Source organism: Tachyglossus aculeatus, chromosome 17 (genome assembly GCF_015852505.1).
Source record: "Tachyglossus aculeatus isolate mTacAcu1 chromosome 17, mTacAcu1.pri, whole genome shotgun sequence".
NCBI lineage: Eukaryota > Metazoa > Chordata > Mammalia > Monotremata > Tachyglossidae > Tachyglossus > Tachyglossus aculeatus.
Genome location: NC_052082.1, coordinates 58,917,253 through 58,974,277, shown reverse-complemented (window position 1 = coordinate 58,974,277; position 57,025 = coordinate 58,917,253). Strand labels below are relative to the sequence as shown.

General features: G+C 51.6%; 2 protein-coding genes across 2 annotated transcripts; one reads left to right on the top strand and one right to left on the bottom strand.

Annotated features, from left to right (window-relative positions):
• The first annotated feature begins 24,640 nt into the window (after positions 1 to 24,640).
• On the top strand, positions 24,641 to 31,202 carry RFC2 (replication factor C subunit 2). Its single transcript, XM_038759217.1, has 11 exons — positions 24,641 to 24,731; positions 26,097 to 26,166; positions 26,596 to 26,637; positions 26,902 to 27,008; positions 27,110 to 27,211; positions 27,383 to 27,483; positions 27,664 to 27,821; positions 29,324 to 29,389; positions 29,473 to 29,553; positions 30,704 to 30,817; positions 30,918 to 31,202. Exons 1-11 carry the CDS (start codon positions 24,649 to 24,651, stop codon positions 31,026 to 31,028), a joined length of 1,035 nt encoding a protein of 344 aa, XP_038615145.1. The 5' UTR covers positions 24,641 to 24,648; the 3' UTR covers positions 31,029 to 31,202.
• A 1,814-nt stretch (positions 31,203 to 33,016) lies between these two features.
• On the bottom strand, positions 33,017 to 55,877 carry LAT2 (linker for activation of T cells family member 2). The gene is made up of 14 exons (XM_038759570.1): positions 55,811 to 55,877; positions 52,559 to 52,676; positions 52,069 to 52,108; positions 51,280 to 51,414; positions 50,024 to 50,067; positions 48,890 to 48,947; positions 48,178 to 48,215; positions 44,813 to 44,848; positions 43,506 to 43,536; positions 41,493 to 41,548; positions 38,873 to 38,938; positions 34,871 to 34,921; positions 34,451 to 34,516; positions 33,017 to 33,220 (listed from the first exon to the last, which is right to left on the bottom strand). Exons 2-14 carry the CDS (start codon positions 52,644 to 52,646, stop codon positions 33,201 to 33,203), a joined length of 729 nt encoding a protein of 242 aa, XP_038615498.1. The 5' UTR covers positions 52,647 to 52,676; positions 55,811 to 55,877; the 3' UTR covers positions 33,017 to 33,200.
• Positions 55,878 to 57,025: the final 1,148 nt, after the last annotated feature.

Sequence of the window (57,025 nt, the reverse complement as noted above, 5' to 3'; positions counted from 1 at the left end):
TTCAAGCGCTTAGTACAGCGCCCTGCACATAGTAAGCGCTCAATAAATACGATGGATGATGATGATGATGTTCTTGGACGGACAGGCGGCAATACAAACAGTCATCGATACAAATGTTTCTGTAACAATAAAACTGGCATTTAGGAAGCGCTTACTCTGTGCAAAGCCCTGTTCTAAGCGCTGGGGAGGTTCCAAAGTGATCAGCTTGTCCCACGGGGGGGCTCACAGTCAATCCCCATTTTCCAGAGGAGGGGACTGAGGCCCGGAGAAGTGAAGTGACTTGCCCAAAGTCACACAGCTGACAGTTGGCGGAACCGGGATTTGAACCCATGACCTCTAGCTCCAAAGCCCATGCTCTTTCCACTGAGCCACACTGCTTCTCTATAAGTATTTATTTCTATTGATGACTGTTTATTGGTATGGCTGCTTTCCCAGACTAAGCCCCCCCTTTTCCTCAGCTCTCCTCCCTTCCCCGTCACCACAACTCGCTCCTTTTGCTCTTCCCACCCCAAATCACTTAGGTATAGATCTATAATTCTATCGATATCTATTAACAGTGATAATGGCATTTATTAAGCGCTTAGTATGTGCAATGCACTGTTCTGAGCACTGGGGAGGTTAAAAGGTGATCAGGTTGTCCCACGGGGGGCTCACAGTCTTCACCCCCATTTTACAGATGAGGTAACTGAGGCACAGAGAACTTAAGCGACTCGCCCAAAGTCACACAGTTGACAATTGGCGGAGGCAGGATTTGAACCCATAACCTCTGACTCCAAAGCCCATGCTCTTTCCACTGAGCCACACTGTATTGACGTCTGTCTCTCTCCCTCTAGACTGGGAGCCCGCTGTAGGCAGGGATTGTCTCTCTCTCTTGCTGTATTGTACTTTCTGAGCGCTTAGTACAGTGCTCTGTACATGGTAAGGGCTTAATACATACAGTTGAATTAAATGAATGGATGAAGACTGTTGGGTAGCGACCGTCTCTATCTGTTGCCAACTTGTACTTCCCAAGTGCTCAGTCCAATGCTCTGCACATAGTAAGCGCTCAATAAATATGATTGAATAATAATGATGGCATTTATTAAGCACTTACAATGTGCAAAGCACTGTTCTAAGCACAGGGGAGGTTACAAGGTGATCAGGTTGTCCCACGGGGGGCTCACGATCTTCATCCCCATTTTCCAGATGAGGGAACTGAGGCCCAGAGAAGTGAAGTGACTTGCCCAAAGTCACCCAGCTGACAATTGGCGGAGCCGGGATTTGAACCCATGAACTCTGACTCCAAAGCCCGGGCTCTTTCCAGTGAGCCATGCTGCTTGTCCCTGTGAGCCTCACTGTTGGGTAGAGACTGTCTCTATATGTTGCCAACTTGTGCTTCCCAAGCGCTTAGTCCAGTGCTCTGCACACAGTAAGTGCTCAATAAATACAATTGATTGATTGATTGATTGAATGAACGAAAAAATGCTCACCCACCCCTCCGCTCAGGGGTCTCCAACCACCCGCTCAAGCGCTTAGTACAGTGCTCTGCACACAGTAAGCGCTCAATAAATACGATTGATGATTGATGATGACCCGGCGGGGGCCTGGGCCAGCTTGGACGTTATGCCCAACCTAACGGCATTGGGTCAGCGGCGACTGTGTCTCCTCGGTGGTTGCTCTGTGCCAAGCACTGTGCTGGACGCTAGGATAGTGTTGATACAATCAGATGGTGTCCGGTCCCTGACCCCCACTGAGCTCACAGTCTAAGAGGGAGAGAGGAAAGGGATTTTGTGTCCCTTTGGATTGTATGCCCCCTCTGAGATAGGGACAATGTCTGATTTTTATTTTTTAAATGGTATTTGTTAAGCGCTTACCTGTGCCAGGTACTATACTAAACACTAGTGGAGATACAAACTGATCCGTTTGGACGCAGTCCCTGTCCCCAAATGGGGCTTACAGTCTCAAACACAATTGTTCAGATGAGGTAACTGAAGTGACTTGCCCAGGGTCACACAGCAGACAAGCGGCAGAGCTGGATTAGAACCCAGGTCCTTTGACACCCAGACTCAAGTTCTATATACTACGCCACTCTGCTTCTCCATCTGCTTGTGTTTTCCCTTCCCCAGGGCTCTGTTCACAATGAGCCCTTAAAAATACCACAATTATTTCTATAGGTGAAGAAACTGGCCCAGAGAAGTTACGTGACCTGCCAGAGGTCACACGGAAACCTGGGCCAGAACTGGACTCGAACTCGGGTCTCCGGGCTCCCAGTCTAGACTTGTACTCCCGGCTCCGCCAATTGTCAGCTGTGTGACTTTGGGGAAGTCACTTCACTTCTCTGGGCCTCAGTTACCCCATCTGTAAAATGAGGATTAAGACTGTGAGCCCCCCGTGGGACAACCTGATCACCTTGTAACCTCCCCAGCGCTTAGAACAGTGCTTTGCACATAGTAAGCGCTTAATAAATGCTATTATTATTATTATTATTATTATTATTATTATTATTATCTCTCCTCAGGACGCAGGAACCCCCCTGCAGTGTCCTAGGGTCCGGATTCAAGGTGGACAAGGGGTCCAGGGACCAACACCCCCCTCCCGGCAGCCACACAAGGATCCCGGGTCTCATACGAGGGACCGAAACTCCGGGATCGATAATAATGATAATAATAATAATGATGATGGCATTTATTAAGCACTTTCTTTGTGCCAAGCACAGTTCTAAGCAATGGGGTAGACAGAGAAGCAGCGTGGCTCAGTGGAAAGAACATGGGCTTTGGAGTCAGAGGTCATGGGTTCAAATCCCAGCTCTGTGACTTCGGGCAAGTCATTTAACTTCTCTGGGCCTCAGTGACCTCATCTGTAAAATGGGGATTAGGACTGTGAGCCCCCCGGGGGACAACCTGATCACCCTGTAACCTCCCCAGCGCTTAGAACAGTGCTTTGCACACAGTAAGCACTTAAAAATGCCATTATTATTATTATTATTATTAAGTGCAGGGGTAGATACAAGCTAATCAGGTTGGGCACCTGATCACCTTGGAACCTCCCCAGTGTTTAGAACAGTGCTTTGCACATAGTAAGCGCTTAATAAATGCCATCATTATTATTATTATTACCATGAGCTCAAAGCCCTGTACTCAGTGCTTGGGGACAGAGAGCAAAATAATAATAATAATAATAATTATAAGCTCATTGTTATTATTCCTAATTCAATCATATTTATTGAGTGCTTACTGTGTGCAGAGCACTGTACTAAGCGCTTGGGAAGTCCAAGTTGGCAACATATAGAGACAGTCCCTACCCAACAGTGGGCTCACAGTCTAGAAGGGGGAGACGGAGAACAAAACCAAACATACTAACAAAATAAAATAAATAGAATAGATATGTACAAGTAAAATAGAGTAATAAATATGTACAAACATATATACATATATACAGGTGCTGTGGGGAAGGGAAGGAGGTAAGATGGGGGGGATGGAGAGGGGGACGAGGTAATTGTGGTAATTGTTAAGCACTTACTACGTGCCGGGCACCGTACTAAGCTCCGGGGTGGATACAAGCAAATCAGGTCGGACACAGTTCCTGTTCCCCGTGGGCCTCAATCAATCAATCAATCAATCGTATTTATTGAGCGCTTACTATGTGCAGAGCACTGTACTAAGCGCTTGGGAAGTACAAATTGGCATCACACGGTCTCAATCCCCATTTTACTGATGAGGGAACTGAGGCCCAGAGGAGTGAACTGACTTGCCCAAGTTTACACAGCAGACAAGTTATGTTGCCAATTTGTACTTCCCAAGCGCTTAGTACAGTGCTCTGCACATAGTAAGCGCTCAATAAATACGATCGAGGATGATGACAAGTGGCAGAGGCGGAATTAGAACCCATGACCTTCTGACTCCTAGTCCCAGGCTGTATCCACTAAGGCACGCAGAACAACAAACCTTGGCTGGATCTGGCCGTGCCAAGGAGCTCATCCTGTCCTGCTCCAATCTTGGGGTGGGGGATGAGGAGGAGGACAAGGAGGAGGGGACAGAAGAAAGGTGGCCTGGTCAGCGACGGGACCACCCCCTCGACCCCCCAAACACCAGCTGGGACGTGGCCGGGGGCTGGTCCGGGCGGCTGGACGGGGGACAGAAGCCAGCGGCCGAGCCCGTGACAATGATGTATTTGTTGTTCACGGCGCTGCTGGGAAAGACATTCCGGCCGGGAGGAAGAGGCTCAATGGGACCACTGTTCCAGCCGCTCCGGCCGCTGCTGGGAGGACAAGGCCAGCTCTCCACCACGTCCGAGGGGGGGAGGAGGGTTTCCAGCACCCCCAAAGCCAGGGAGAAAGGGCCAGGCGGAGACACTAGGACCGGTGGTCGGTGACCCAACCCTGCTGCTGAGAGGGCCCGGGGCGGGCGGCCCAGTGGCGGGTGTCGTGGGAAGAGCCGGACGGACACACGTCCAACCGGCGCTGAGGCCCAGAGCTTCTCCCCGCATCCAACTGTCTCCACGGAAAACCGGGAAAGGGCTCCGCAGCCATTTGGTGGCCCTGTCAGAGTGGGACCGGAGCAGACATTTCCTCTCCCATTTTACAAGAGTGAAGCGGGGGCTGAGAGATGGATCGGTGAATAATAATAATAATGATGATGGCGTTTGTTAAGCACTTACTATGTGCAGGGCACTGTTCTGAGCGCTGGGGCGGGGGCGTACAAGGTGACCTGTCCTACAAGCCGACGATGGACTCGGCCCAGAACATGCAAACGACACAGAGCCAGGCCAAGACACCAGGAATAGCTGGGATGCTGGGACAGATGGTGGACGTGAAGGTGGTGAAGAAGACGGACGCGGGGCTGGAGGTGTCCATCCAGCCGGGAGATGTGCCCGCCTTCCTGCCCAAGATCCACCTGTCTGATCACGTCTCCAACGGCCAGCTGCTGTGGCACTGGCTCCAGCCGGATGACATGCTCCACAAAGTCCTCTGCCTGGCTAGCAGCGGGGGCCGCAACGTATCCTTCCTGATGGCGAGGGGACGTGGGGAGGGAGGCCGTGGCTGAGACCGCGTGGCCGGCCCATTGCCAGGGGCCTTGATCCAATCAATCCCGCCGTGAAAATCGACACTGGCCCTCAGTCCCAGCACCTAGGAGCAGTCACGCCGAGGACCTTGTATAGACCCTTGATTGCCTCCTCTTCTGTTCAGTCTCCTTGTTTGGTCTTCTTCGGGATGGGGAACTCTGCTTGAGTGTGTTTGTCCCTGGGCAGATGCTTGTGTTCTCTGAGCCTAGTGGGTTGGGAAACCGTAACAAGAGACGGGGGAGACTTGGAGGCCCTCCCTCTGCCCATCCGCCAAGGTAGCTCTCTTCCTCCCTTCAAGGCCCTGCTGAGAGCTCACCTCCTCCAGGAGGCCTTCCCAGACTGAGCCCCTTCTTTCCTCTCCCCCTCGTCCCCCCTCCATCCCCCCGTCTTACCTCCTTCCCTTCCCCACAGCACCTGTATATATGTATATATGGTTGTACATATTTATTACTCTATTTATTTATTTATTTATTTATTTTACTTGTACATTTCTATCCTACTTATTTTGTTGGTATGTTTGGTTCTGTTCTCTGTCTCCCCCTTTTAGACTGTGAGCCCACTGTTGGGTAGGGACTGTCTCTATGTGATGCCAATTTGTACTTCCCAAGCGCTTAGTACAGTGCTCTGCACATAGTAAGCGCTCAATAAATACGATTGATTGATTGATTGATTGATTGACCAGATTGTCCCACGTGGGGCTCACAGTCTTAATCCCCATTTTACAGATGAGGTAACTGAGGCTCAGAGAAGTTAAGTGACTTGCCCAAGGTCACACAGCAGCCATGTGGCTGCTGTCTCCCCCTTCTAGACTGTGAGACCACTGTTGGGTGGGGACTGTCTCTATATCATCATCAATCGTATTTATTGAGCGCTTACTATGTGCAGAGCACTGTACTAAGCGCTTGGGAAGTACAAATTGGCAACATATAGAGACAGTGTTGCCAATCTGTACTTCCCAAGCGCTTAGTACAGGGCTCTGCACACAGTAAGCGCTCAATAAATACAATTGATTGATTGATTGATGTGGCGGAGCCAGGATTTGAACGCATGACCTCTGACTCCCAAGCCCGGGCTCTTTCCACTGAGCCACGCTGCTTCTCGCTGGTGAAGGCTTCCTGGAGGAGGTGGGATTTCAGGAGGACTCGCGTTCATTCAATCTTACTTATTGAGCGCATACTGTGGGCAGAGCACTGTACTAAACGCGCGGAAAAGTGCGATACAACGATAAACAGTGACATTCCCTGCCCGCAATGAGCTCACGGTCTGACAAAGGGAGAGCGGTTATCATCAGCTCTTATGCCATCACCATCATTATTATTATCATCAATCAGTGGTATCTATTGAGCGCTTACTGCCTGCAGATCATTCATTCAATCGTATTTATTGAGCGCTTACTGTGTGCAGAGCACTGTACTAAGCACCTGGGAGAGTCCAATACAATGGAGCTGGTAGATAAGATCCCCACCCTTACTTTCTAGCAGGATGTAGAGAAGCAGTGCGGCCTGTTGGGAAGAGCACAGGGCTGGGAGTCAGAGGACCTGGGTTCAAATCTTGGCGCCGCCACTTACCTGCTGTGTGACCCTAGGCAAGTCACTTCATCCCTCTGGGCCTCAGTTCCCTCATCTGCAAAATGGGGATTCAATACCTGTGCTCCGTCTAAGAATGAGCCCCATGTGGAGCCTGATTTTCTTCTATCTACCCCAGCGTTCACTTAGTACAGTGGTTGGCATATAGTAAACGCTTCGTGGCTCAGTGGAAAGAGCCCGGGCTTGGGAGTCAGAGGTCATGTGTTCAAATCCCGGCTCTGCCACTTGTAAACTGGGTGATTCTGGGCAAGTCACTTCTCTGTGCCTCAGTTCCCTCATCTGTAAAATGGGGATGAAGACTGTGAGCGCCCCCGTGGGACAGCCTGATCCCCTTGGATCCTCCCCAGTGCTTAGAACAGTGCGTTGCACATAGTAGGCGCTTAACAAATACCGCAGTTTTAGAGAAGCAGCGTGGCTCAGTGGAAAGAGCACGGGCTTGGGCGTCAGAGGTCATGGGTTCTAAACCCAGCTCTGCCACATGTCTGCTGTGTGACCTTGGGCAAGTCACTTGGCTTCTCTGAGTCTCAGTTCCCTCATCTGTAAAATGGGGATTAAGACCGTGAGCCCCACGTGGGACAACCTGATCACCTTGTATCCCCCTCCAGGGCTTAGAACAGTGCTTTGCACCCACTGTTGGGTAGGGACTGTCTCTATATGTTGCCAATTTGTACTTCCCAAGCGCTTAGTACAGTGCTCTGCACATAGTAAGCGCTCAATAAATACGATTGATGATAGTAAGTGCTTAACAAATGCCATCATTATTAACAAACACCACAATTATTGTCATTATTATCTGTCCCAGCACTTACAGTGCTTGATATATAGTAAGTACTTAATGCCGTAAAGAAATGCATCTCCCAAAGTGCTTTTTTTCCTCTGGACTTTTAGCTCTGCACTCTCCCAAGCACTTAGTACAGTGCTCTGTACATAGTAAGCGCTCAAATATCATCGACTGATTGATGTATGGCACTGGGTCATTGATATTCCATTGTGATTCCTGGAATGCTCACCTCTGGGTCTTTTGTTTTTTTTTATGGTACATGTTAAGCACTTACTATGTGTCAAACACTGTTCTAAGTGTTAAAGCACCTACTATGTGTCAAACACTGTTCTAAGTGCTGGGGTAGGTACAACTTAATTAGGTCAGACAGTCCCCTGTCCCGCATGGGACTCACAGTCTAAAGTAGGAGGTAGAACAGGTATTTAATCCCCATTTTACAGTTGAGGCAACTGAGGCACAGAGAAGCGAAGTGACTTGCCCAAGGTTATACAGAGAGGCAGCATGGCTCAGTGGAAATCAATCAATCGTATTTATTGAGTGCTTACTGTGTGCAGAGCACTGTACTAAGCGCTTAATTAATTGGAAAGAGCCCGGGCTTGGGAGTCAGAGGTCGTGGGTTCTAATCCCGGCTCCGCCACATCAGCTGTGTGACCTGGGGCAACTCACTTCACTTCTCTGTGCCTCAGTTACTTCATCTGTAAAATGGGGATTAAGACTGTGAGCCCCACGGGGGGACAGCCTGATCACCTGGTATCCCTCCCAGCCCTCAGAACAGTGCTTTGCACATAGTAAGCACTTAACAAATACCATTATTTTTATTATTATTATTACACAACGAGCAACCGGCGAACTAATGGCAGAGCAATTGGCGCAGGCAGGATTAGAACCCAGGTCCTCCGACTCCCAGAGCCGTACTCTTTCCACTAGGCCAAGCTGTTTCTCGAACCCCAGGCACGCCTCTCAGCAGCTGATCGATCCCATATGCAACCGGGCCTTTTCCCACTCAGTCACGGTTCCCAAGGGAAACGCGGAAAAGAAATCCCAGGCGCTCCAGGAAAGAGGCAGAGGAGAGAAGCCACGTGGCCTCACGGAAAGAGCCTGAGTCTGGGAGGCAGAGGACCTGGGTTCTAATTCCGGCACCACCACGGCTCTGCTGGGTGACCTTGGGCAAGTCACTTCACTTCCCTGTGCCTCGGTTCTCTCATCTGTAAAATGGGGATAAGAGTGTGAACCCCATGTGAGACAGGGACTGTGTCCGACCTGTTTAACTTGTATCCACCCCAGTGCTTAGAACAGTGCTTGGCACATAGTGCTTAACAAAAATAATAATAATAATAATAATTATGGCATTTACTAAGCACTTACTATGTGTCAAGCACTGTTCTAAGAGCTGGGGAGGTTACAAGGTGATCAGGTTGTCCCACGGGGGGCTCACAATCTTAATCCCCATTTTACAGATGAGGTAATCAATCAATCAATCGTATTTATTGAGCGCTTACTGTGTGCAGAGCACTGTACTAAGCACTTGGGAAGTACAAGTTGGCAACGTATAGAGACAGTCCCTACCCAACAGTGGGCTCACAGTCTAGAAGGGGGAGACAGAGAACAAAACCAAACATACTAACAAAATAAAATAGAATAGATATGTACAAGTAAAATAAATAAATAAATAACTGTAATAAATAGGTAACTGAGGCCCAGAGAAGTTAAGCGACTTGCCCAAAGTCAGACAGCTGACAATTTGCAGAGCCGGGATTTGAACCCATGACCTCTGACTCCAAAGCCCGGGCTCTTTCCTCTGAGCCACGCTGCTTCACTATTATTATTAAATGGACTTCTGGGCGACCTCGGGCACTGCTTTCCTTCCCTAGGCTTCAGTTTCCTCAGCTTCCAAGTGGGGATTCAATCCCTGTCCTCCCTTCTGTTTGGACCGTGAGCTCCGTGTGGGACAGGGACTGTGTTTGACCTAGCTTGGCTCTACCCCAGCGTTTAGTACAGTGCGTGGCACATAGTAAGGGCTCACAGTTATAGAACAAAAGTTACATTGTCCTCTCCCACGCACTTTAGTAAAGGGCTCTGTACACAATAAAGCGCTCAATAAATACCACCGATTGACTACCTGCCTAACAGATTCTACCATGATTACCACTCACTCAGTCCTGCCCCATCAATCGTTCAAAGGATAAATGACCTGTCAGGAGCCAGGAAGAGAACATTCCTGGCTGAATGTGAACGTGAATCCACACAGGGATGGAGCCAAGCCGGTCCTGCCCACCCCCGCGGCCCCCCAACGGTCCCCGGCTTCTCCTTGGCATCCCTGGTGGGGGGTGTCGATGGGACCACAAAGGGAGATCTGTTGGCAGAATGACGGCATTTATTCAGTGCCAACCCTGTGCCAGGCACTGTCCCGACAATCAGATCCGACCCAGTCCCTCGCCCTTCCCCGGCCCAAGAGGGAGAGATCTCATCCCCATTTGATAGGGGAGGACACCGGGGCCCAGAGAGGCGAAGCCATTCGGCCCGGGCCGCACAGCATCTCAGAGAGAACGTGGAGATTCGAGCGGGGTCTCCGGGGTCCCTCCACGACCACATTTTCACTGGGGGTTTTACTGATTCTCATCCGGCTCGCTTCAACTGCGGAGCAGGAGGCCACGGGAACCGGAACAATAAATAGCCCATGGTCCCTACTGGCTGGAATGGCGGCTTCTTCTCGCCTGTCTCCTGGCTGCTCATATTTGATTCATGAACCAAGGCCCCGAGGGAAGCGGGGATGGGGGGGGGTGACGCTCAGGCAGTAACAGGAAGTAAATATTTCCCAGGGTTGGGGCGAGGGGGAGGCCGGACGGATCATTATAAACTGGCAGCAGCTCAGAGGGTGGGAAGATGGGCGGGTGGGAGAACAGACAGCCCCAACCTCCTGGGCTGTCCTGGGGATGGCAATCACGGCCCCACAGCATTTATTCACTCATGCATTCAATCAATTATATTTACTGAGCGCTTACTGTGTGCGGAGCACTGTACTAAGCACTTGGGAAGTACAATTTAGCAACATATAGAGACGGTCATTCATTCATTCAATCGTATTGATTGAGCGCTCACTGTGTGCGGAGCACTGGACTAAGCGCTTGGGAAGTACAAGTTTGCAAAATATAGAGACGGTCCCTACCCAACAGCGGGCTCACAGTCTAAACCTGTAAACCTGTATATATGTATATACCTGTATATATGTTTGTACATATTTATTACTCTATTTATTTATTTATTTTACTTGTACATATCTATTCTATTTATTTTATTTGGTTAGTATGTTTGGTTTTGTTCTCTGTCTGCCCGTTTTAGACTGTGAGCCCACTGTTGGGTAGGGACTGTCTCTATATGTTGCCAACTTGGACTTCCCAAGAGAAGCAGTGAGGCTCAGTGGAAAGAGCACGGGCTTTGGAGTCAGAGGTCATGGGTTCAAATCCCGGCTCCGCCACATGTCTGCTGTGTGACCTTGGGCAAGTCACTTAACTTCTCTGAGCCTCAGTTACCTCATCTGTAAAACGGGGATTAAGACCGTGAGCCCGACGTGGGACAACCTGATCACTTTGTATCCCCCCAAGTGCTTAGAGCTGTGCTTTGCACATAGTAAGCGCTTAACAAATGCCAACATTATTATTATTATTCCCAAGCGCTTAGTACAGTGCTCTGCACACAGTAAGCGCTCAATAAATACGATTGATGATGATGATGATAAAAGATGGGAGGGAGGATGAATAGAGCAGGCCCACGCTCTATCCACTAGATTACTCGCACTGAGCGCTTACTGTGTGCAAAGCACTATGTCTATATGTTGCCAAATTGTACTTCCCAAGTGCTTAGTCCAGTGCTCTGCACACAGTAAGCGCTCAATAAATACGATTGATGATGATGATGATGATGATGATGTAAAAAGTGTTTGGGAGAGTAAGATTTTACAGAGTTGGTAAACACGAGGTCTCTGCCCACGAGTTTACATCCTAGAGGGCCAGACTGTAGGGTTCAAAGCTCAATCGTGGATCTCCTATTCTCCATCTAACCCTCAATCCCTTGGGAAGTTCACTTAATCAATCAATCGTATTTATTGAGCGCTTACTGTGTGCAGAGCACTGTTCTAAGCGTATAGATCTGTAATTTTATTTATTTATATTGATGTCTGTTTACTTGTATTGATGTCTGTTTCCCCGCCCCAACACACACACAGACTGTGCGCCCGTTGTGGGCAGAGATTGTCTCCCTTTACTGCTGGATTGTACTTTCCAAGTGCTTAGCCCAGTGCTCTGCACACAGTAAGCGCTCAATAGATATGATTGAATGAATGAGAGGAATGGGAGGCAGGAATAATAATAATAATAATAATATTAGTATTTGTTAAGCGGTATGTGCCAAGCACTGTTCTAAGCAAATAGTTATATTATTATATATATTTATATATTAGAAATAACAGTTCTAAGGAATAGGTATGGCACCCCTCTGACCTTCTGGGGAGCGGGGCTGAGGGGAAGGGTCCTGCCTTGCCAGGGTCAACACCATCTTATTATTTTCTGGCGTCGAGACGGTGCTTAACTTGGGCCCAGGACTGTGCTGAACCCCAAGGTGGATACAGGAGAATCATCATCATCACCAATCGTATTTATTGAGCGCTTACTGTGTGCAGAGCACTGTACTAAGCGCTTGGGAAGTCCAAGTTGGCAACATCTAGAGACAGTCCCTACCCAACAGTGGGCTCACAGTCTAAAAGGGGGAGACAGAGAACAAAACCAAACATACTAACAAAATAAAATAAATAGAATAGATATGTACAAGAAAAATAAATAATTAAATAGAGTAATAAATATGTACAGAATCAGACCGGACGCAGGGCTCACGGTCCAACAGGGATCTCGTCCCCATTGTACAGATGGGAAACTGAGGCCCAGAGAGGCTCGCCAGCGGATCTGAGATCTCACAGCGGCCCAGAGACACAGCTGGGATTAGAAGAAGCGTCTCTTGCTTCCCTGCCCAGGCTCTTTCCTTTATTCTCCCCTCCCTCAATCCTCAGCACTTACATTCAGATCTGGACTTTATTTATATTAATATCTGTCTCCACCTCTAGATTATAAGCTCTTTGTGGGCAAGGAACAGGTCTACTGGCTCTGTCATATCGTACTTTCCCAAGTATTTAGTACAGTGCTCTGCACACAGTAAGCGTTCAATAAATACCATGATTTTTTTAATGGTCTTAGCAATTACTAGATGTCAGGAACTGAATTAAGCACTGGAGGAGGTACAAGATAATCTGGTTAAACACAGTGCAAGTTCCACATGAGACTCACAGCCTCAATCCCCATTTTACAGATGAGGTAACTGAGTCACAGAGAAGTTAAGTGACCTGTCAGTCAGTCAATCAATCATATTTATTGAGCACTTACTGTGTGCGGAACACCGGACTACACACTTGGGAAGGTCACACAGGGGACATATCCCGGCTCTGCCAGTAGTCAGCTGTGTGACCTTGGGCAAGTCACTTCACTTCTCTTTGCCTCAGTTACCTCCTCTGTAAAATGGGGATGAAGACTGTGAGCCCTACGTGGAACAATTGGATCACCTTATATCCTCCCCAGCGTTTAGAACAGTGCTTTGCATATAATAATAATAATAATAATAATAATAATAATGGCATTTATTAAGCACTTACTATCAACATCAATCGTATTTATTTATCTATTTATTTATCGTATTAATGATATTAATAATTAATAATAATTAATCTAAATTTAATTTAATTTAATAATTAATAATTGATTATTATTGAATATTAAAAATATTGTATTAGTAATATGTTAATATAATATTATTATATTATTATCAATGAATTATTGATTGATTTATTAAGCACTTACTATGTGCAAAGCACTGTTCTAAGCTCTAGGGAGGTTACAAGGTGATCAGGTTGTCCCATGGGGGGCTCACAGTCTTAATACCCATTTTACAGATGAGGGTACTGAGGCCCAGAGAAGTGAAGTGACTTGCCCAAAGTCACACAGCTGACAATTGGCAGAGCTGGGATTTGAACCCATGACCTCTGACTCCAAAGCCCGGGCTCTTTTCCACGGAGCCACGCTGCTTCTCATAAATACATATGAGAGGTATATATAAATATTATACATTTATATATAAATATATAATATGTTATATAGTATAATATATATGATATATATTTATGTACTATATAAATATAGTAAGCACTTAATAAATGCCATCATTATTATATGATGGAGACAACAACAGACAAGGTCATGCTGTTATCCCTGTTTAGCTAGACTGTGAGCCCGTTGTTGGGTAGGGACCATCTCTATATGTTGCTGATTTGTACTTCCCAAGCACCTAGTACAGTGCTCTGCACACAGTAAGCGCTCAATAAATACGATTGAATGAGTGAATGAACAGATGGGGAGACCAAGACCCAGAGAGATCAAGCCACTACCCAAAGTCAATCAATTGTATTTATTGAGCGCTTACTGTGTGCAGAGCACTGGACTAAGCGCTTGGGAAGTACAAGTTGGCAACATATAGAGACGGTCCCTACCCAACAGTGGGCTCACAGTCTAAAAAGTCACACAGCAGAGATGGGTCTCCCTTTCAATTCCTGGCCCTGCGCTCTCGCCACTAGGCCCCACCGCTTCCCTAACACATCCTTCTCCATCAGTTTCTCAATTTTCTGTCTTTCTGAGAAAAAGACCAGCCACCCCTTGGCTACACAAAATATGATACGATGGCGGTGACGGCGGGGCCTGGGACAGCGGCGGATCGGTCGGCTTCATGGAGGCCTCGGTCCACCCGGTCAGTGACGGGGAGGCCCCCTCTCCGGGCCCGGATGGGAGCACGGAGAGACCCTCCGGCATAAGAGAAGCAGCGTGGCTCAGTGGAAAGAGCCCGGGCTTTGGAGTCAGAGGTCATGGGTTCAAATCCCGGCTCCGCCAACTGTCAGTTGTGTGACTTTGGGCAAGTCACTTCACTTCTCTGGGCCTCAGTTCCCTCATCTGTCAAATGGGGATTAAAACTGGGAGCCCCCCGTGGGACAACCTGATCACCTTGTAACCTCTCCAGCGCTTAGAACAGTGCTTTGCACATAGTAAGCGCTTAATAAATGCCATTATTATTATTATTATAAACCCACTGATCTTTGGGAGGAGGGCTGATGGGGAGGGCGCTGCCCAGCTGGGGGGCCGGATGGGGAAGTTTGGGGTCCGGGGGAGTCCCCTTCGTGGACCGGACGTCTGGTTATCAGAGTGTGGGAGGAGGGGGGGCAAAGCGGACCTTTTTTAAAAAATACATCCTGCCCACATCTCCGCATTTCTCAAAAACCTCCTCTCCCCTCTAACCTCGCCGCTCTCCTACTCCGACCCAGCCCGCACACGCCACTCATTCATTCCCTCAACCGTATTTATTGAACGCTTGCTGTGTGCAGGGCACTGGACTAAGCGCTTGGGAAGTACAAGTCGGCAACATATAGAGACGGTCCCTACCCAACAGCGGGCTCCCAGTCTAGAGGGGGGAGACGGACAACAAAACGAAACATGTAGACAGGTGTCAGAGTCGTCAGAACAAATAGAATTAAAGCTCTATGTGCATCAGTAAGCGCTTAGTACAGTGCTCTGCACACAGTAAGCGCTCAATAAATACGATTGATGATCATTAACAAAATAAATAGAATAGTAAATATGTACAAGTAAAATAGAGTCATAAATCTGTACCAATATACATACAAGTGCTGTGGGGAGGGGAAGGAGGTAGGGTGGGGGGATGGGGAGGAGGAGAGGAAAAAGGGGGCTCAGTCTGGGAAGGCCTCTTGGAGGAGGTGGGCTCTCAGTAGGGCTCTGAAGGGAGGAAGAGAGCTAGCTTGGCGGATGTGTGGAGGGAGGGCATTCCGGGCAAGGGGAAGGACGTGGGCCGGGGGTCAACGGCGGGACGGGCGAAAATGAGGATGCCCACCTACCCGCGGTACCTCCATCTCTTCTAGCTTGTCGCCGAGACCTCTCCCACATCCTGCCTCTTGCCCGGTTCTCCCTCCCTTTCATCTGTGACAGACCATCACTCTTCTCACCTTCAAAACCCTCCTAAAATCCCGTCTCCTCCAAGAGGCCTTCCCTGACTAAGCCCTCTCCTTTCCCCTATTCCCTCTCCCATCTGTGTTACCGAATGCACTTGGATCTGTCCCCTTTAGGCACTTGATAATCCCCTCACCCTCAGCCCCACAACACTTCTGTCCATATCCTTATCCCCTGCCACTTCCCTTACCTGTAATTTATTGTAACATCTGACTCCCCCTTTGGACTGTAACTTCCTTGTGGGCAGGGATCGGGTCTACCAAGTCTATTGTGTTGCGCTCTCCCAATCGCTTGGTGCTCTGCACACAGTAAGCGCTCAGTAAATAGCACTGATTGATTGACCGATTGAGGTTTTGGAAGAACTGGCAGAGTGTGGGATTTGGAAGGGGCTGTCACTCTTCAAGAGCCAACGGGTCAAAAAGATTTGATGCGGGGTCTTTTCGATCCAACTCATCAACCATCAGCGCTTAGTACAGTGCTCTGCACACAGTAAGCGCTTAATAAATATGACTGATTGATTGATTTGAATGTACTTTGCGGGCACATCACAAAATGGGGTGCCCACAGCGGGCACAGAATGGAACCCGTTAGAAAGGGTTGACAAGTAGCGTGGCCTAGTGAAAAGAGCACGGGCCCGGGGATCAGAAGGACCTGGGTTCCCATCCCAGCTCTGCCACTTGCTTGCCGTGTGACCTTGGGTAAGTCACTTCACTTCTCTGGGCCTCAGTTTCCGCAACTGTAAAATGGGGATTCAATACCTGTTCTCCCTCCTACTTAGGACCGTGAGCCCCACGTGGGACAGGGACTGTGTCCGACCTGTATCTTCCCCAGCGTTTAGGGCAGTGTTTGGCATATAGTAAGTGCTTAATACCATAAAAAAGAGAGAGAGAGAAGAGAGCTCCGCCCAGTGTGCACCCGGGGATTGATTTCCCAGTGTTTGTGAGTTCACACAGACAGCGTAACCCCCACCCCACCCCCCCTCATAGCAGAGATATAAATATTTACTCTGAAAATGCTCAAGGAAGGATTTGTAATCTCTCTTAGCTCAGCAAGAGTGAACACAACCCGATAACAGAATTTAGGCAGAAGAGACTTTAGAAACAAAATCCAAGCTTAACTGCACACTAGCCTGGTACTAAAACTTAATTTAACCTCCAAGAGGCCTTCCCTAAGTCCTCCTTTCCTCTTTTCCCACTCCACTCTGCCTCACCCTGACTTGTTCCCTTTATTCATCCCCCCTCCCAGCCCCACAGTACTAATTTTTTTAATAATAATAAATAATAATGATGGCATTTGTTAAGCGCTTACTATGTGCAAAGCACTGTTCTAAGCACTGGGGGGATACAAGGTGATCAGATTGTCCCACGTGGAGCTCACAGTCTTAATCCCCATTTTATAGATGAGGGAACTGAGGCACAGAGAAGTTAAGTGACTTGCCACCCAGCTGACAAGTGGCGGATCCGGGATTAGAACCATGACCTCTGACTCCAAAGCCCAGGCTCTTTCCACTGTGCCACGCTGCTTCTCTAATTAATATTAGAGAATTAATTAATTCTATTCTAATAGTATTACTATTAATATCTGCTTCTCTTTTTAATATTACTATCTGTCTACCTCTCTAGACTGTAAGCTCACCGTGGGCAGGGAATGTGTCTATTTATTTGTTATATCGTACTTTCCCAAGTGCTTTGCACACAGTAAGCACCCAATATATACAACTGAATGAACAAACCCGGGCTAAGCCCATAGCAGAAACAGCCACTTCATTCATTCATTCATTCAATCGCATTTATTGAGCGCTTACTGTGTTTAGAGCACTGTATTAAGCGCTTGAGAAGTACAAGTTGGCAACCTACAGAGACGCCCCTACCCAACAGCGGGCTCACAGTCTAGAAGGGGGAGACAGACAACGAAACAAGCCATATTAACAAAATAAAATAAATAGAATAAACATGTACAAATAAAATAGAGTAATGGAAAACAGCATGGGCTTTGGAGTCAGAGGTCATGGATTCAAACCCCAGCTCCACCAACTGTCAGCTGTGTGACTTTGGGCAAGTCACTTCACTTCTCTGGGCCTCAGTTACCTCATCTGTAAAATGGGGACTAAGACTGTGAGCCCTACGTGGGACAACCTGATCATCATCATCATCATCAATCGTATTTATTGAGCGCTTACTGTGTGCAAAGCACTGTACTAAGCGCTTGGGAAGTACAAGTTGGCAACATATAGAGACAGTCCCTACCCAACAGTGGGCTCACAGTCTAAAAGGGGGAGACAGAGAACAAAACCAAACATACTAACAAAATAAAATAAATAGAATAGATATGTACAAGTAAAATAAATAAATAAATAGAGTAATAAATATATACAAACATATATACATATATACAGGTGGAGACAGAGAACAAAACCAAACATACTAACAAAATTAAATAGAATAGATATGTACAAGTAAAATAAATAAATAAATAAATAGAGTAATAAATATGTACAAACATATATACATATATACAGGTGCTGTGGGGAAGGGAAGGAGGTAAGATGATCACCTTGTAACCTCCCCAGCGCTTAGAACAGTGCTTCGCACATAGTAAGCGCTTAATAAATGCCATCATTATATATACAGGTGCTGTGGGGAGGGGAAGGAGGTAAGGTGGGGGGATGGGGAGGAGGGGGCTCAGTCTGGGAAGGCCTCCTGGAGGAGGTGAGCTCTCAGTAGGGCTTTGAAGGGAGGAAGAGAGCTAGATTGGTGGATGTGCGTATTTATTACTCTATTTTACTTGCACATATCTAGTCTATTTTATTTTGTTAATATGTTTTGTTTTGTTCTCCGTCTCCCCCTTCTAGACTGTGAGCCCACTGTTGGGTGTTGCCAACTTGGACTTCCCAAGCGCTTAGTACAGTGCTCTGCATACAGTAAGCGCTCAATAAATATGATTGATTGATTGATTGATGTGCGGAGGGAGGGCATTCCAGGCCAGGGGGATGACACTTACCTTGTCTTAGAGGGAAGAGTTCTTGAGCAGGCAGCGGGTGGGGAGGGAGGGGATCCTCTGAGACAAAGAGGAAGACATCCCTGATTCTGGTCTTAAGCCTCTCCTCCCCTCCCCTCCATCCCATCCTTCCCTGTAATTGGCCGAGTTCCCGCTGATATCGTTGCCAGGTGCCCAGGTGAGCAGGCCTCCTGCCAAGGTGGTTGACAGGGCCCGCTGATGGATGCCCTCCTCCCCCCACCCCCCCCAATCATGGACAGGTGGGCCCCCGTCCTTGTGTGGCCAGAGAAGTGAGGTGACTTGCCCAAAGTCCCACAGCTGACAGTTGGCGGAGCCGGGATTTGAACTCATCATCATCATCATCATCAATCGTATTTATTGAGCGCTTACTATGTGCAGAGCACTGTACTAAGCTCTTGGGAAGTACAAATTGGCAACATATAGAGACAGTCCCTACCCAACAGTGGGCTCACAGTCTAAAAGGGGGAGACAGAGAACAAAACCAAACATACTAACAAAATAAAATAAATAGAATAGCTATGTACAATCAATCAATCAATCAATCGTATTTATTGAGCGCTTACTGTGTGCAGAGCACTGGACTAAGCGCTTGGGAAGTACAAGCTGGCAACACATAGAGACAGTCCCTACCCAACAGTGGGCTCACAGTCTAAAAGGGGGAGACAGCGAACAAAACCAAACATACTAACAAAATAAAATAAATAGAATAGATATGTACAAGTAAAATAAATAAATAAATACAAGTAAAATAAATAAATAAATAGAGTAATAAATATGTACAAACATATATACATATATACAGGTGCTGTGGGGAAGGGAAGGAGGTAAGACCTCTGACTCCAAAGCAGAAGGAGGAAATGTCTCCTTCTGGTTCATTGGCAGAAGGAGGAAATGTCTCCTTCTGGTTCCATGTGAGATCTGGTGAAAACCCACACAAGACTGGGTTCTGGGTCCAATACTCCGCATGCTCCATCGATCCATCAGTGGCATTTACGGAGCGCTTACTGTGTGCAGAGCACTGTACTAAGCGCTTGGGGAAGTACAATACAACAGAGTTGGTAGGCACATTCCCTGCTCACAACGAACTTACAGTCCATGGAGGGGGTTCGCCCACTCACGATCATCAATCAGTATTTCATTCATTCATTCAATCGTACTTATTGAGCGCTTACTGTGTGCAGAGCACTGTACTAATCGCTTGGGGAAGTACAATACAACAGAGTTGGTAGGCACATTCCCTGCTCACAACGAACTTACAGTCCGTGGAGGGTTTTCACCCACTCACGATCATCAATCAGTATTTCATTCATTCATTCAATTGTATTTATTGAGCGCTTACTGTGTGCAGAGCACTGTACTAAGCGCTTGGGGAAGTACAATACAACAGAGTTGGTAGGCACATTCCCTGCTCACAACCAACTTACAGTCTGTGGAGGGGTTTCGCCCACTCACGATCATCAATCAGTAGTATTTCATTCATTCAATCGTATTTATTGAGTGCTTACTGTGTGCAGAGCACTGTACTAAGCGATTGGGGAAGTACAATACAACAGAGTTGGTAGGCACATTCCCTGTCCACAACGAACTTACAGTCCGTGGAGGGGGTTCGCCCACTCACGATCATCAATCAGTATTTCATTCATTCATTCAATTGTATTTATTGAGCATTTACTGTGTGCAGAGCACTGTACTAAGCGCTTGGAGAAGTACAATACAACAGAGTTGGAAGGCACATTCCCTGCCCACAACGAACTTACAGTCCGTGGAGGGTTTTCGCCCACTCACGATCATCAGTCAGTAGTATTTCATTCATTCAATCGTATTTATTGAGCGGTTACTGTGTGCAGAGCACTGTACTAAGCGCTTGGGAAGTACAAGTTGGCAACATATAGAGATGGTCCCTACCCAACAGCGGGCTCACAGTCTAGAAGGAATTCTAGTATTTATTGGTAATGACTGCGTGCAGAGCACTGTATTAAGCACTTATTAGCTCCCACTTCCGCACAGGCGACTCCCCAATTTCCCGCTCCGGTCCCACCTTTCCTCTTGCCTCCAGGACAGGTCCACTTGGATGAACTCGAGAAGCAGCGTGGCTCAGTGGAAAGAGCCCGGGCTTTGGAGTCAGAGGTCACGGGTTCAAATCCCGGCTCTGCCAATTGTCAGCTGGGTGACTTTGGGCAAGTCACTTCCCATCTCTGTGCCTCCGTTACCTCATCTGTAAAATGGGGATTAAGACTGTGAGCCCCCCATGGGACAACCTGATCACTTTGTAACCTCCCCAGTGCCTTAGAACAGTGCTTTGTACATAGTAAGTGCTTGACAAATGCCATCATTGTTATATTATTAAGTCCCTTCATTTCCCTGTGCCTCAGTTACCTCATCTGTGAAATGGAGATGAAGGCTGTGAACCCCACGTGGGATAACCTGATTACCTTGTATTTTCCCTAGCATTTAGTACAGTGCTCTGCACACAGTAAGCGCTCAATAAATACGGCTGAATGGATGAATTTCATCCTTTCCAGCCAGCAGCAATAACTGCCCTAACCATTTAGGCATAATTTACATTTACTTAAACTTATTTTTCTATTTACTCTTCCATTCTGCTATATCGGCAGCTGGCCCATCCTCCTACTCCAACTCCTCATAGATGACTAGAAACTTTTAGTGTCTCCCATTAAGACTTAAGTTCCTTGAGGTCAGGAACCCTGACTCCTACTGTTGCGATCTCCCAAGGGCCCAGTTAGGGTCTCTGTGCAAAGCAGGAACCCAGTACAGTGGTCCACATACAATAGGTGTCCAGTAAATTGCTATTAAAATAATAATGGTAGTTGTTAAGTGCTTACCATGTGCCGAGCACTGTTCTAACTGCTGGAGTAGGTACAAGTTAATCAGGTTGGACACAGGCCCTGTTCCCCATTGGGCTCACAGCCTTAATCCCCATTTTACAGGTGAGGTAACTGAGGCCCACAGAAATTAATTGATTAGCCCAAGACCACACGTGGCAGAGCGGGGATTAGAACCCAGGTCCTTCTGACTCCCGGGCCTGTGCTCTATCCACTAAGCCACGTTACTTCTCTACTGATCTCCCAAGCGCTTAGCACAGTGCTCTGTATATCCTGCATACATGTATATATGTTTGTACATATTACTCTATTTATTTATTTATTTATTTATTTTGCTTGTACATATCTATTCTATTTATTTTATTTTGTTAGTATGTTTGGTTTTGTTCTCTGTCTTCCCCTTTTAGACTGTGAGCCCACTGTTGGGTAGGGACTGTCTCTACATGTTACCAATTTGTACTTCCCAAGCGCTTAGTACAGTGCTCTGCACATAGTAAGCGCTCAATAAATACGATTGATGATGATGATGATAATAAGCACTCAGTAAATATCACTGATTGATTTCATCAGGGATGCAGGTTCATGCGCCCACCTAAAGTATTGGAAACGTTTTCTCCGTAAGGAAATTTGGCCCTCTGGGTCGCTTTGGCAGCAGCATGGCTCAGTGGAAAGAGCGTGGGCTTTGGAGTCAGAAGTCATGGGTTCAAATCCCGGCTCCGCCAATTGTCAGCTGTGTGACTTTGGGCAAGTCACTTAACTTGTCTGTGCCTCAGTTCCCTCATCTGTAAAATGGGGGTGAAGACTGTCAACCCCAAGTGGGACAACCTGATCACCTTGTAACTTCCCCAGCGCTTAGAACAGTGCTTTGCACATAGTAAGCGCATAATAAATGCCATTATTATTATTATTAGGGGCAATGTGGCCAATTTGGAATCGTGTCTCTGAAGTGAAGCGGGGCGGGAGGCACATAGTAAGTGCTTAACCAATACCATCATCATCATCATTGAGAAGCAGTGTGGCTTAGTGGAAAGAGCCTGGGCTTGGGAGTCACAGGTCGTGGGTTCTAATCCCAGCTCCGCCACTTGCCTGCTGTGTGACTTTGGGCAAGTCACTTCACTTCTCTGTGCCTCAGTTCCCTCATCTGCATAATAGGGATGAAGACTGTGAGCCCCACGGGGGACAACCTGATCACCTTGTAACCTCCCCAGCGCTTAGAACAGTGCTTTCCACATAGTAAGCGCTTAATAAATACCATCATCATTATTATTATTATTATATAGAGACGGTCCCTACCCAACAACAGGCTCACAGTCTAGAAGGAGGAGACGGACAGTGCTCTGCACACAGTAAGCGCTCAATAAATACAATTAAATGAATAAAACAAATGTTCTTTCATTCATTCATTCAATCGTATTTATTGAGCGCTTACTGTGTGCAGAGCACTGTACTAAGCGCTTGGGAAGTACAAGTTGGCAACATAATTATTATTACTATTATTATTAGAACCCACGACTTCTGACCCTTAATAATAAGTAAGTGCTTAACAAATACCATAATTATCATTAATATGGTCAAACCGGGCCCTCCATGCCCCCTTAATCCCACGCAAGGGCCATCGGGAGTCAGAGGAGGGCCATCAAGCGCTTAGTACAGTGCTCTGCACACAGTAAGCGCTCAATAAATACGATTGAATGAATGAATGAATCGGGCCTTCCCGACAAAAAGGAACACCCCCCCCGTTCCCGCCCACCTCCCCAAGGGGGCGCTTCTCCGCGCATGCGCCCCGTGGGTCAAAGGGCGAAGCAGCCGCGCGTTGACGCCCCAGGCGCGCGGCGTCTCAGGGCGGAGCGGCGTGGTGACGTCACTGGACGGGGGGCGGGGATGCGTGGTGACGTCTTGGAGGGTGGTGCTGCGTGGTGACGTCACGTAAGGGCGCTTCTGCGGGGTGACGTCAGGGGGGTGCTGCTGCGTGGTGACGTCACTGGACGGGGCGGGGATTCATTCATTCATTCAATTGTATTTATTGAGCGCTTACTGTGTGCTGAGCACTGTACTAAGCGCTTGGGAAGTACAAATTGGCAACATGTAGAGACGGTCCCTACCCAACATTCATTCAATCGTATTTATTGAGCGCTTACTGTGTGCAGAGCACTGGACTAAGCGCTTGGGAAGTCCAAGTTGGCAACATATAGAGATGGACCATCAATCAATAATATTTATTGAGTGCTTACTGTGTGCAGAGCACTGGACTAAGCGCTTGGGAAGTCCAAGTTGGCAACATATAGAGACAGTCAATCAATCAATCGTATTTATTGAGGGTTTACTGTGTGCAGAGCACTGGACTGAGCGTTTGGGAAGTCCAAGTTGGCAACATATAGAGATGGTCCATCAATCAATCGTATTTATTGAGCAGTTACTGTGTGCAGAGCACTGTACTGAGCGCTTGGGAAGTCCAAGTTGGCAACATATAGAGACAGTCAATCAATCAATCGTATTTATTGAGGGTTTACTGTGTGCAGAGTGCTGTACTGAGCGCTTGGGAAGTCCAAGTTGGCAACATGTAGAGACAGTCCCTACCCAACAGCGGGCTCACAGTCTAGAAGGGGAAGACAGACAACAAAACAAAACAGATTGACCTGTATATACGTATATATATTTGTACATATTTGTTACTCTATTTATTTATTTATTTATTTATTTTACTTGTACATGTCTATTCTATTTATTTTATTTTGTTAGTATGTTTGGTTCTGTTCTCTGTCTCCCACTGCTGGGTAGGGACTGTCTATGTTGCCAACTTGTACTTCCCAAGCGCTTAGTCCAGTGCTCTGCACACAGTAACCGCTCAATAAATACGATTGATGGTGATGATGATTGATGATGATTACATCATCATCATTTGTACATATTTATTACTCTATTTATTTATTTATTTTACTTGTACATATCTATTCTATTTATTTTATTTTGTTAGTATGTTTGGTTTTGTTCTCCGTCTCCCCCTTTTAGACTGTGAGCCCACTGTTGGGTAGGGACTGTCCCTATATGTTGCCAACTTGTACTTCCCAAGCGCTTAGTCCAGTGCTCTGCACGCAGTAAGCGCTCAATAAATACGATTGATGATGATGATTGATGATTAACAAAATAAAATGAATAGACTAAACACGTACAAATGAAATAAATAAATCGAGTAATAAATAAATAAATACGTGGGGTGCGTGGTGATGTCACGGCGGGCGGGGCTTCGAGCGGCGGGAAGAGACGGCGGCGGGATGGAGGAGGAGGAAGAGAGCGGCCCTGGGGCCGCCACCGCCTGCAGGGCCTCCACGTCTGCCTCCCACTACGAGCTGCCATGGTGAGGCCCGGGACAGCAGGGAGAAACAGGGGAGGACCAACACAGAAGAGGAAGAACAATCACGATGGGCTTGGTTAACAGTAATGATGCTGTTGGTATTTGTTAAGCGCTTACTAGAATAATAATCAATCAATCAATCAATCAATCAATCGTATTTATTGAGCGCTTACTATGTGCAGAGCACTGTACTAAGCGCTTGGGAAGTACAAATTGGCATCACATAGAGACAGTCCCTGCCCAACAGTGGGCTCACAGTCTAAAAGGGGGAGACAGGGAACAAAACCAAACATACTAGCAAAATAAAATAAATAGGATAGAAATGTACAAGTAAAATAAATAAATAAATAGAGTAATAAATATGTACAACCATATATACATATATACAGGTGCTGTGGGGAAGGGAAGGAGGTAAGATGGGGGGATGGAGAGGGGGACGAGGGGGAGAGGAAGGAAGGGGCTCAGTCTGGGAAGGCCTCCTGGAGGAGGTGAGCTCTCAGCCGGTCTCAGTCAATCAATCGTATTTATGGAGCGCTTACTGTGTGCAGAGCACTGTACTAAGCGCTTGGGAAGTCAGTCAGTCAATCGTATTTATTGAGCGCTTACCGTGTGCAGAGCACTGGACCAAGCGCTTGGGAAGTCCAAGTTGGCAACATGGAGAGACAGTCCCTACCCAACAGTGGGCTCACAGTCTAAAAAGGGGGAGACAGAGAACAAAACCAAAACATACTAACAAAATAAAATAAATAGAATAGATACGTAGAAGTAAAATAAATAGAGTAATAAATATGTACAAACATATATACATATGTACAGGTGCTGTGGGGAAGGGAAGGAGGTAAGTGAGCCAGCTGTTGGGTAGGGACCGTCTCTATATGTTGCCAACTTGTACTTCCCAAGATGGGGGGATGGAGAGGGGGACGAGGGGGAGAGGAAGGAAGGGGCTCAGTCTGGGAAGGCCTCCTGGAGGAGGTGAGCTCTCAGTAGGGCCTGGAAGGGAGGAAGAGAGCTAGCTTGGCGGATGGGCAGAGGGAGGGCATTCCAGGCCCGGGGGATGACGTGGGCTGGGGACAATTGGCGGAGCCGGGATTAGAACCCATGACCTCTGACTCCCAAGCCTGGGCTCTTTCTGTTGAGCCACTTGGCGATGGCAGTGGCCAGGGCTGTCACCTCGTGGGTCCTGGAGTGCCAGCGTGTGGCAGAGGAGTGGGCAGAGAGCAGACCAGGCGGGCAACCTTGACGCTTGCCTTCCATCCGGGAGCGTGGCCAGTCTCCCGGCCAGCCGCAAGGGCTACCCACCCGCCTCCATTGGCTGACACCGGAGTCACGCTCCCAGCGCGTTCTCCCGTTCTCCTCTTCCCCGGGCAGGGTGGAGAAATATCGGCCCGTGAAGCTGAACGAGATTGTCGGCAACGAGGACACCGTGAGCCGGCTGGAGGTGGGGGCCGGCAATCTTCCTTTCGGGGGAGCCGGGGGGACGTCTCTGGTGGCGTTCTTGGAAAACGGCGGACGGCTTCGATCCCGACCGCCGACACGTACGCCTACTGAATCCTCCGCAAGTGCTGGGAAACGCACTCTGCCAAGTGACCGTGGCCGGGGAAGTAGGGACGAAGCTCCGTGCACAATTGGGCCCTACCTCCGGGCTTCCCGCATCCCCCCACTGCCCTCTCGCCAACTAGGGCAGTCTACTGTTGGAGTGGCGCGGCCCGGGCGATGGTGGGGAACTGGGAAGCACTAGCTTCCCGCGGCGAGGAGAGGGAGGCTACGCACGGGTGGTCCGTGCTGGAGCGGGCCCCCGCTGGAGTGTCGGAGATGCCGGCGGGCCCGTGCCAGTTCTCAGCCACTACTTCCCTTCCGTCTTCCGCAGGTCTTTGCCAAGGAAGGGAACGTCCCCAACATTATCATCGCGGTGAGTGGGCGGGCCCCTTCCGCTCGAGGATGAGGTGCCGCTGGCGGTGGGGCCGGTGTCCCCCGGTCTCGGTTGTGAGGGTGACGGAGCCAGTACTTCCCGGGTTCCAGCCGTGGGACAAAGCCATCGTCTCACCCGAGCCGTGTGGGCCGGACTCCAGCCCCGCCGCCCTCCGGAAAACAGCCTTCTGTCGGGATGGGTCCCTGGTGCGGGCGACGCGGTGACAGGTGGCCGTCCCTGATGGCTCCATTCTCCTCCCCCCAGGGCCCCCCCGGGACTGGGAAGACCACCAGCATCCTGTGCCTGGCGCGGGCCTTGCTGGGCCCGGCCCTGAAGGATGCCGTCCTAGAACTGAACGCTTCAAATGACAGGTGTGTGGCTGGGGGTTGGTGGGGGTCCAGGGCCCGGTTTGGAAGTGCTCCAGCCCCGGCGCCTCGGGGCCACCGAGCTCTCTCGGGGATGCCGGTTTCAGGGGAATCGACGTGGTGCGCAACAAGATCAAGATGTTCGCGCAGCAGAAGGTGACGCTGCCCCGCGGCCGCCACAAAATCATCGTCCTGGACGAGGCGGACAGGTAGAGGGGCCCGGACCTCTCCCGGTCTCCTTACCGGACCCCCGAGCTCCCAGACCGCATGGGTCCCGGGGGGTCGGTCCGTTGTTGGTGGGGGAGCATAAGCTGCCGGGCCCAGTGCGTGGCAGCGTTTTTTCAGGCGTTCCCCTCCCTGACCGAACCGTCCTCTCCCAGCATGACGGACGGGGCCCAGCAGGCCTTGAGGAGAACCATGGAAATCTACTCCAAAACCACCCGCTTTGCCCTGGCCTGCAACGCCTCCGACAAGATCATAGGTGAGGGCCGGGAACCCGCCACCCGGCCGGACTTTCCGCCGCCGCATGTCCGACAGGAGGGGATGGGTGCTGCCGGAGGGGCTGGACTGGACCTCACCCGCTCGGTCAGTGCCCAAAAGGCGTGGGGCAGAGCTGAGAGGTTAAAGGCCGGCCACGGGCCTGCCGTCTTCCCCCGCCCAGAGCCGATCCAGTCTCGCTGCGCGGTCCTGCGCTACACCAAGCTGACGGACGCACAGGTCCTGGCGCGGCTCCTGAAAGTCATCGAGAAGGAAAACGTGCCGCACTCGGACGACGGCCTGGAGGCCATTGTTTTCACCGCCCAGGGGGACATGAGGCAGGTGGGAGCCCGTACCCCGCCCCACTCCCCTCCAGCCTCCCTCATTCCCGCCTAACCCCAGTAGGGAGGAGAGCCCGGTCCACTGGAAAAAGCCCAGGTCTGGACCCTGGCCTTTCTGAGCCTCGATTTCCCCCTGTGCAACCGAGGAGAGCGTTAGGCTGTTCTTCTGCTTGCCTCCTGGGGCCTGGTGCTGCGAGGGGGATTTGGTGAGCGGCATTTTGGAGTCGTAAAAGCCTCGCACCATCCCCGTGGACGCTGTTGTAACAAAGCTGCACATTTTCGCCACTGGCTGGCACGTGGGTCCCACAGAGTGGCAGTTTGGGGACCCCGGTGGGGGTGCACCTGTGGGAAATCTGGGGGGAGGAAGCTAATGCCAAAGAGGAGAAGCAGTGCGGCCAGTAGGAAAAGCCCAAGCCTGGGAGTGAGGAGATCTGGGTTCCAGTCCCGGCTCCACCACGCCTGCTTTGTGAGCCTGGAGTGAGTCACTTCACTTGTCTGGGCCTCGGTTTCCTCCTGTGTGAAATGGGGATCAAATATCTGTCCTCACCTCTCCTTAGACCTGTCCCCATCCCTCCCCATCTCTCATCCCCATTTCTCATCCCCATCCCCTATTTCTCATCTCTTATCCCCCTTCTCTTATCCCCTGTCCCCATCCCTCATCCCCCGTCTTTTAGACTGTGAGCCCACTGTTGGGTAGGGACTGTCTCTATATGTTGCCAATTTGTACTTCCCAAGCACTTAGTACAGTGCTCTGCACATAGTAAGCACTCAATAAATATGATTGATGATGATGATGATATATGTATATATACCTGTATATATGTTTGTACATATTTATTACTCTATTTATTTATTTTACTTGTACCTATCTATTCTATTTATTTTATTTTGTTAGTACGTTTGGTTTTGTTCTCTGTCTCCCCCTTCTAGACTGTGAGCCCACTGTTGGGTAGGGACTGTCTCTATATGTTGCCAATTTGTACTTCCCAAGCTCTTAGTACAGTGCTCTGCACATAGTAAGCACTCAATAAATACGATTGATGATGATATATGTACATATACCTGTATATATGTATATATACCTGTATATATGTTTGTACATATTTATTACTCTATTTATTTATTTATTTTACTTGTACCTATCCTATTTATTTTGTTTTGTTAGTATGTTTGGTTTTGTTCTCTGTCTCCCCCTTCTAGACTGTGAGCCCACTGTTGGGTAGGGACTGTCTCTATATGTTGCCAGCTTGTACTTCCCAAGCGCTTAGTACAGTGCACTGCACACAGTAAGCGCTCAATAAATACGATTGATTGATCGATTAGACCGTGAGCCCCATGAGGAACAGGGACTGATTGTATTGCATCCACCTCATCGCTTAGTACAGTATTGTGTCAACGGTAAGCACTCATAAACACCGTTGATTGACAGACACAGTAAACGCTTAACGAGCGTCACTGTTCTTGTGATTATTAAACATCTCCCCCTCTCTCTCCCTGCCCCAGGCTCTGAATAACTTACAGTCCACCTATTCCGGCTTTGGCTTCATCAGCAGCGAGAATGTTTTCAAGGTAGGAATCTGCTCCCTGGGGGGTGTTACCGTCGGGGTTCTGGGTCGGCGACGCAGACCCTCTCTCTCTGTCTCTTCGGCCAGGTCTGTGACGAGCCTCACCCCTTACTGGTCAAAGAGATGATCCAGTACTGTGTGCACGCCAATATTGACGAAGCCTACAAGGTCTGGCGCTTACTGTATATATGTATATATGTTTGTACACATTTATTACTCTATTTATTTATTTATTTTATTTGTACATATCTATTCTATTTATTTTATTTTGTTAGTACGTTTGGTTTTGTTCTCTGTCTCCCCCTTTTAGACTGTGAGCCCACTGTTGGGTAGGGACTGTCTCTAGATGTTGCCAATTTGTACTTCCCAAGCGCTTAGTACAGTGCTCTGCACATAGTAAGCGCTCAATAAGTACGATTGATGATGATGATGATGATGGCGCCCCAAACACTCCCGGATCCCACCGCCCCTTTGGACGTCCTAATCCCAGCTCTGCCCCTGGCCTCTGGCCAGCCTCTCTGGGCCTCAGTTTCCTCACCGGTCAAATGGGAAGCCGATATCCGTTCTTCCTCCCCCTTTGGACTGGGAACCCCGTGTGGGACAGGGACTGGCGTCCCTCATCACATGCCCAACCCAGTCCCCTGCATCGGGCCCGTCGTAAGCACGGGCTAGACGTATTACTAACAATAATGTAACAATAATAATGATAGTATTTATTAAGTGCTTAACATGTGCATATATGTATATATATATAACCTGTATATGTTGCCAATTTGTACTTCCCAAGCACTTAGTACAGTGCTCTGCACACAGTAAGCACTCAATAAATACGATTGATGATATATGTATATATGTTTGTACATATTTATTACTCTATTTTACTTGCACTTATCTATTCTATTTATTTTATTTTGTTAGTATGTTTGGTTTTGTTCTCTGTCTCCCCCTTTTAGACTGTTAGCCCACTGTTGGGTAGGGACTGTCTCTCTATGTTGCCAACTTGTACTTCCCAAGCGCTTAGTACAGTGCTCTGCACACAGTAAGCGCTCAATAAATACGATTGATGATATATGTATATATGTATGTACATATTTATTACTCTATTTATTTTACTTGTACATATCTATTCTATTTATTTTATTTTGTTAGTATGTTTGTTTTTTTTCTCTGTCTCCCCCTTTTGGACTGTGAGCCCACTGTTGGGTAGGAACTGTCTCTCTATGTTGCCAACTTGTACTTCCCAAGCGCTTAGTACAGTGCTCTGCACGCAGTAAGCGCTCAATATATGTGATTGATTGATTACCGTTTTTATCACCAGATCCTCGCTCACCTGTGGCGCCTGGGCTACTTGCCAGAGGACATCATTGGCAACATTTTCCGGGTGTGTAAGACCTTCCAGATGGCCGAGTACCTGAAACTGGAGTTCATCAAGGTTGGTGGCGGGAAGCCGGGGTGGGTCTCCCGCTCCGGGCGGGCGGAGCCTCGGTTTCCCTGCAGAAGCGGCCCTGACCGGCGCCGGCATGGTTTTGCAGGAGATCGGATACACCCACATGAAGGTGGCCGAAGGCGTCAACTCCCTCCTGCAGATGGCCGGCCTCCTGGCCAGGCTGTGTCAGAAGACGGTCGCGCCCGCCGCCAGCTAGATGATGGAGCCCGGGGCCGCACCAGATTCCCGGCTTCTCCCCGCCCCAAGCCGAACTTCTCCGTCCAGGGCCCACAGACCAGGATGGAGAGGCCCGGGACCGGCGGGCCTGAGACACGATCTTCCTGCCGCTCTCGGCCTCAAGCAATAAAATACCGGGCCGAATTTCAGCTCACGCTGGTGTCGACTCACCCGTTCCGGCGGCGGGAAGGGTGGGGTTGATTGGAAGCCCTGGGCCCCGAGGGAGGCAGTGGGAAACGGTGCCCGTTTCCTGCTTCAGTCTCTCCGGCTTACCCTCGCCCGTCCTGGCCGGCCAGGTAACGGAAGTCTGGCCTGAGGGGCTCCAAAAATAAGAACGGTAATAATTGTGGGATTTAAGTGCTTACTATTTGCCAGGCGCCGTACTAATCGCGGAGTAGATACAAGGTAATCGGGTTGGACCCAATCCCTGTCCCACCTAGGGCTCACAGTCCTCATCCCCATTTACGGATGAGGTAACCGAGGTACAGAGAAATGAAGCGACTTGCCCCGGGTCACGCAGCAGACAAGTGGCAGGGCCAGGATTAGAACCCACGTCCTGACTCCCAAGGCCACGCTCTGTCCGTTAGGCCACACTGCTCTCAGGCCTGACTGGCTCCAGGGGGTGGGGAGGAGGGCAGAAGGAGCAACGAATGGGGTAGGGGATCCATTCGCGGTGATGTGGTTTCCCATGCAGCGTGGCTCAGTGGAGAGAGCACGGGCTTTGGAGTCAGAGGTCCCGGCTCTGCCAGTTGCCAGCTGTGTGACTTTGGGCAAGTCACTTCACTTCTCTGGGCCTCAGTTACCTCATCTGTCAAATGGGAATTAAAAACGTGAGCCCCCCGTGGGACAACCTGATCACCTTGTAACCTCCCCAGTGCTTAGAACAGTGCTTTCAATATGGTAAGGGCTTAATAAATGCCATCATTATTATTATTATGGGCCAGGAAAGAGGAGATAAGGCTGGGGGTCATGGCGGAGGAAGGAGGGCTGGTCAGCAGGCCGCCTCCAGAACTGCGGGCTCTGAGCAGGTGGAAGCGGGCAAAAGGCCACGATGACCACCACCGGCGTGTCGGCCCCCCCAGGGGAAGGTTGAGGGCAGCTCCCCCATGCCACAGGCCTGAGGGAACAGGGCATGGCCTCTCATTCGGCCTCTCCCGGGGGAGTGACAGGAAGAGGGGGCAGGGCATCGACAAGGAGTGATGTGGCCCAGGGTTGGGGTGTCCTGCTGTATTGTACCAAGCGCTTAGTACAGTACAGAAGCAGTGTGGCTCAGTGGAAAGAGCCCGGGCTTTGGAGTCAGAGGTCAGGGGTTCAAATCCCCGCTCTGCCACTTGTCAGCTGTGTGATTTTGGGCAAGTCACTTCTCGGGGCCTCAGTTCCCTCATCTGTAAAATGGGGATGAAGACGGTGAGCCCCCCGTGGGACAACCTGATCACCTTGTAATGTCCCCAGCACTTAGAACAGTGCTTTGCACATAGTAAGCGCTTAATAAATGCCATCATTATTATTATTATTATTACAGTGCTCTGCACACAGTAAGCACTGAATAAATACGACCGGATGAATGAATGCAGTGGCGGAGACAAGGGATGACGGCTTGACAGGGAATGTGTCTGTTGTGTGGTATTCTCAAGCGCTCAGTACAGTGCTCTGCACACAGCAAGCACTCAAATACAATCAGCTGGCTGAGGAAGGGGGGCTTGCACAGGGGTCCCCTTGCATGCGATGGTGGGGGGACGAGGAGTGACGGGGCTGAACGTGGGGTCCCCTTGGTGATGGGAGGGGAAGGGACACAAGGAGTGACTCGGCTTAGGGAGGGCAGACCCGCGTGCAGGGTTCCTCTATATGCGGCTTGGGGGTGACGAGCTGAGCCCGCGGGGTCCCGCTATCCAGGGGAGGAGAGGAGGGGGACGGGAGGGAGGAAGGATGTTCTGAAAGAATGAAAGACGAGGCGAACCGGTCTTGGGGACCTCAGGGGGCCCTGGCACCTTTATAAATAACTGTACACGTGGGGCCTGCCAGGGGAGCCGTTGCCCGGACCCCGGCCTCTGGGACCTCGGGCCGGCCAGAAGGGTCCGCCGGGGTCGCCAGCCGGGGACCGGAAAGAGCGATGGGGCCGAGCCGAGCCGGGCCGGTCCTGACCGGGCGTGCGTCACTTCACCCGCGGGCCTCCTGCAACGGAGAGAGGAAGAGGGCCGGTCACAGCCGGCCACGTAAAGGCCATCAAAAAGCCACCGGCACCGGGGAAGAAGAGGAAGCAGGGCCCAGTGTGCAGCTCTACCCCAACTTTCCGACACCACAGCCCACTACGATGACAGAATCCTCTAGACTTTAGGCTCGTTGCGGGCAGGAACTGTGTCTTTTTATCATCATCATCATCAATCGTATTTATTGAGCACTTACTGTGTGCAGAGCACTTGGGAAGTACAAGTTGGCAACATATAGAGACAGTCCCTACAGTGGGCTCACAGTCTATTGTATTGTACTCTCCTAAGCGCTTAGTAAAGTGCTCTGCACACAGTAAACGCTCCATAAATATGATTGACTGACACAGTCCTCCTATCCCCCCACCAGGTCCAGCATGAAGCTCATAGCCCTGCCCTGCGTCCCTCACTTTTTTTTTAAAGGTATTAAGCGATTACTACGTGCCAGGCGTTGTACTAAGCACTGAGGTAGATACAAGCTAATCAGGTAGGACTCAGTCCTTGCCCCACTTGGGGATCACAGTCTTATTCCCCATTTTGCAGATAAATGATAGTAATAGTGGTATTTAGAGGCTTACTATGTGCCAGGTACTGTACTAAGCGCCTGGATGGATATCAGCAAATCGAGTGCACTCTGCACACAGTAAGCGCTCAATAAATAGGATTGATTGATTGATTGAGTTGGACACAGTCCCTGTCCCATGGGGGGGCTCAGCATGGTGTAGCGGATAGAGCATGGGCCTATGAGTCAGAAGGTCATGGGTTCTAATCCCAGCTCCGCCACTTGTCTGCTGGGTGGCCTTGGGAAAGTCACTTAACTTTTCTGTGCCTCAGTTCCCTCATCTGTAAAATGGAGATTATGACTGTGAGCCCCACCATGCAGGTCAGAGACCGTGTCCAACCCCATTTGCTTGTATCCACCCCAGAGCTTAGTACAGTGCCTGGCACTTAGTAAGTGCTTACAAATACCATAATATTATTCTTATTATCATTCCCCATTTTACAAATGAGGTAACGGGCACAGAGAAGTTAAGTGACTTACCCAAGGTCACACAGCAGACAAGTGGCGGAGCCAAAATTAGAACCCAGGTCCTTCTAACTTCCAGGACTGTGCTCCACACACTTGGCCATGCCAGTTGTACCCAGTGCCCGCCCTCCTCCCCTCCCCTCCGCCCAGCACCCACCTTCATCCCCTCACCTCTGCCAGTTGCAGTGACGGGCTCGTTCACGTAATCCGGCTCACTGGAGTCATCGCCCGGACTCCCTGCGTGGGGGGCAGGAGGCACCGCGTTCAGGGAGGGGGCCTAAGACCCCTCCCACCACAGGACAAGCGCTTAGTACAGTGCTCTGCACACAGTAAGCGCTCAATAAATATGATTGATGATGACAGCCTGTCCTTCCCCCCAGGCCCAGCCCAGACTGGATATTTCTGCTCCGAACCAGGCACGGGGAGGGGGTGGTGAGGCAAACCGGAGGGAGCTCGGGCTGGTATTGGGGTCTCGGGCACCCCCGCTGATTCCCCCCACCCCTCAACCATGGCATGGTGTGTTTGAGGGTAGCCCCTTCTCCCCTCACTCCTCCCAAGGCCATTGGCACGTCCCCGAGCCACAGTACACACCAGAAGTCTCTCTGGGCAACACGTTCTGATAGTCGTCCAAGTCCTCCAAGCCTGAGGGGAAGGAAGAGAGGCCCTGTCACCCCCTTCCCACCCACCCACCCACCCAGTTTCCGGGCCACTTGCCCCCTGCCAACTGGGTAGTCTCAGCAACTCACCAAGGCAGCAGCGATACCTCAAAAATCTCCAGTGGCTACCAATCAATCTGCGCATCAGGCAGAAACTCCTCACCCTGGGCTTCAAGGCTGTCCATCCCCTCACCCCCTCCTACCTCACCTCCCTTCTCTCCTTCTCCAGCCCAGCCCGCACTCCCCGCTCCTCTGCCGCTAATCTCGTCCCCGTGCCTCGTTCTCGCCCGTCACGCCATCGACCCCCGGCCCACGTCATCCCCCGGGCCTGGAATACCCCCAATCCCTCTGCCCATCCACCAAGCTAGCTCTCTTCCTCCCTTCAAGGCCCTACTGAGAACTCACCTCCTCCAGGAGGCCTTCCCACACTGAGCCCCTTCCTTCCTCTCCCCCTCGTCCCCCTCTCCATCCCCCTCATTTTACCTCCTTCCCTTCCCCACAGCACCTGTATATATGTATATATGTTTCTACATATTTATTACTCTATTTATTTTACTTGTACATATCTATTCTATTTATTTTATTTTGTTAGTATGTTTGGTTTTGTTCTCTGTCTCCCCCTTTTAGACTGTGAGCCCACTGTTGGGTAGGGACTGTCTCTATATGCTGCCATCTTGTACTTCCCAAGCGCTTAGTCCAGTGCTCTGCACACAGTAAGCGCTCAATAAATACGATTGATTGATCGATTGACAATCCCAATGGCCTCCCCTGATTAGGCCCTTATTTCCTCTCTCCCGACTCTCTCCTGCCTCACCCTTATCCTTGAATTTGCAGGCTTTAGTCACCCCTTCCTCAGCCCCATACTACTGAGGTACATAGCCATCATTTATTGGTCTACATTCATGTCTGTCCCCCTCTACACTATAAGCTCGTTGTGGGCAGGGAACGTGTCTACCAACTCTGTTATACTGTACTCTTCCCAACGCTCAGTGCAGTGCTGAAAGCGCTCAATAAATACAATTGATGGATGATGGCATAGGCTCAGCATGGGCTAGGTGCCAAGCACTAGATTGCAAGCCCCATGCAGGGCCGGGATTGTGTCCAACCTAATTAACCTGTATCTACCCCAGTGCTTAGATAAGCTCTTAGTACAGTGCTCTGCACACAGTAAGCGCTCAATAAATACGATTGATTGATTGATTGTTGGGCACACAGTAAGCATTTAATACCAAAAACTCCTCACATTTTGCTTTAAAGCCCTCCATCACCTTGTCCCCTCCTACATCCTGCGCTAGAAGCAGTGTGGCTTAGTGGAAAAAGCCCGGCCTTAGGAGTCAGGTTATGGGTTCTAATCCCAGCTCCGCCACTTGTCAGCTGTGTGACTTTGGGCAAGTCACTTAACTTCCCTGGGCCTCAGTTCCCTCATCTGGAAAATAGGGATTAAGACTGTGAGCCCCCCGTGGGACAACCTGATCACCTTGTAACCTCCCCAGCACTTAGAACAGTGCTTTGTACATAGTAAGCGCTTAATAAATGCCATCATTATTATATATCTGTAATTTTATTTATTTGTATTGTCTGTCTCCCCACCTCTAGACTGTGAGCTCGTTGTGGGCAGGGATTGTGTCTGTTTCTTGTTGTATTGTTCTTCCCCAAGCACTTAGTACAGTGCTGTACACACTGTACACAAATACGATTGAATCAATCAATCAATTGTATTTATTGAGCGCTTACTGTGTGCAGAGCACTGTACTAAGCGCTTGGGAAGTACAAGTTGGCAACATATAGAGACAGTCCCTACCCAACAGTGGGCTCACGGTCTAAAAGGAGGAGACAGAGAACAAAACCAAACATACTAACAAAATAAAATAGAATAGATATGTACAAGTAAAATAAATAGAGTAATAAATGTGTAAACATATATACATATATACAGGTGCTGTGGGGAAGGGAAGGAGGTAAGATGAGGGGGATGGAGAGGGGGACAAGGGGGAGAGGAAGGAAGGGGCTCAGTCTGGGAAGGCCTCCTGGAGGAGGTGAGCTCTCAGTAGGGCCTTGAAGGGAGGAATGAATGGATTGAATTAAATAATAAATGATTTTTTTTAAAAAAAAAGCACCATGCTGAGCGCTGGGTATTTGCAGGAGAATCAGACAGGATACCAACCCTCTGCCACAGGGCTCACAGTTCATCAGTCGACCAGTGGTATTTATTGAGCACTTACAGTGTGTGCAGAGCACTGGACTAAGCACTTGGGAGAGTCCAATTTAATAGAGTCGGAAGACGATCCCCGCCCACAACGAGCAGGGAGAGCAGTTATCTTCTCCCCATTTTCCAGATGAGAAGACTGAATAATAATAATAATAATAATAATGGCATTTGTTAAGCGCTTACTATGTGCCAAGTACTGTTCTAAGAGCTGGGGGTGGGGAGGAATACAAGATGAGCAGGTTGTCCCACCTGGGGCTCACAGGCTTCATCCCCATTTTCCAGATGAGGGAACTGAGGCCCAGAGAAGTGAAGTGACTTGCCCCAAGTCACCCAGCTGACAGGTGGCGGAGCCGGGATTAGAACCCATGGCTCCCAAGCCCGGGCTCTTTCCACTGAGCCACGCTGCTTCTCTTCTCAGGTATGCATATATACCTGTATATATGTATATATGTTTGTACATATTTATTACTCTATTTATTTATTTATTTTACTTGTACATATCTATTCTATTTATTTTATTTTGTTAATATGTTTGGTTTTGTTCTCTGTCTCCCCCTTCTAGACTGTGAGCCCACTGTTGGGTAGGGACCGTCTCTATATGTTGCCAACTTGTACTTCCCAAGCGTTTAGTACAGTGCTCTGCACACAGTAAGCGCTCAATAAATATGATTGATTGATTGATTGATTCTCTTCTCTTTCCACTGAAGCCCAGAGTGGTTGAGTGCCTGGCCCTGCAGGCATCATGGGGTAATAATAATAATAATGTTGGTATTTGTTAAGCGCTTACTATGCGCAAACCATCATCATCAATCGTATTTATTGAGCGCTTACTGTGTGCAGAGCACTGTACTAAGTGCTTGGGAAGTACAAGTTGGCAACATATAGAGACAGTCCCTACCCAACAGTGGGGTCACAGTCTAAACCACTGTTCTAAGCGCTGAGGTGGATACAAGGTACTCAGGTTGTCCCACGAGGGGCTCCCAGTCTTCATCCCCTTTTTCCAGATGAGGGAACCGAGGCCCAGAGAAGTGAAGTGGCTGGCCCCACGTCACCCAGCTGACAAGTGGCGGAGCCGGGATTTGAACCCACGACCTCGGACTCCAAAGCCCGGGCTCTTTCCGCTGAGCCACGCTGCTTCCCCAGGGCTCTTAGGTCCCAGCCCCCTCTCCCCCAGCGGCTTCTCTAAGGCCCAGCGAGAGATTCAGGCCCGGTGCTGTGGCTTAGCAGACTGTGGGCTCTCACCATCATCACCAAGTGGCAAATTGTTGCCAATTTGTACTTCCCAAGCGCTTAGTACAGTGCTCTGCACACAGTAAGCGCTCAATAAATACGATTGATGATGATGATGATGATCACCATCACCAGGTCTGGCCTCAGGCCGCCTCATCCACAGCAGGGGGAGGGTGGAAGGGGGGTTGCTATTTTTAATTCAGGTTCGACCCGCTGCCGTGGGCAGTGCCAGCACGTCCTCCCAGCCCAGGGGGTTGGTGGGGGCGGGGGGCACTAAAATCCAGAGATCCCGGGGGGCTCCGGGTCCACCCTCCCTTCAGCCTGGCCTGGACCGACTCCTCCGAGTCATCATCATCATCAATTGTATTTATTGAGCGCTTACTGTGTGCGGAGCACTGTACTAAGCGCTTGGGAAGTCCAAGTTGGCAACATATAGAGACAGCCCCTACCCAACAGTGGGCTCACAGTCCCTCCCCGGGGGCTCAACAGGGGCCTTACCCAAGTTTGAGCTTCTTCCCTGACAGATCAGAACGTTTTCATATGAGTTGGAATCGCCATCTTCATCTGCAGGGGAGAAAAAGAGGAAATTTCACCGGACCCGGGTTCTTGTGGGGGTGGGATGGGAAGCAGCGTGGCTCAGCGGAAAGAGCCCGGGCTTTGGAGTCAGAGGTCATCGGTTCAAATCCCGGCTCCGCCACTTAATAATAATAATAATGTTGGTATTTGTTAAGTGTTTACTATGTGCAAAGCACTGTTCTAAGCGCTGGGGTAGATACAAGTTGATCAGGTTGTCCCATGTGAGGCTCACAGTCTTAATCCCCATTTTACAGATAGGGTAACTGAGGCACAGAGAAGTGAAGTGACTTGCCCAAAGTCACACAGCTGACAATTGGCAGAGCCGGGGTTTGAACCCATGACCTCTGACTCCAAAGCCCGGGCTCTTTCCACTGAGCCGCGCTGCTTCTCACACACTTGTCAGCTGTGTGACTCTAGGCAAGTCACTTCACTTCTCTGGGCCTCAGTTCCCTCATCTGTCAAATGGGGATTAAGACTGTGAGCCCCCCATGGGGCAACCTGATCACCTTGTAAACTCCCCAGCGCTTAGAACAGTGCTTTGCACATAGTAAGCGCTTAATAAATGCCATCAAAAAAAAAAAACCCTCAGTTCCCAGCACCTCCACCTTCCTGGAACACTGGCTCGTCACCCCCTGGAGCTTTTAACTCTCAACACACCCTTGTAATAATAATAATAATAATGATATGATGTGCAAAGCACTATTCTAAGCGCTGGGGAGGTTACAAGGTACAAGGTGAACATGTTGCCCCATGGCGGGGGCTCACAGTTTTAATCCCCATTTTACAGATGAGGTAACTGAGACACAGAGAAGTGACTTGCCCCAAGTCACACAGCTGACAGTTGGTGGAGCAGGGACTTGAACCCATGACCCCTGACTCCAAAGCCCGTGCTCTTTCCACTGAGCCACGCACCCCAGGTATGAAACAAATGCCTCAACCTCCACCATTATTATTATTGTTATTATCAATAATAATAATAATGGTAGTCATTAAGCGCTTACTGTTTGCCAAACACCGTTCTAAGCACTGGGGTAGATACAGGTTAATCAGGTTGAACAGAGTCCCTGTCCTACATGGGGCTCATAGTCTTAATTCCCCAAAAGCTGTGCGACTTTGGGCAAGTCACTTCACTTCTCTGAGCCTCAGTTCCCTCATCTGTAAAAATGGGGATGAAGGCTGTGAGCCCCACGTGGGACAACCTGTTCACCCTGTACCCTTCCCAGCGCTTAGAACAGTGCTTTGCACATAGTAAGAGCTTAACAAATGCCATCATCAAGCGCTCAGTACAGTGCTCTGCACACAGTAAGTGCTCAATACATACAATTGAATGAATAATTCCCACATAACAGATGAGGGAACTGGAGAAGTGACTTACCCAAGGCCACACATCAGACAAGTGGCGGATTCGGATTAGAACCCAGGTCCTCCTTGATTCCCAGGCTCTAGCCATTAAGCTAGACGATTGATTGATTGATTGATTGCTCACTAGCCAAACTGCTACCCTCCCCGGACAAGGGGGTCAGTGGCTGCCCTGATCTCCTTTATCGGCCCTGTCCCTCTCTCCTCTGAGATGCCCCCCCTTGCCCCGGCCCCTCAATCAATCAATCAATCAATCGTATTTATTGATTTATTTGCCAGCCCTCCCCAGCGGGCTGGCAGCGGGCAGGGTCTTCCCCCAGATTGGGAAGTGGGGAATTGGCAAATTTGAGGTTTTAGGTCCTAGACCCCAGGGGCAGGGGTCCTGGCTACCTCCCGCCACCTTTCTGGCCGACACCTTAAGAGAAGCAGTGTGGCTCAGTGGAAAGAGCCCGGGCTTTGGAGTCGGTGGTCATGGGTTCAAATCCCGGCTCCGCCAACTGTCAGTTGGGTGACCTTGGGCAAGTCACTTAACTTCTCTGGGCCTCAGTTACCTCATCTATAAAATGGGGATTGACTGTGAGCCCCCCGCGTGGGACAACCTGATCACCTTGTATCCCCGCAGTGCTTAGAACAGTGCTTTGCACATAGTAAGTGCTTAATAAATGCCATTATTATTATTATTATTATTATTATTATTATTATTATTATTATTATGTGCGGACCATATGTTCCTCACGAGGCCAAGCCACAGGGGCCACCGCCAATCCGTCGGACCAGTGTCCGCCTCGCCTGTCATGGTGGAGATGAGGACCATGTGAGGGGAATCCTGCCCCAAGGCAGGAGGATGGGCGAGTTGATCTCTCACAGGGCCCCGAAATGAACAGAACTACCATTCCTCACATGGCTCAGTGGAAAGAGCCCGGGCTTTGGAGTCAGAGGTCATGGGTTCGAATCACAGCTCCACCACATATCTGCTGTGTGATCTTGGGCAAGTCACTAACTTCTCGGAGCCTCGGTTCTCTCATTTGTAAAATGGGGATGATGACTGTGAGCCCCACGCGGGACAACCTGATCACCTTGTATCCCCCCCAGCACTTAGAACAGTGCTTTGCACATAGTAAGCGCTTAACAAATGCCATCATTATTATTATTATTATTATTATCCCCCTGCCTCCGCACTTACCGGGTGGCGGCCGCTGGAACCCCTCGCAGTTGTAATAGTCCGAGGCGATTGGGTCCCTGCGGGGAGATGGGGGACATGGAGACCCTTTGGTGGCCGCGCTGGCCTCTGGGCAGCTTCGCCCAGCCTGGTGGAGGTCAGGACAGTCCCGGCCTCCTCCCTCTCCCGGCTCAGGGGGCCCACAATCACCCTCCTCCCCACTATGCTTCGACCATCTCCTTACCACCCCCTCCCACCACAGCTGTGGCCTCCTAGCCACCGGCCCCCAACCTGACTGGGCTGCAGGACAAGGGAAGTTGGAGAGGAATCAATGGGTGCCCGGTCAGCCTGGCCACCCTGCCCCCCGGCCTGGCAACGAGGACCAGGCTCTGAACCGGCTACACGTTGCCACCTTCACTTCCCCAAATCTCTTTCTCAGCAGCCCTTGCCCCTCCTCCCTTAACCCCCCATCACTCCTGAGCTAGCGCCTGGCAGGGGCAGGCTGGTTCGGGGCGGGGAGAGGCAGGGCACTGTTTCTAACTTCCCCACGGGTAAATGGAGGCGTGGAGAGGCCCAGAGACTCCCCCGAAGTCACCCAGCAAGCCAGCAGCCAAGCTGGGTCCCAGCTCTGCCACTTGTCAGCTGCCTGACTTTGGGCAAGTCACTTCACTTCTCTGGGCCTCAGCTCCCTCATCTGTGAAATGGGGATTAAGCCTGTGAGCTCCACGTGGGACAGCCTGATCACCTTGTATCTTCCCCAGCGCTTGGGACAGTGCTTTGCACATAGTGAACGCTTAGCAAATGCTATTATTATTATTATTAATTATTATCATTATTATTTTCCCTTAGGGATAGGGATGGAAGAATGAAGCAGCAGGGCCGCCTCTATGACTGTAAACCGACTCTAGGGTGGAAGATCGTTGTGACAGATGCCTCACTTCTTCTAGGCTGTGAGCCCACTGTTGGGTAGGGACCATCTCTATATGTTGCCAACTTGGACTTCCCAAGCACTTAGTACAGTGCTCTGCACACAGGAAGCGCTCAATAAATAGGACTGAATGAATGAATGAATGAACCCAGGTCTCTCCAGTAGGCCACACTGTGGCTAAGACCTGGGCTTTGTAAGGCCGCTCAGAGCACTGAGAATGCCCTCCCTGCCCCCCACACCCCAGGCACAGGGGCTCAGCCCAGTGCTCCTCCTCCTCTAGAAGCTCCCCCGCCCCAGAGGTGTGTGGCATGGAGCCAGAGGTCTACACTCTGAGCAAGAGCTGATCCCCGCTAAACTTCACACTTGGCAACAGCCTTGCAAATAAGCCCCAGAATTGTCCAGTCTGCGGGTGGGTTTTTTTTTTAAAAAAAACCCACGCACACACGAGTGTGCACACGCATGCCCAGACACACACCGACCTGCAGATGCACACACACCCCAGCGGAAGCCCCCTTAGCGGTAAAAAGAATGTCTTTTCCCACTCTTGCCCAGCACCACTGTTCCTGGGGATCCAAGTGGGTTCTGCAGCCCGAACCCCAGGCGAGGGGGCTCTGGCCAGGGTGGGGGGTGGGAGGAGGCCGCAGATCCGTGCCGCACCCCCCGGCCCAGTCCGGAGGCCGTGGCCAAGCTGCCAGCCGCAGGACAAACAGTGGTTTAGCCGTGTCTGGTGGGTGTGAGCCATTGCTGCCGGTTGTGTTACTTCGAACTCCGGCAACCTCAGATCTCTATCGTCGCCGGGCGACCCCGCTCTCGGTTTCCGGTCTCCGTGGCTCTCAGGACATCGGCTGGCTCGGAGCCAGGCGGTCAGGGCCTGGTGGCCAGCCCCCGTGCCCTCCTCCATCCCCAGGGACCACCCCAAAGGAGACCGACTGGGCACTCCTTCGGGCAGGCACCCCTTGATTGGCCCAGTTTGCCCATGGCCTGGCCACTGTCGCCCAGAGACGTATCATGGCGCTGCCTGCGGATGGAAGGAGCCCCACCCACGGGGCAGCGGGCCGGGGAGGGGTAGAGCCACAGGGCCTTTGTTGGGGAGGGAGAGGACAACTCACACGTAAGAAGCCTCCGATTCCCGTCCGGTCTCTGCAAGGACAGGTGTGTATGGTCAGTACAGGCCCCAGGCCCAGCCATACTCCCACCCTCTCCACCTCGGGGCCCGCCCGTAAAGGATTAATTTAGAAAGCCTGCTCAGAGAGCCCCAGGCAACCATGGGACGGAGAGGAGGATGTGGTGACGCCTCTTCTGAGGCTGGGAGACCCGGGGGGAGGTTCAGGACAGACACAAAATGGGGTGCGGGGGCTGGAGACGGTAAGCACTGTCCGGCCCAGGACACCAGCGGGGACGGTGGGGTTTCGTGCTGGGTTCTGGGGGGAGAGTCAGGGGTGTGGAATGGTCTGTGTTGGGCCACTGCGGGAGAGTCAGGGATGGAGAGGGGAGAGTCGGGGGTGTCGGACGGTCTGGGCTGGGTCGCTGGGGAGAGTCAGGGAGGGAGAGCGACACGGGAAGCACCATGGTCCAGTGGGAAGAGCACAGGCCTAGGGGTCAGGAAACTTGTGTTTTAACCCTGACTCTGCCCCTTGACTACTGTGGGATCTTGGGTGTCACTTAACCTCTCCATACCTCAGTTTCCTCAACTGTATCAAGGGGATTCTCCCTCCTACTAAGACTGTGAGCCCCATGTGGGACAGGGGCTGTGTCTAACCTAATGATCTTGTATCTCCCCCATTACTTAGGACAGTATTTGCCACATAACGAGCACTTAAATACCATTAAAAAAAATAGGGGAGGGTGAAGTTATGTTGCCAACTTGTACTTCCCAAGCGCTTAATACAGTGCTCTGCACACAGTAAGCGCTCAATAAATACGATTGATTGATTGATTGAAGGGTGTAGGATGAACTGCAGCGTGGCTCAGTGAAAAGAGCCCGGGCTTTGGAGTCAGAAGTCAGGGGTTCATATCCCCACTCCGCCAATTGTCAGCTGTGTGACTTTGGGCAAGTCACTTCACTTCTCTGTGCCTCAGTTCCCTCATCTGGAAAATGGGGATTAAGACCGTGAGCCCCATGTGGGACAACTTGATCACCTTGTAACCTCCCCAGTGCTTAGAACAGTGCTTTGCACATAGTAAGCACTTAATAAATGCCGTTATTATTATTATTATTATCTGTCACTATCCAGGAGGTGACTGTCAAGGAGGACAACCAGCCCACAGTCCCGCTCAGTGCCCTGGTGCCCCTGTTGGAAAGAGGCCCAAGCTGGGTCAGAGGGGGTGGCTGTGCCAAGATGGTGGGTCAGGGGAGACCCTGCCCCGGGCCTTCGCACCCAAGGACAAAAAGAGGTCACACACAGCCCAGACTCACTCTTCCTGAAGTTCTGGTACCTGGGTTCCACCGCATCTGTAAGCAAGCACAGGGGTGAGGGGCTGGGGGCTGGGGGGGAGCGAGGGGCTGCAGGGGTGGAAATTGCCCCCAATATCCTGCCCGCCTCGCCCAGTCCCCTACCCGCCACGCTAGGTCCTTTTCTCCAGAGTCCCGGCTCTTTGGCACCGACCAATGATGGGGTGAGGGAGGGAGGCGAAAGAAGAGGTTGGGGTTTAGGGGCCCGGTCCGATCTGGGGGGTCCTGAGGAACACCCACCCGGCCTCGGAGCCCCGGAAACCCCCCCCCCCCCCCCCTTCCCCACACAGCTGTCCCAGCCAAAGCAGAGACCGGCTCACTTCCTCAGTGAACCTAACCACAGACCCGACCGCCACCCGCTCGGGCCAGGGGACGCCCTGGAAGGGCCCCCACCCGAGCAACGGCTGCCCACTGCCACCCCCCTTAACTTCGGGGAGTGGGGGGAGGAAGAAGAGGGGGAGGGGGAGGAAGGGGAAAAAGGGAAGAGGAGGAGGAGGAGGAGACTGGGCTGCTCTCTGGCCCTCACCACAAGGCCCGGTGGACTCTGGCTCCATTTTCCCCACAGTTTAACCAGTCTCCCCCCGTCCCCTGCCAACCCTCTCATCCCTCTGCCCTTTCCTCTCCATCCAAACCGCTACCCTGCTTGTTCAAGCTCTCACCCTATCCTGTCTGGACTACTGCATCAGCCTTCTCTCTGATCTCCCATCCTCATGTCTCTCCCCACTTCAATCCATACTTCATGCTGCTGCCAGGATTGTCTTTGTCCAGAAATGCTCTGGGCATGTTACTCCCCTCCTCAAAAATCTCCAGTGGCTACCAATCAATCTGCGCATCAGGCAGAAACTCCTCACCCTGGGCTTCAAGGCTGTCCATCACCTCGCCCCCTCCTACCTCACCTCCCTTCTCTCCTTCTCCAGCCCAGCCCGCACCCTCCGCTCCTCTGCTGTTAATCTCCTCCCCGTCCCTCATTCTCGCCTGTCCCACCGTCGACCCCCGGCCCACGTCATCCCCCTGGCCTGGAATGCCCTCCCTCCCAACATCCGCCAAGCTGGCTCTCTTCCTCCCTTCAAGGCCCTGCTGAGAGCTCACCTCCTCCAGGAGGCCTTCCCACACTGAGCCCCCTCCTTCCTCTCCCCCTCGTCCCCCTCTCCATGCCCCCTGTCTTACCTCCTTCCCTTCCCCACAGCTCCTTTATATATGTACATTTGTTTGTACATATTTATTACTCTATTTATTTTACTTGTACATATCTGTTCTATTTATTTTATTTTGTTAATATGTTTGGTTTTGTTCTCTGTCTCCCCCTTCTAGACTGTGAGCCCGCTGTTGGGTAGGGACTGTCTCTATATGTTGCCAACTTGTACTTCCCAAGCACTTAGTACAGTGCTCTGCACACAGTAAGCGCTCAATAAATACGATTGATTGATTGATTGATCCCCTGTCCGCTGGCTCCTCTCCCCTAAGTCGCTCCATTCATTCATTCATTCATTCAATCGTATTTCTTGAGCGCTTACTGTGTGCTGAGCACTGTACTGAGCGCTTGGGAAGTCCAAGTTGGCAACATATAGAGATGGTCCCTACCCAACAGTGGGCTCACAGTTTAGATGGGGGAGAGAACAAAACAAAACATATTAACAAAATAAAATAAATAGAATAAATATGTACAAATAAAATAAATAGAGTAATAAATACATACAAACATATATACATATATACAGGTGCTGTGGGGAAGGGAAGGAGGTAAGGCGGGGGGGATGGAGAGGGGGAGGAGGAGGCTCTGTACACAGTAAGCGCTCAATAAATACGATTGATTGATTGATTGAAGGAGGGGGCTCCATCTGCCGTCTAGCCCAGCTCACATGCAAACCAATGTCCAACTGAAGTCCCACCTACTACTGTCTATCCCCGCCAGGCCTGGCACCGCGCCCTGCCCACAGCGGGTGCCCAGTACCACGCTCTGCACACAATGGACACCTAGATCATTGCTCTTCATATAATGGGCACCCAGCCCAGCGTTCTGCACACAGTGGGCACCCAGCACAGAGCTCTGATAATACTGGTGATGCAGATAAGCCCTGACTCCCAATAATAATAATAATGATGGCATTTGTTAAGCACTTACTATGTGCTTAGCACTGTTCTAAGCGCTGGAGGCGGGTACAAGGTGATCACGTCGCCCCACGTGGGGATCACAGTTTTAATCCCCATTTTCCAGATGAGGTAACTGAGGCCCAGAGAAGTGAAGTGATTTGCCCAAAGTCACACAGCTAAGTGGCAGAGCCGGGATTCGAACCCATGACCTCTCGCTCCAAAGCCCTTGCTCTTTCCACTGAGCCAATCACACAGCACTTCTGTACATGCCTGTAATTTATTTCTATTAATGTCTATCTCCCCCTCTAGACTGTAAGCTCGTTGAGGGCAAGGAATGCGTCTGTTTTTTGTTGTATTGTACTCTCCCCAAGCGCTTAGTACAGTACTCTGCCACTTGTCTGCTGGGGGTGACCTTAGGAAGTCACTTAACCTCTCTGCATCTCAGTGATCTCATCTGTAAAATGGGACAAGACTGAGAGCCCCACGTGGGACGGGGACTATGTCCGACCCGATTAGCTTCTATCTATTGAGCAGCGTGGCTCAGTGGAAAGAGCCCGGGCTTTGGAGTCAGAGGTCAGGGGTTCAAATCCCGGCTCCGCCAATTGTCAGCTGTGTGACTTTGGGCAAGTCACTTCACTCTCTGTGCCTCAATTCCCTCATCTGTAAAGTGGGGATTAAGACTGTAAGCCCCACGTGGGACAACCTGATCACCTTGTATCCCCCCGGCACTTAGAACAGTGTTTTGCACATAGTAAGCGCTTAACAAATACCATCATCATCATTATTATTACCCCAGGGCTTAGAACATAGTAAGTATGTTTGGTTTTGTTCTCTGTCTCCCCCTTTTAGACCGTGAGCCCGCTGTTGGGTAGGGACTGTCTCTATATGTTGCCAATTTGTACTTCCCAAGCGCTTAGCACAGTGCTCTGCACATAGTAAGCGCTCAATAAATACGATTGATGATGATGATGAAGTGCGTAAATAATAATAACAGTAATAATAATAATAATAAAGTAAGCACTCAATAAATACAATTGACTGACTCCACCTCCAAGGAGGAATGCTGCAGTTCAGATGGTGGCACCCTGGGAAGCCGTTAAGAGGGGTCACCCCCTGGGCCGATTGCAGGCTGGATTTGTGGGGGTCATAGACCCCCCCCTTCCCTCAGCTGGCCAGTTTCCCACACCCATCCCACCTCCCCCAGCTCCAGCAGACCCCCAAAAGATGCTCAGACTCACCCTTCACAGCAGAGACTGTGCACAGCTCCTCGCCTTTCCTGCAAAAGACAGCAGCCAATCTGACCCCGGGACTCAGCCCGGAGGATGGGGCCGGCCTTGATCGGGACAGACCGGGCCGGAATGGACCAGACCGGACCTGGCCTGGGAGTGGTGGGACCCTTGAACTTTAGGCGAGATTTAACCATCTCCGGCTGTCGGGGGCTGCCATGGGATTAGGGGGACGGGGGGCGGCAGACAGAGCAACAAGGCCAGGGGCCGGAGATGTGAGTTCTTGTTCCAGTTCTGGCCTGCTGGATGACCTGGGGCAAGTCCCTCTGCTTCCCTTGGCCTCGGTTTCTACATCCGTAAAATGGGGATTCACTGTCTTCCTCCCAGACAGGTTACAGTTGGGCAGACAGGGATGGGGAACGTATCTATTCTATTTATTTTATTAATATGTTTGGTTCTGTTCTCTGTCTCCCCCTTCTAGACTGTGAGCCCACTGTTGGGTAGGGACTGTCTCTGGATGTTGCCAACTTGTACTTCCCAAGCGCTTAGTACAGTGCTCTGCACACAGTAAGCGCTCAATAAATACGATTGATTGATTGATGGAAAGGAGAGGGGTCTGGGTGGTGGCCACGGCAGTGACTGGCGTTGGCAGGGGATAGGGGAAGGGTGGAGGGGGAGGAAGGTGGGCGGGGAAGGGGTGTCCCCCCTCAGCAGCCCATCCTACCTGTTCTCCGTGGGGATCTCCAGCCTGTCCATGAGCCCGGGCCTTAAAGCTGCCACTGCTTCAGGGGCCGGCCGGAGGGAGACAAGGGAGAGAGGGCGAGGTTATGAGAAATGAAAGGACGCAAGACGCTGGGGGAGCCGGCCCCGCTACCACCAGCCAGCCCTGGCTGGCTGGACACGGACAGACAGACCTCATGCGTGCCCGTGCCCCCCCCCCTCCCCCAACCAGGACAGCACCCTCAGGGTGCACGGACAGAAAGACCTTGCCCCTCCAGGACAGGCCTTTTGGCACATAGATCTCACTCTCCGGGACCCCCAACCCTGGCCCTGGACATTCCTGCTCCTTTGCTTCCCCGCTGGGCACACGGACAGACAGACTGACCTCAGCCCCCAAAGGACAGCCCCCTCAGCACACAGATAAACCTTGCCCCCTCGCCTCCGGGACAGCCCCCTCAGGACACAGACAGACAGATGAGCTATCTCACCTCCCCCGGCCAAGATAGCCCCCTCTGGACAGAGATAGACGGGCACACCTCACAGCCCCAGACCAGCCCTTTCAGGACGCGGACCGATAATAATCATGGTATTTATTAAGCGCTTACTATGCGCCAAGCACTGTTCTAAGCACTGGGGAGGTTACGAGGTGATCAGATTGTCCCATGGGGGGCTCACAGTCTTATTCCCCATTTTACAGATGAGGGAACTGAGGCACAGAGAAGCGAAGTGACTTGACCAAAGTCACACAGCTAAGTGGTGGAGGTCAGGATTAGAACCCATGACCTCTGACTCCAAAGCCCGGGATCTTTCCACTGAGCCACGCTGCTTCTCTAATAATAGACAGACCTCACCCCCCTCAGGCAGCTCCCTCGGCCTACAGACAGGCAGACCTCTCCCCTCCCTCAAAACAGCCCTCTCCTTGGCACTTGGGCATGCAGGGAGACCTCACCCCCTCCCACCCCCACCCAGGACAGCCCCCTTGGCAATCAGACAGACAGGCCCTGCCCCACCGCAGGGAGGAACTCAGGGGTGGCACGTATCTGCCTTGGTGACTTCGGCACGGTGGACACTGTCTGGGAGCCCCCCACCCCCCCCAAAACCTTCCCTCTGAGTGGATGGAGGGACCCAGCCTACGCACTGGAACAGGCTCGCATGACGGTGAAACTCTGGTGCTCCTCTCTCCTGCAACACACAAGGAGAGGCTACGTGACCCAGGGGAGGCAGGACAGCCCCGGCCTCCACCCGGCCTCCCTGCCTCCAGCCTCTCCTCTTCCCGGTCTATTCCACGGACGGCTGCTCCGATCATCTCCTCCCAACACCACCGAGGACCCTTGGACACCACAACCAGCTTGCCGGCTCCCCCAGATCACCGGTTTCTTCGGGACTTTGGCCGGAAGGTCTCCCCACAAAGCACACCCGCCAGGGCATAGCGTGTCCACCCTGGCATCACGTGCCGAGGCATTGGAAGGAACGGTCACGGGCTTGGCCAAGTTGTGAGTTTCAAATTATGATGTCTGGGGGTAACACGACCCCTGGATTAGGTGGGATCAGCGGTCAGGGCAGCCCACGGCCACACCCCAAGGGCCATCCATCAGTCCAGAGAATTACAGCCCGGAGGACTTCCCACAGTTGGCAGGGCAGGAGGCTTTGACCCAAGGGCTCCTGGAGGTCAGCCTATACTGCCTGGCTGAAGAGGTTCTAATCCTGACCGGGAGGATGAGGCTGGAGAGGTGGGGTGGGGGCCGGGTTTGGGTTGGAGAAGGAAATGAGAGGAGGATGCGGAAAGGTGATGCGAGAGTGCGTGAGAGCAACAGGGAGTGTGCGTGTGTGTGAAACGGGGTGCTCCGGCGGATACGCTCACCCGTGACGAATTCCCCTGCTCAAAGGTCTGGATGATTACCTTACTGGACCGTGGGAGGAATGGCTGGGGGCGGGCGGGGAAAGGTTGGCCAGGCCGGATGGCGGGGAGGTGTGCGTGGGGGCTTAATCACCTCATAGGGCAGGCAGCCTCCTGGGGGTGGAAACTTTAATTTTCCAACAACACAACACTGCTGCTCCCCTCCTGCCCACCCCTGCCCCGAGGGGGAGGGTCCCCATTGGAGCTGGAGGGGGCAAGTTCAGATCAAACAGCGGGAAGCACTTCTTCCCCACAGAGGGGTTGAGCAGGGGATGCGTCTCCCATGGAGCTGGAACACTGGCAGGGCCAGAGGGGTTTGGACAGAGTGTCTACGATGGATCACTGGAGGAGTCAGGGATGGAGAGGGGAGAGTCAAGGGTGTGGGATGGTCAGTGCTGGGTCACTGGTGGGGAGTCAAGAATGGAAGGGGAGAGGGAGGGGTGTGGGATGGTCCACGCTGGGGGAGAGTCAGGAGTGTGTAACGGTCCATCCCTAACCATGAGGGCGGGCGCCCTGAAGGGCAACCAGCACACGGTTCCTCCAAGAGTCCTGGTGCTGCTGTCGGAGACAGAGTCCCGGGCTGGACGGACTGTGGGGCTGAGCCAGGGGACTGATGTTCGTGATCTGGGGGTCTTGTGAGAGAAACAGACAGAGATAGAAAGAGAAAGACGTTATGGGCGTTAGAGGAAAGTTAGAGGTGTTAGAAGACTGGGCAGAATTTAGAGAGATCCACATGGTCCATGCTGGGTCACTGGGTTAGAGTCAGGGATGGAGAGAGGAGACTCAAGGGCACTGGGGGTGTTGGGTGGTCTGTGCTCGGTCACTGGAGGAGAGTCAGAGGTGTGTGGTGGCCCATGCTGGGTCACTGGGGGAGAGTTAACTATGTTGGATGGTCCATTCTGGGCTACTTGGGAGTGGCAGAGATGGAGAAGGGAGAGCCAAGGGTGGAGAGAGAGCTGGGTGGGGGCAAAGGATGGTGGTCCGTGCTGGATCGCAGGGGGAGAGTCAGGGATGTTGGCTGGTCCATCTCTGACAACAAGGTAGGGCATCCAGGAGGGCACCTGGACATAGGCCAGTGGCTGTGTTCCCTTCCTACATCACCCCAGGATCTGTGTCTCCTCCCCACCCCTGCAGGTGACCACAACAGGGAGGGGAGTAGAGGGATGGAAGGAGGCACGGTATCTCAGGGTGGAGAGGGTTTGTGAGGGGCTTCCAGATCCCAACATCCACCATTCAGGGGTCCCCACCCTCCCCCAACCCCTCCCGGGGGGACAGCTGGAACTTACAGAGTCCTCTGCTGATAAACTTTCTTTTGCTTGTTCTGACCTAAAGGAAAAACAGCAAGGTCGACCCCACCCCATCCTGGGACTCTGGGGAGGGGATTCTGCCCCCTCACCTCATCCCCCTGCCCTGCAAAGCGGGAATCTTTTCCCATTTTACAGAGGAGGAGGCTGAGGCTCAGTCACTCGCCCCAGGTTGCATAGACCGAGGTCTCTAGACTGTAATCTTATGGGCAGGGAACAAGTCAGCTCATAACTCTGTTATATGGGACTCTCCCAAGCGCTTAGTATATTGGCCTGGTCCGGATAGAGTAAGCTCCCGGTTAATATCGTGGACTGACTGAGGGATAGCAGCAGGCCAGGGCGGGTGCTGAGTTGGGGAGACCCAGGGGTCCGGACCCTTTCCCCCCAAGTCCGAGCACGGTGGGGAAGCTTAGGGGACCCCCCTCCCCGCCCCTGTGGATCAGTAAAGAGCTCCAGGACTTTGGGGGCTCACCCGGGCGGGAACAGCAGACACACAGGCCGGCCAGTGCACCGACCAACAGCAACGATGCCCCAGCCACCAGCAGCTCCGCGGGGGACATTTCTCCCCGACGTCCGTCCGGCGGGCCGGCCTGCAACCGGGCGGGGGTGAGCCGGGGCCCAGCCGGGGCCCAGCCTGGAGCCTTCCCGCCGAGACCCGCCTTGGTCTCCTCCTCTGGGAAATGGGGCTGCGGGGCGGGGGACGAGGGGGGGAACCTGAGCAGATGTGAACCGGGTTTTCAGTTCCCAGCGAGAAACCCGCAGTCAGCGAGTTCTGGGGGGGTGGGGGGTGGGGGCGGTGCTGGAAGGAGGGGGCCGAAGGGGGGTGAAAACGAGGGGGAAGGAGGAGGTGGGGGGAGGGCTGGGCTGCAGGCTGGCTAGCACCAGTCCTGTTTCGGTCTCCGCCTCCATGTGACCTTTGTCAGATCAGCCCAAGGCAGCAACCCCTTCCCCTCAACCACATCACCACATCCCCGCTGCCCCTGGGGTCCCTGGGGGGGGTGGGGGAGCGGCAGGAGGATCACACTTTGCCCCATCCAGGCCTGCTCTTGCCCCATCCCGACTGGATCTCCCCTTCCCCACCTCACTGGCCACTGCGGCTCGAGGACCCCCTTCGAAGCCCTACTGAAGGCCCATCTAGAGGCCTTCCCCAAGCCCTCCTTTTCTCCCTCATCCTTTTGCATCATCTTGACTTGCTCCCTTTATTCATCCCCCCTTCCAGACTCACACCACTTCTGTACAAATCTGCCCTTTATTTTCTTAGAGTCGTGTCTGTCTCCCCCATTAGACTGTGAGCTCATTGTGGGTTGCTGTATTGTACCCTGTCAAGCTCTTAGTAAAGTGCTCTGCACACAGAAAGCGCTCAATAAATACTACTGGGGGCTCACAGTCCTCTAGACTGTGAGCCCACTGTTGGGTAGGGACTGTCTCTATATGTTGCCAACTTGTACTTCCCAAGCACTTAGTACCGTGCTCTGCACACAGTAAGCACTCAATAAATACGATTGATTGATTGATTGATTGACCCCCGAGCCTGGTCCCATTTCTGACGGCCCCCAGAGAGGCCATGCCAGAGGGGCCATCCCAAGTTGAACGAGCCCCTTGGCACCGGACCACTCATTCATTTATTCAATCGTATTTATTGAGCACTTACTGTGTGCACAGCACTGTACTAAGCACTTGGGAAGTACAAGTTGGCAACATATAGAGATGGTCCCTACCTAACAACGGGCTCACAGTCTAGAAGGCGGAGACAGACAACAAAACAAAACGTGTGGACGGGTGCCAAGTCATCAGAATAAATAGAAATAAAACTAGATGCACATCATTAACAAAATAAATAGAATAGTAAATATCTACAAGTAAAATAGAGTAATAAATTTGTACAGGGAAGCTAAGGAGTTCAGTCTTGGACATATTGAGTTTTAGATGGTGGGCAGACATCCAGATGGAGATGTCCTGAAGGCAGAAGGAGACACGAGCCTGGAGGGAGGGAGAGAGAGCAAGGGCAGAGATGGAGATTTGGGTGTCATCAGCGGAGAGGTGATAGTTGAAGCCGTGGGAGCGAATGAGTTCACCAAGGGAGTGAGTGTAGATAGAGAAGAGAAGGGGACCAAGAACTGATACTTGAGGAACCCCTACAAGTAAGGGGATGGGGGGGCCGGGGGGAGCCCGCAAAGGAGGCTGAGAATGAACAGCCGGAGAGATGAGGAGAACCAGGAGAGGACGGAGTCTGTGAAGCCAAGGTTGGATAGTGTTTTGAGGAGAAAGGGGTGGTCCACAGTGTCGAAGGCAGCTGAAAGGTCGAGGAGGATTAGGATAGAGCAGGAGCCATTGGATTTGGCAAGCAGGAGGTCACTGGTGACTCGAGAGGGCAGTTTCGGTGGAATGTAGGGGATGGAAGCCAGATTGGAAGGGGTCGAGGAGAGAGTTGGCATTGAGGAATTCGAGGCAGCGGGTGTAGATGACTCATTCAAGGAGTTTGGAAAGGAATGGTAGGAGGGAGATAGGGCGATATGGGGTTGAGAGGGTCTTTTTAGGATGGGGGAGACGTGGGCATGTTTGAAGGCAGAGGGGAAGGAACCAGTGGAGAGTGAGCGGTTGAAGATGGAAGTTAAGGAGGGGAGGAGGGAAGGGGCGAGACTCCCGACCCGGCCCTGCCATGGCCCCAAAACCCAAACCTGCCGAGACCCTCAACTCAACCCTGCCTGCCACGGCCTCTGACCCAGTCCCGCCAAGGCCTCCAACTCAACCCGGCCCTGCCTCAGCCCCTGACCCAACCTGGCCTGCCATGGCCCCCGACCCGGCCACAGCCCCGGATCCCACCCTGCCAAGGCCCCCGACCCGGCCACGGCATCCAGCCCGGCCCAAGTCCCGGACAAGACCCTGCCACGGCCCCCACGGACTTCAGTCCGCTCTCCTCCAATTCCACCCTAGGAAAAGCAGGTCCCCGTCTGGCTGGGCAGATCAGAGCCCAGGTTCCAAGGGAACCCCCTGGCAGACCTAAATCGCTCTGGCTGCAAGGCTCCGGGAGCCCATCACCCTTTGGGACAGGATCCTGTGTCCACCGGCTTCTGGACCCCTCCGCTGTGGTCAGGTGTGCTGGGCCGGGGCCACCGGGCAGAGTTTTGCTGGAGGGTTGGGGTGATGATTGGGGGGGAGTCCAGGGTCCAGGGGGGCTGCTGGGAGCTTTTCAACCTCAAGTTTGATAGTGGCCGACCTCGGCTGGGGCTAAATACAAGACCAAACACGGGACCCAGAGCTTCCTGTTGCTGAAAACCGCAGGACCTCTGCTCCAAACCCCCAGATTGCCGCCTCTGCCTCGTCAAACTGCCCTCCACACTCCCAGACTTTTCCACTGGGTCCCCCAATCCCACATACCGCTTCCCCCAATTCCATTCCCTGCCCCCCGGGAGTGGTACCCGGGGCTCGGAAGCCAGTTTGCAGAACTGCCCAAACAAAACCCTGTTTCCCATGACTCCCCCATGTGTCTCTCCCCCTGCCCTCACGTGCCTTTTCTCCCGAAATGGGTTTGGGAGGGAAGCAGCGGTGAGGATGTCTCCTGCAAGGGATTGGGGGAGAGTCGGGGGCCCTGGAGGCTGTGGGGAGGGTTGAGGGGCCCGGGCCCCAGCCCAGATTTGGCGGGCGTTGGCCCGTCAGCCATTGCTGCCAGCGGAAATGACCGGGATGTCGTAGGGGAGCCAGACTCACCCCGGATCCCGCGTACCTGGTCCCTCTCCCGCAGCGGGGCGGGGGTCACTCCGGCCTCCCCATCCTGCTCCAACCTGCTCAGCCGGGCCCGTCACCGCCGCCACGGGCCGGAGGAGGTGGAGGGCGGAGGGCAGGCGGGCGAGGACCCTGCTTCCTGTCACCTCTGAATCACTCCCCTCACACATCCGGCTGGATGGGATCCCACAGCTGAACACACGGTCACACAGACAGTTGCACAGGGAGACAGTCAGAGAATCAGAGAGACAGAGACAACAGGGACACAGTCAGGGAATCAGAGACACAGGGACAAAGAGATGCACAGGTACCAGGAGATAATCCTAACTGTGCCCCGCTCTCGCCCGTCCTGCCGTCAACCCCCGGCCCACGTCATCCCCCTGGCCTGGAATGCCCTCCCTCCGCACATCCGCCAAGCTAGCTCTCTTCCTCCCTTCAAAGCCCTACTGAGAGCTCACCTCCTCCAGGTAGCCTTCCCACAGAGCCCCCTTCTTCCTAACCCCTTCCCCATCCCCCCCGCCCTACCTCCTTCCCTTCCTCACAGCACCTGTATATATGTTTGTATGGATTTATTACTCTATTTTATTTGTACATATTTATTCTATTTATTTAATCTTGTTAATATGTTTTGTTTTGTTGTCTGCCTCCCCCTTCTAGACTGTGAGCCCGCTGTTGGGTAGGGACCGTCTCTAGATGTTGCCAGCTTGTACTTCCCAAGCGCTTAGTACAGTGCTCTGCACACAGTAAGTGCTCAATACGATTGAATGAATAGTCAGCCGGACACAGAGACACGAGACAGTCAGAGAATCAGAGACCCTGAGAAACCAGGTGTCTGAAAATCAGTCAGAGACCCATGGAGACGGGGAATCCGACAGACACAGAAACACAAGAAGGCAGGGGCAGAGAATCAGAGAGACAGAAAGACAATCCGAGACACACCCCACCATACACAAGCCTCCAGGCAGGGAGGGAGAGTCCCCTTTCCCCCCAGAGCAGGGGCAGCTTCGGGACCGCCACTGAACCCAGGGGTCCCGGCCTATCCCGGGAAAGCTTCTAGGTCTGTGCGCGAGGATGGCGGGAAAGCGTGGGGAGGAAATTCGCACGGTCGGGAAACGAATCGGCAGTTCTGCTTTCCTGGAGGAAAGCCCTGGGTGATTCCCAGAGGGAGCCGGTCCGGCCCGGTCCGGATGGCGAGCTCTCCGGCCTTCCCTTGGGA

Excerpts from the sequence above, each read along its gene's own strand:
- RFC2 (XM_038759217.1), top strand. The coding sequence starts at position 24,649 with ATGGAGGAGGAGGAAGAGAGCGGCCCTGGGGCCGCCACCGCCTGCAGG. Across the intron at positions 27,009-27,109 it reads CTGAACGCTTCAAATGACAG|GGGAATCGACGTGGTGCGCA; the intron begins GTGTGTGGCTGG and ends TGCCGGTTTCAG. Across the intron at positions 30,818-30,917 it reads TGAAACTGGAGTTCATCAAG|GAGATCGGATACACCCACAT; the intron begins GTTGGTGGCGGG and ends ATGGTTTTGCAG.
- LAT2 (XM_038759570.1), bottom strand. The coding sequence starts at position 52,646 with ATGTCCCCCGCGGAGCTGCTGGTGGCTGGGGCATCGTTGCTGTTGGTC. Across the intron at positions 48,216-48,889 it reads GAGATCCCCACGGAGAACAG|GAAAGGCGAGGAGCTGTGCA; the intron begins GTAGGATGGGCT and ends TGTCTTTTGCAG. Across the intron at positions 38,939-41,492 it reads GTTCCAGCGGCCGCCACCCG|ATGAAGATGGCGATTCCAAC; the intron begins GTAAGTGCGGAG and ends TCTCCCCTGCAG.